At 27.0% G+C, this 72,089-nt stretch overlaps 2 protein-coding genes and 1 long non-coding RNA gene across 3 annotated transcripts in view; 2 read left to right on the top strand and 1 right to left on the bottom strand.

Annotated features, from left to right (window-relative positions):
- Positions 1-11,629, top strand: part of LOC136076743 (NACHT, LRR and PYD domains-containing protein 3-like) — a 70,105-nt gene extending 58,476 nt beyond the window's left edge. Inside the window, exons 5-6 of the mRNA XM_065790145.1 lie at positions 3,503-4,846; positions 10,937-11,629. Coding sequence (XP_065646217.1) covers positions 3,503-4,846; positions 10,937-11,028 — 1,436 coding nt within the window. The 3' untranslated portion in view covers positions 11,029-11,629. The remainder of the gene's footprint in view (positions 1-3,502; positions 4,847-10,936) is intronic.
- A 35,931-nt stretch (positions 11,630-47,560) lies between these two features.
- Positions 47,561-49,048, bottom strand: LOC136076391 (uncharacterized). The gene is made up of 3 exons (XR_010636229.1): positions 48,461-49,048; positions 48,105-48,158; positions 47,561-48,019 (listed from the first exon to the last, which is right to left on the bottom strand). It is a non-coding gene; the product is annotated as an uncharacterized LOC136076391 (long non-coding RNA).
- A 1,442-nt stretch (positions 49,049-50,490) lies between these two features.
- On the top strand, positions 50,491-51,000 carry LOC136075843 (uncharacterized). Its single transcript, XM_065789279.1, has one exon. The coding sequence runs from the start codon at positions 50,491-50,493 to the stop codon at positions 50,998-51,000; it is 510 nt and encodes a 169-aa protein (XP_065645351.1).
- Positions 51,001-72,089: the final 21,089 nt, after the last annotated feature.

The following is a 72,089-nucleotide window of genomic DNA, read 5'->3' as shown; positions in this document are numbered from 1 at the left end:
AGACAAAAAATCAAATTGAGATAAAATATATTGTATATATGGCAAAATAATTTATCTTGGCTTTTAGTGAATGATTAAAAGCAGTGATTTTTAATAATAAAAATACCTATTTAACAATATTTATCATTTTTAACAATAGACACCAATGTGATGGTAAGCCAAATCTCTATCAACTCAAAAGATAACAAAAAACAACACAGCAACACACAACAAAAGCACACACTTCAAGTTAATATAGTATGCAAATAGCATAACCTAAGTTACATAGCTTTCATATATAACAGAACATAAGTAACAACATTACGCAGAGTGTTATTAAAATACATTATTATGTATTTTTAGAATAATTAATAATGAAGGCTTGAAAACAACTAGACCTAAAGCAATAACAGTTTGACACTAAACACTGCCGTGTAACCCTCTGTTATAAGTACATCACTTGGTTGGCAAGGTTGAAAAACTTGCTTTACATGTTTACCAAGTCATAGCTCTTTAAAAACATGGAAACAACATAATATAAACATTTGTACCAACTTTAAACACAATAAATGTGTTTAAATATGTATATAAGGTTAAATATATACCTTATGTACATATTTAAACACATTTATAAAACAATTATATAACACATACTAACACATACACAAACAATAAAAAAACACTTTACATAATTATAAAAAAACATTGATAAAACAACTAAAAAGTACATATTACCACATACACGTACTTATCAAAAAATCATATAAGCAAACAATAAACATGTGCAAAGAAAAATTTTTAAATGATGCGGGAAAATTTAAAAAGATTCAAAGTAAACAAAATAAATAAATACAAACAATACTCTTTACCTTTTTTTTTTTTTTTCATAAGAACTGTAGTCCTCATAACAAAATTTAACCTTTACATACAATAACATGTGACATGCCATGTCAGTGTTGGCACAAAATTTTAATTTTTTTTTAATTTTCTGAAAAAGAACAAAAATAGTTAATAGCATCACAGAAATTTCAAAGTAGTAATAACCAATTTTATGGAAATAGCATTAGTATAACTTATTTGTTGCATAAAAAATAATAAGGCCTCATCCATACCCCTATTTTCCTCATGCAATTATATTATAGATGTGAACCGATGTGTGAAAGTTTTAAATCTTTGGTTTCAATTTAAGATTGTTTGTCTGGAAAAAAAATTGTTCAATGTATGATAAAAGAGTGAATTATTGACTTTTAAACATGGTGGATTTAATGTTAAGGTATGGGGCGAGAACAATCAAATATTGTTTGAGAAAAATCAAATATTGAATAGAATGACTTAGCCTCCCTAATCACAATATCTCTCTCCAATTAGATTTTTATGGGAGGAATTAAAAGTAATGTCAAAAACTAATGCCTAATGATGCATAAGATGCGGAAAAAACTTATTATTTAGTGGCATAAAATTGACTTTAAAAAATTGGATTAGTCGTTATTGTTCAAGAATATGTATGTTATTGTTACTAAAGGTGATTAAAAAGCAAGTAATATATAAACTAATCTAATGGGACTTTATATTGATTTTTTTGTAAACCTAATAAATATTAAGTAACATATAATTCTGGTAGACTTTGCTTTAGTTTTTTCTCCTGACAGTAAAGCTTTGATATCTTATTTCAAAAAATACGACCATTCAAATAATTATGGACAGTAGTGTTTATGTGTGTGTGTGTGTGCGTGTGTGTGTGTGTGTTTGTATGATTTAGCAAGTATATATATATATTTTTCTCACGATTTAAAAAAAAGATTTTATATTAAAAGACTTTAAGAAGTTTAATGTCTTAACCATTTTTACAATTGTAAAAATGGTTGAGACATTGGGCACTATATAAGTTTGGAGAACTATGCAGAATTCTTATAGGAATGGAACAACTCAACTATTTACTGAAAATACTACAACTACTAAGTACAAAAAAATAAAATATTGCAAGGCATCAAAGGACCAAACGGGTTTAGTTCATTTTAACTTTTTTGCAAAGATTATGGTTTTAGGGTATACCATGCTACAATTCAAGCCAAAAGAAGAAATAAATCAAAAATAGGAATTTTGATTTCTATATTAAGATGTTATACTAATAATAACAACAAAAATAACAGAAAGTTATTATAACTATAATAAAAACATGAACAAAACTAATTAAAAGTAATGTAATTATTATAACAACAAATTATAATTGTATGTTGGTAATTAAAATAATAATACTATTAAAGAATTTGTCTAATCAAATTATTCAAACGAGTGATACCAATTTTTAAATATATTATTAATAATAAGCATATAGACAGAACATATAAAAAATGTAAAAAATAAATTTTGATTTAAAACTTTGCTTGAAAACTTTTTTGCTTCTCAAAACATGTAAAATGTGACTAAGCTTCTTTTAGTAAAACAATCTTTAATAACAATAATAACAATAAGAAATTTAAGAGTATGTTTTACTAATAAGAGATAATGTCAAGAAGGTAGAATAAATTATTTTTTCAAAATATCTTTGTCAATGACCTAAGAAAATTGCTGAATGTTACCAAACTGTATGTCGATGATACAGAAATGCTTTTAAAAATATTCTTCTTAATTCAAATTAATTAAATGAGGTCTTAACTTTTTCTTAACTTCTCCAATATAACTTATCACAATGTGTAATTGTGCATTATGGCCATAACAACAAAGAGTATTTCATATCATAAAAACAGTATGCAGTTGAAAGAGTCAGATATAGAATGATTTGCAATTTCAGTTTGGTCTTCATTTAGTATTTACTTAACAGTCATTAGCTGATTAGTCAATAAAGTGTATTGAATTTTTTTTTGGATTGATTTTTTTGTAATGTTGCTCTTTTTGTAGTGTTTTGACATTAAAAAAAATGTAATCATAAATAGAGTTCCGTTTAAGCAAGAAGCAATAAAAAGGCTAAATAGCCTTTTTATTGCTTCTTGCTTAAACAGAACTCATCGCAAAATGTAATAAGAAGTCTTTGCTAAAAATAATAAAACGAAAATCTAAATAATCTAATAAAATTTTTATTTTATTTCATCCAAAAAACCACAAGTATTTTTTACTCAAAATGTACTCAAATGTCACAAAATGTACTCAAACCCACTCAGACATAGCAATGTGAAATAAAGTTTATTGATTTTTTATTTTGGATTGATTTTTTTATCATGTTGCTTTTTTGGTGTGTTTTGACATTAAAAGAAATGTAATCATTAGCTATCCAGTCTTTTTATTGACACTTGCTTAAACAGTACTCATCACAAAATGTATTAAGAAGTCTTTACTCAAAATAATAAAACGAAAATCTAAATATACACTTGGTTAAGAATTCAAATTAATTTTAAAATCAAATTTTAGAATTAAAATGTAGAATTCGTAATGTATACTTTCTGAATTCAAAACTATGATATCTGTGCATACTAAAATATTTAAGATGTGATGATGATGATGACTTTGATCAATTGTTTATATTTAGATACATCAGAGATGTGCACAGCACTGAAAAATTATTATCGTGAAAATTATGGGAAAATAAATGAAGTACAACCACCGTTAAAAGTACCTGTAAATGTTGCTCTGATGGATAATTTTATTGATCTATGTATTGTTGATGCAGTTTATACTCAAATGGATATTGTTTTTAATTTTGAACGAAAAAATTTTCTTGAAAAGCAAATGAATTATAAACCTATTCCATATAATGAAATTTTTATGAAAGAAAAGTCTGTAATATTAATATCTGGAGTAGCTGGTATTGGAAAAACATGGTTGCTTCGAAAATGTTTGCTTGATTGGTCAAATGATTTAATTTGGAAAAGTGTTGAACTTGTGTTTTATTTGGAATGCAGAAGGCTTAATCAATATCCAAATATTCCTAATATCAATGAATTACTAAATGTTTTCTACAAAGATATTTTAAATGATTTCAAAATTAGTAGTCATCCTGCACTGTTTATAATTGATGGATTAGACGAGTTTAAATATTTAAATGAGTTAATAAATCGCAGTTCAAGTTGTAATTATCCAATCGTTAATGCTTTAAAAGAAATTCAAAAATACAAATATTTAGTTGCTGGTAGAGTTTATGCAATTGATCAATACCAAAGTATACCTGCAGAGCATAGTAATAAGTTAACCATTCAAATAATGGGATTTAACCAAAAAGGAGTACTTAATTATATAGAAAATAATGTTAGAGAAGAAAAAAAAGATGTTGTAAAAGAAACTTTAAACAGCTCTCCAATTGCAAAAGCCATGGCATCTGTTCCGTTTTATTTATGTTCCATGTGTAAAATTATTAGTGATTCAAAAAAAATAAATAAAAATTCATTCTTAACAATGACAAATTTATATGCAAGCATTTTTTTATACTTTTTTCAAAATCACATCATAAAAACGAATAAATTGATCAATAAGATAATTGAAGACGATTCCAATAAGAAATATATTTTAAATATTTGTAAAATTGCATATGAATTGTTTGTTGAAAAGAAAGTAATTTTTTCAGAAGAAGAAATTCAAAATTTTATTATTGATTTTGATAAAATTGAAAGTAATCTTTTTGGATTTATAGAAAAGATTGAAACAAATGAGGGATGTTATTATCAATTTGCACACTTAACAATAATGGAGTTTTGTGCATCTGTATATGCATATAATTGTTTAAGTAGTGAAGAGATTATAGCCAATAAAAAGCTGGAGAGTTGTTTATCAATGATTTGTGGATTAACTAATAAAAGCCAAAATAGTTTATTAAAATTTCTTGTTAACTTAAATCCTTCAAAAAATGGTTCTAAAGAACTTTTGTACTCTAATTTAGGTAAGTTCTAATGCGCATTTGAATCATTGAATAGAAACATGAAGTTGCTTAATAAGATATGAAAAATATATAAATTTGTACCTTATTTTTTCTAAAAAAAAATGATATTTCTGTTAATGCAAATTATTTTGGGGTAAGTAGAGTAATTCTGTCATTTCTAAATTTTTTCTTGTTTTATAATGTTATCATGCATATAATTTATATTTATTTATTTTTATAATACTATAAAAACTTGATGAAAATCAATTAAATTGTTTTTAAAACAAAAGAAAAAAAAAATCGTTTTAAAATAAATATTGAGTTACTTATTAAATTTTTAGGCTTTTTAACTTTAGTATTTTTTTCAGTGTTTTTTACTAAACCAAAAATAAGCAAAAATTGTCATCAGTAATTATAGTTAACAATAATCAAAGATTATCAACAAAAAAATATATATCAATCTGAAAACAGATTGCAAATTAATAATGTTAAATCATTTTTAATATTAGCAATTTTAAATAACCAGAGTTAATGCAGTTCATAGCAAGCGTTGTTTTTTTTTACCTAAGTTCTCAAATCTTGTTTTATAGGTAAGAATAATGTTTTTTAATTTGTTATTTGAGTTATTTTTTAGTTCAATTTGTTTCTTAATAGGTATTACTTTGGTAAACTAAAAATAATATACAAGTTTATTATTTTTTTTAACAGTCCACTTAGTAACTCTCGTATTTCACTTTTCTTCAAGTGACTTTAAATATGATAATGACTTCAAAGAAAGATAATACAAACGAAAACCGCAATTATTATTTTGTTCCAATTTTTTTTATATATAATATTTTATACAGAAACTTATTTGTTTATGTTCTCTAGCACAGTTTAAATTAAAAATCACATTTTCAAGCCTTAAACTTGATTTATAGTCATTTCATAAAATGCGATCAAAAAAATCTTGATAATAAACTATTGTTTGCAATTCGCTAGATTCTCATTTTATAAAAATTGTTGCGATAGTTACATTTAATTATTAGCAATGCTAATAAAAATGTTCACAATTTAATTATGATTTTGTTCGAATTTTCTGATTGATTTTTTGAAGTTCGATGATCGAGGTTTTGATATTTAAAATCTCACAATTTGTTTTTGTTTTTTCTTAAAATGCTTTAAGGAATCATTTTGTCACCATCGTTTATTGGAATCAACATTGATAGCTAAACTTTTTAAATATAGTATGTTGTAAGTTATACTTCAGTTTTAATTGTCGTATTTAGTTAATAATTTAAAAAATCTTGTTTTGAAACTAAATTCAAATAGTTACAAGACCATAGCTTAAAAAAATTTTTTTTAATCAAGCGTATCTTTTTTTTTTTGATTCAATAAATTATTTCATAAAAATTTAAGAATAAACAGATTTTTTGATTTAGTTTAATAAGAGTAAACAGAATTTTATGTTATGTATTTGCCAGTTAGTAAAAATTTGTACAATCGTAATTAATAAAAGAAAAAAAATTTTTTTACATGACTGGGGCTAGAAGAAGACAAAATTAGTCTTATCATTAAGTCCCGAAAAATGCATCATTATAATATAAAATTTTCAAATAAAATGCAAAAAATAAATAAAATATAAAATGTTTTACAATATTTAACTTTTAAACTTTCAAAATATTTTGTAATTTAAAGAGTTGTATTTAAGAATTGGTTAGTAAAATAAGACAATATAAACTAAAAAATATAATTTTAGCTGGTTCAATTTACAAATAATTATATTTGAGTTAATCTCAATTTTTTATGTTGATGTTGTTTTAATAAGAGTTAACAAGCAGTTATACATGGAACTATAAGATTAATAAACACAACAAAAGATAAAAAAATTACAATAATTACAAATTACAATCTAAAGTTTGAAAAACTGCAATAACATTTAATTACAAGTTAATTAATTGTTAGTATTGTTTGTAAATAATATAGTAAAAAATATATTAATATATAGTAAAATATAGTGAAAAATTAAAAATTTTAGAAGAAATTTAATTCATTTTTAATTGCCATCAGCAATTGCTTAAGTTTTGTTTTGAATTGGTTTAGAGAATAATTTGTTTTCAGCTTGTTATTTAATATAGTATTCCACAGTTTAGGACCTCGGTTTGCGATTGAGAATTTAGTAACTGAATAATATATTTTGGATTGAATATAATTGTTTTTTGAAAATCTGGTAGGGTATATGTGACTTATTTTTTTAAAAATTGAATTAAATAAAATTGGAGATATTTTTTTATCAAGTTTGAACATGTAGATAAGAACATGTTAAAGGTTTAATTTATATACATTTAGAATATTGAGTTTATTAAATAATGTTTGAGTGTGAGTGAAACGATCTACGTTTGAGATTATCCTTATAGCATGTTTTTGTTTACTCAGCAATTTTTTTACTTTCGATGAGTTAGTGCTGCACCAAGCAATGTTTGCATAATTTAAGTAGCAGTGAATTAAAGAAAAGTATAGGCTTTTCAAACAAGATAGATTTAAAAACTGCTTGGCTTTGTACAAAATACCCAAATTTTTTGATATTTTATTTTCAATTAGTCCTATGTGATCTTTCCAGGTTACATTTTCATCTAATAACACGCCTAAAAACTTTATTGATTGTTCTCTTTTTATTAGTTTATTATCAATAAACAGATCCGGTAGTTTTAGGGGAATATATGCTTTTTTTATGAAGACGATGGAACAAAGTGTATTTAGTTTTATTGATGTTTAAAGACAGTTTGTTTGACTTAAACCATTGGGGTAATTTTTCAAGTTCCTTATTTACAGTTTGAAACAATAAACTTATATCTTTACTGGAATAAAACAAGTTGGTATCATCAGCAAACAAAATGGAGCTAAAGATGTTAAAAAATTTATTCAAATCGTTTGTATCAACAAGAAATAAAAGTGGTCCTAAAGTTGATCCTTGAGGGACACCACAGGTAATTGTTTGATAATCCGTTTTTCCTCCGTCATATAATATGTACTGCTTCCTGTTAGTCAAATAACTCTCAAACCAGGACAATCTACTATTTATAATACCATAACTTTTGAGTTTTGATAGAAGGATTTGATGATTGACTGTATCAAAGGCTTTACTTAAATCAATGAACACCCCAAGGGTATACTTGTCTTCATTAAATGCTTTACATATATCATGAACAAGATGAGTGATTGTATGCTCTGTGGAATACCAGATTTAAACCCAAACTGTTTATTATAAAGAATATTATTAACATTTAAAAAAGAATATAGTCTATTATACATAACCTGCTCTAATATTTTAGAAAAACAAGAAAGTATTGAGATTGGTCTATAATTGGCAACATCAGAAGGATCATCTAATTTTAATATTGGAATGACATTTGCAATTTTTAGGTTTTCTGGAAAAACACCTTGCTGTAAAGATAAATTAAAAATGTGCAATAGCGGAATTGTGATATGTGTAATTGATTTGATAATGACATTATTACTTATATCATCAAATCCTAAACTTTTGTTAGGCTTTAATAAAGAGACTGCGTCTAATAATTCTTTTTCTGTAAGTTTATAATTAGACATAAATCTAGTGTTGGTTGAGGTTAAGTATGAATCGAAACTACTTGAGTAGTTTCTATACTTGATGATAAAGTAGGCCCTATATTTACAAAAAACTGATTTAGTGCTTCAGCTACTAAGGATTTATTTATAATACGATTATTATTTATTTAAAGATTTTCAGGAAGTAAATTTCTGTATAATTTTTTTTTCCGATTACCTCATTAATAATATTCCACGTTTTTTTGGAATCATTTTTGTGTTTAAATAATTGATCAGAGTAGTAATGTTTTTTGAGCGCTTTAAAATTGATTCAAACAGCCGTTTATAATTTTTATAATTGTTTTCATTTTTAAGAGTTCTTTTTTTAAGAAACTTATAATATAAACGTTGTTTTTTTTTTTTAGAAGGTTTAAGAATACCCCTCGTTATCCAGGGGTTTAGAAGTGTTTTAGTTTTGATTACTTTATATAATCCGTAGAATAAATCCGTAGAGAAAACAAAACTTTTGATATCAATTAAACATTTAGAAATAATTTTGATTTTAGCTCATTTTTTTAAATATAAACATCAAAATCAGGCATGCTGTACTGATTTTGTAACGTTTTGAGATCTTAATCGATTGTAATTTTAATTGATTTTCTTTACAATATTTTTAAGTACTATATATTTTCAAGATTTCGCACTTTTTTTTTATGTTAATTAACATGTTTTAATCGTCCAATATTACTTACCGGAATAATGATATAATTCCTGTAAATAATTTTTTTCTTTTTTTTTCTTAATCGTATGTTAAATTTTCGCCGAGAACGTCTGATACTTTAGCTGAAAAAGAGTACAGAGAAATATCAAATATATGAAGTAAAAAATTATATTTATAAAATGGTTGTGAAATAAAGATTTTAGCGACTTTTAATATTTGTTTTTTAAATATTTCTAAAGCAAAAATTTTTCCATTTTATTTGCAAAAAAAATTATTTTGGTAGAAACTGATAGATTCGTTGTTAGTGTTTTTTTTTTTAACTTTAGATTTATTTAAAAATTTGTTTTTAATTGATATGTGTTCACTTGTTTTCATTCTTCTATTTAGTATACCAGTTTATCTGGTTTGTCTTGAAAAGTTTTTGGTATTTTTTTGAACCTAAAATATGAATATTTGTGTTCGGTTCAAAAATGCTACTTATATATACTTCTATTTGAATTTTTATTTGGGAATCTAGAATTAACGTATTTAGTAAAATGTATTTGATGCCAACCCTGGTAGCTATGCTTTTACAACCCTGGTAGCGATATTTTAACAACCCTGATAGCGATGCATTAGCAACCCTGGTAGCTATGCTTCAACGACTCTGGTAGCAATTACGGATGCGAAGTCCCAAAAGGACTCCGGCTTTAAATCTCTACCTTTTCCAAGTCTGTAGTGTCCAGAAGCTCTAAACATGTTTGTTGACTTATTATCTGCTATGATAAAAAAATTCATCAGATTTAATGACTTGAAACTTATTATTTTTAAGCCTGGAGTCCCGGAGTCCTTGCCGCCATTATACCTAAGGACTCCGGGCTCAAAAAACGATTGTTCCTCTAACCTAAAAGTCTTAATTTTTTTCCTATAGGTACTCCATAAACTTATTTATATTTTTAGAGTTCCTGGATACCAAAAACTATGATAAAGTAATCTTTTTGTGACTTTGAAATCCGGAGTCCTTTTTGGGACTCCGCATCCCTGGTAGCAATGAAATCATTTTTAACTACGATTTTGAATATTATTTTGCAATAAGTTTTAATAATCTTTTGTTTTAAAAATTTTTAAAAAAGTTATAAAAATCTTTTGTTTTTTGTGACCTGTTCTTATTTCTTTTTATAAGTATTTCTTGTTTCTCTGTGAAATTTTATTGTTTATTCTAATTAAAATGCATCACATAATATATTTCATCTTATAAAATTTTATATTATAAAATATACAAGTTATAAACAGATTACATTTTGTATAATCTGTTTATAACTTGTATTTTTTTTTTTTTTTTTTTTTTTTACACTCTTTGAATTTTTTATGGTTTTTTTAACATATTTCAAAAAAAGATAGTCGAAGGGGATCTTCGATTTTATATTCCAAAATTTAATTTTTTTCGCGAATTCGATTTACAAACTTTTTTTAAAATCTGTGTTTGAATGAAGAACGATTTCGTTGTGTATTATTAAAACAACTAAACGATGTTTTATTTGTAAATTTAAATAAATTTCTACGTTTGTTTGAAATGAATAACGTTGTATTTTTTTTTTTTGTTCATATAAATTAATTTGTTATATATTATTTTAAGCATGTTACATTTATAATAAAATAAAATTATTTTGTTTTAAAAATGTGATAAATAAAAATTATTTTTCAATAAAATGTTAAATATGTGTATAATAAAATATCATAATAATATATAACTTTAATTATAATTTAAAATTTATTTATGTATTAATATGTGGATTATAATAATATATATAATATTATAATTTCGATTATTATTTTAACTTTTGTTTGTTATTTTATTTTTTCTTTAGATTGTCTACTTAATCGAAAACTTATTATTATTACGTTGATTTATTCATTGAATGTTTTTATGAAAGTCAATCATCATTTACTGATGAAATAAAATTAATCGTCGATAAACAAGAGTGGACGATTTCGATTGTCGATGGGAAAACTTCTTACAAAACTTCTTGTGAAAATTGTTTCGTAAATCATTACATTAAATCTGGAAGAAAGTTATCGTGGTTAAATGTTGATAGAAATATTTTAAGTGATGAAGAAAAAAATCTTATAATTCAATGTTCAACAAATGTTCGTGAAGTACACTTTTATTGTCCAATTAAATTCGAAGGATGGAAACCGAAAGATAATATTGAATTGATTGGATCGTTGTCGATAGACATCTCACATTATTTAATAACGAAAAAAGATTTTGAAGAAAATTTTCTTCCGTGGATTAATCTTTGTGAAGAATTACATCTTCACCTTCACGACGACATCGATTTCATTAAAGAGGTTTGTGAATGGATTCGTTGTTTGACTCTCAAGTGGTTGTGGATCAAGTACCGTAGAAAAAATTTTTTTAACATCAATGAATTAAAAAACTTTATTACTCAGAAAAATGTTTAATATCTTAAATAAAATATAAACAATAATTATAAAGTAATAAATGAAATATTTAATGTATTATTTTATAATTAAAATATACGAATTAGTTTTAATAACATTTTAGTTTCATATTTTTATTATGTTTAAAAATTTAAGTTAATTAAATATAAATAATTTTATTTTAAAATATTAGCAATAGTAAAATCATCAATTATTTGATATATTATTATTGTTATTATTATTATTATGCAACATAATTATTTCTTTCAATATATATTTATATTATTGCAGCATACAAATAGTTTTTACACTTTTTCGCAAACCTCCTAAATGAATGTTTAAAATTTTAGTTTAACTTTAATTATATTTTTTAACATTAATTATAATTTTTATTAAATGGATATAATAAAATATATAGTTATGAATAAATAAAAATTAGAATTATTTTCGTTTTCTTTTTTTATAAATAGAATTTAAATAACATAGACGTTGAGTAAAATTTTTTTGAGGTTTTAAAAAATTTGAAATTACTAATAGCGTTATGTGGAAATCTTTTGTTAAATGTTTTATATATTTGACATTTTTGTTGAATATGTTTAATATTTAATTTTTAAATAAATTATTAAATATATTTTATAATATTAAAAAAATTGAATTATTTTAATATTCAATTTACTAAATATATTTATGTTCATGAACAACTAGTTTAAAAACTTAAGGATTTCGCCATTTGTTTCTTCAAACGATTTTTGTGTCAAAATAAAAAAGTTCAAGTTTAGTAAAATTTTTCTTCAAAGTTATTTTGTTCGGAAATAAAAGTTTCATTTAAGTTACAAATAACGTTGTTTACTTAATTGTAAATTAATAATTAGATATTAATTTTAAAATGCTAACATCATAAAAAAGTTTCTTTTTGTAATAAAATTAAACATATTAATTGTAGAAAACTGTTTCTTAACTAAATAAATTTTTAAAATTTTTCTAAGAAATAAATAAAGATGTACCACGTTTTGTTTTGATCGTAAATAGTAAAACTTGGTATATATTAAGTTTATAAAGATTAAGGGCATTAAGTTTCCTCAAAAAAGATTCGCAATTAACCATTTTGTAAACGCCAAATATAATCCTGGGGAAATTTTTTTGTTTACTGAAGATTTCTTAAGTCAACTGAAATAAGTAGTTTCTCAAGCAATATTGCAGTAGCTAAGACAACCATTAATTAATAAAAAATATACAGTATCGGACAAAACGAGTGCAACCAAATAACGCTAATTTAGTTTCTTTATATAGTGCTGCATTTTTTCAATTTAGAGAAATAACTATGTAACTGTTTAGAGACAAAGTTCTTCAAGTTTTATTCGTCACAAAGTTCATTATTTGTACACGAAAATTAATAAATTAATCAAAAGTAGTAATCAAAAAAAAAGTTGATTTCCTTCTGGACAAAACAAGTGCAACTCGACAAAATGTTGACCAAGCTGTATTTCGCTATCAATATTTCGTGGCGAATCCTTTGTTGTCAATCACAGCCTTGCATCTTCGAGGCATAGAATCGATCAGATGATCAATGAAACTTTGTGGAATCGCTGCCCAGGCCTTTTGGGTTTGTTCAAACAGTTGATCCTTATTACGAACACCTTCACGATTAATTCTGCGGTTGACGATCTCCCACAGGTTCTCGATAGGGTTGAGATCCGGAGATTGAGGCGGCCAATCCATTACCGATAGATGGTTGTCTTGAAACCACTGCTTGACTACGTGTTTCGGATCGTTGTCTTGCTGAAAAACCCATTTTATTGGCATATTCCATTCAGCATGAGGTAACATAACATCTTTCAGGATATTTTTATACATAAAACGGTCCATTATTCCATCGTTTCGATGTATTGGACCTAGACCGTTAGCAGAAAAACACCCCCAGACCATTACATTGCCTCCACCATGCTTCACGGTGTTATGGCAGTAACGTAAATCGAGGCGTTTTCCAGCCGGTCGACGTACACGGCAAATGCCATCGCTCCCAATGATGTTGAACTTCGATTCATCACTGAACAGGACAGTTCGCCATTTCTGTACATTCCAGTCAGTATGAGATGTAGCAAACAGGAGTCTTTTCTTCTGGTTTTTTAGTGAAATCAGCGGTTTCTTTGCAGGGCGTCGAGAAAACAATCCGGCTTCAACAGCACGTCGTCTGATTGTTCGGTCCGATACTGGCAGCTCTAACTGCTTTTGTATCTCGACTGATAATATCCAGGGATCCTTCTTGACGGATCTGACGATCATAGAATCCTTTCTAAAAGAAGTGGAACGCGGTCTTCCACCTTTGTTATCTGCTGCCAACTTCCCCGTAGAACGATATTTGGAACATACTCTTGATACGGTCCATTTTTAACGCAATATTTATCACAAATACTTTTTTGTGATATTCCACTTACGTAATCGCCAATAATTTTCTTTCTTAGTTCCAATTCAAGACTGTCGGGAGCCATTTTTGCACTTGAGCTCATAAAAATAATAAAAATAAATAATCACGCTTCTCAAGGCTTACCGTATTACATTTACCTTGTGATGATACAATAATGCTCTGTGGAACACAACGTCTTGGTTGGATGTGGACTGTATTGATGTAATGAAATACTTGTTTTATTTCACTTCTTGTATTGATGTTCTTCGATAAAACACTTTGATAAAACTCACTTCGATAAACTGTCTTGATAATACTGACTGATTGACTTCCATATACTGACTGAATTACATGTCAATTGACATGTCTCTTATATAGTAAAATGAACCTTTGTGAACCTGTTCTGAAAGATTATAGATGCTTCTTTTCGATGCTTGTGGAAGCTTCTGGATGCGTCTAGATGCTTCTGAATATTTCTGGATGTTACTGGATGCTTCCAGATGCTTCTTCTGGAATCTTCTGGAAGCTTCTGCATGCTTCTGGAAACATCTGAAAACTTCTGAATACTTCCTTTAATTATTAAAGAACTTCCGTGACGTTGACACGGACCAGACTTAAGAAAATGAAACAAACCAAAAAAGTTGCACTTGTTTTGTCCGCTGCAAATTGGCACTTGTCAACGAAATTCTGCCTGTGTGCTGTCACCTGTCAGCTGATTGCTCATGTCACGGCATGCTATAACTCCAGACTCCTGAACTGTTTGCTATGGTAGTATAGTTCGTTTCGTTTTTAAGACATGTAAAAATAGGAACACTTTTTAGCATTGTTCGATGTTGGTTGCAAATGTTTTGTCTAATACTGTATATTTTATATTATATAAGATTTAGTATTAAAAAATGGTCACTATTTAAAGCATAATAAAAATAAAAAGGTATACTTTTAAAGACTTTGTATAAAGAAATAGTCACTCTATGTTTAGCATAGAAAAGATTTTTGAGAATTTATTTCTAATAGAATTTGTATGAAATTTTCATGGTATAGTTTCATTTAGGAGGTCTTATATAAAATACTAAGGCAGTTTACGGGAGGAGGTGGGGTTACTGAAAAACGTACTTAGGCGTACTAGGGGCGGTAAAACACGCGGTTTAACCGCCGGTTGTTTTTTTTATCTCTCCTCAAACTTGTTTTTTTTATTAACAAAAGCAATGAAATTCGCGAGTTAAAGAAAAATCATTATTATGTTATGTAGCAGAATGTTTTATTAAGAAAATTTTTTCAGAGGCCTGGTCTCAAAATTAATTCGATGTTGGGAAAAAAGTAAAGATGGTAACTTTGTTATTAAAAAAATTTACTAAACAATACCGTAGCTGCTATTAGTTCCTAACTCATGATTAAAAACGTAAATGATACTGTAAATGATTTGGTACTTTCGAGGAATTGCGAAACAAAAAGCAAATGTATTTATGTTATTTAAATCTAAAAAATAACTGTAGCCTAATAGGCTATTGAATATTGTTATTGAATAGCAAACCTGTATTTTTAATGCAGTATCTCTTAAAATACCTAAAATTAAAGCTGAATGGTCACCAAACAAGATATTTTACGATAAGAAAATTAGTGAAGATGTTATTTACAGATATTGTGACCCTAAAAAGGAGGGACTTCCTGAACAAGCATAAAGAATGCTACGAAGTTAAAATAATTACCTGGTTAAATGTTGCATGCATTAAGTCTAAGAGTATAAAATTTTAAAGTCCCTATTTGAGACTAGTTGCTTACTTTTTGATTGATTTAATCCTGAAATAGAACATTGCAGTTGTCCTGTTAGTTCAAGTAAGTTGTGTACTTTCGCTTACTTTCACTTTTGTGTTTTTTAAAACACAATAATGATAAAATACTAACTGCAATGAAAACTATAGAAGAAAAGATTTACTCTATCTTGTATAGAACAGTTACTAAGTGTAACCATTTTTCAAAATTAACAGAGTCCTTAAATAGTAAAAAAAAAAAAGAGATGACATAATTGCTATATCAGCAGATCCAGAACTAAACTGTTTTTAAAAAGATGTATCATTAGTTGTTTTAAAATTGAAATAACACTTTAAAAAAGTGGCTGTTTAGCTGTAACGTGTTTATTTCGTACTAATGAAATTGAAATTTGAACGCAAATCATCTGTCTGTCAACATTTATATTATAAATAGTTACAAAGAACTGCCTTTGCTTTATCAGATTGTATTTGTTTTAATATCTAATTATTTGATATAATTATACTTCACATAGATAACTCTAAAATTGAAAACGTTGACTTCTATATCAATAAATTCACAGAAGATTCAAATAATAGTGATATTTTAAGAAAAATTACACTTTTAAAAATAATACCAACCCAGCCGACATTGACAGACGGGTACCGTATGGCTTTTGTCTGGGCTTACGGAAACAGGATTTTAACTGGTAAGTGTTTTAGTTTCCGGACGTGTCCCATATGTTTAAAAAATAAAAAAAATTTGCTTGATTGGGTTTTATCTGGTTTTTATCAGGGCCGAAGGATCTAGGGACTTTACGGATCTCCCATAAGGTTCCCAAAAGTTGATAATAAAAAAAAAAAACTGATAATAAAAAAAAATCATAAATAAACTTAATCGATGGTTGCCATTTATAATTCGTTTGCGCGTGAAATAATTTTAAAATTTTAACTTTTATGCGTTATATTTTTTGTGTACATTATACAATGCTGCTCAAAAATTTAGCACACATAAGATTTAAGTTTCATTTTTCTTCTTTTAATTGAATTTTTAGGCGGTAAACTTCTTGTGCCATTTCAGTTTGTTTTTTTTACAGTTAATTAAAACATACCTTATATAGAAAAAAAAAAAAAAAAAAAAAAAATTACGTTAATTTAACCATCTATTTTTAACTTAAACAGAGACCGCTAATTAAAGCGGTGTAAAAAAGCTGCTCATAAGTTTATCACACTTGCACTTCTATTATCTTTTAACTGCCGCTCTTTACTTTTTGACGTCAAATTTTTACTAAAAAGTAAATTTAACTATCCATTTTTACATTTTAACTGAACAAAAGCTTCTAAGATATACATACTATGTATTATCTCATTTGAAATAAACTTGGTATTTTTCGCCTAAATTTTGTCCATAATTTGACCAATAAGATGGGAAAAAAATCAATTAGCTCTGAAATAAAACAGCGTATTGTAGGACTACACCTTGGTGGTTTCAACAGTTCTGAAATTGCTCGAGCTCTTAAGTCTCACTTCCAAAGTTGCACTTCCAAAAGCTGTTTTAACAATATCTGCAAATTGAGGTAGTACTATTTTTTCATTAGTATAAATTCCAGGAAATTGAGAGTTTTTAGTGTCGACATGATCGTTCAAAATTTTCCATAGAGATTGAATACGAACATTGACGTTATAAGGTATGTTGAAATCGTTAAGATTAGTTTCTACGTTATATAGGTTGCCTTCATAGGGTATTGTGTTGGTATTGGTTATTATTTTTAGTAAAAAAAACGCAATTTGCCATGGTACAATGTGTTTCATTTTTGATTTTGTGCTTTCTGCAATAGGTAAAAAGTTATTAACATACACACCTAGATCTACACTAAGAAGATTACTGAAAGCGGTTAAATTAGTTCCAGTTAAAGCCGGATCTTTATAATTGGGTGAGAGCATAATATGAATGAAAGGTCGAACAAAGGTTTCTTCTATACCGCTTATAATAATTTGTCTTTCGGGTGAATTAGCGGCTATTTGTGCGGCGGTTAAAAGTGGATGTTTTGCATAAATACAATAATTTTTACTAGCGTGAGTATTTAATGATAAATTGTATATGTTTTCATATAGAGAATTACTACTATTATAATTAAATTGTAATAAATTTGTAAAATCTTCTATAACGTATGCACTTGCGCTTGTTCTGTTTGAAAAAAAACCAAAATAAGATAATCCTCTTTCTTGTTTATTTGTGGTTAAATTAGATCGAATAGGATATAAAAAAGAAGGATTTTTTGTGTATTCGTTTTTTTTATAATACCATAATAAATTATAGTTGGTTCTAATACTAAAGGTTGGAGTATAAAGTACAGTATTAACGTTAAATAAATTTTGTTGAACATTGTTGTTGCTATCCAAACTAAACTTTATCATGGGCATATCGGTTACAGCCGTTTTGTATCTAAGTTTAGTTGTAGGATTGAATAAATATTTTGGATTAAAATATTTTGTTGATGAAATTTTACCATCTTTGTTATAATTACTTGAAAAAAAGTCTGAGAAATATAACACTCTATTTATTTTTGAATTATAAAGTTCCAAGTTTCTAATCAAAAAATCATCTTGATAGGGGGTGGGTGTCGCAACACCAAAGAGTTTACCAGAGTTGACGTGTTGCCTGGTAAAGGTATATGGTTGGCGCACAAGACAACACTTTTTGTAAGAAGATAAAAATATTTTATGGGTCTTGTAGGATTACTAATCATATCGCTTTGAATATCGGATAACATTTTTTTTATAGCAGGTTTGGATTCCATTCTTAAACCGTAATTGTTTTCAGAGAAGGATAGGTTTTCGTCAACTCCAGTTAAATTAGTAGGAACATCCATACTGGCTAAATGCAAAATGGTATTATTTTTAAATGAGGGTTTGTCAATATTGTTAGGAGTTAATGGTAGACTAAAATCGTTCAAGACATTATAATGTACGCTAGCTTCATTTTTATTTTTAATTTCGCTAAAATAATACGTACTACAATCATATTTATATACATCTAAAACATCGTCAAACGTTAAATTGTTCATTTTTTCTTTTTTTCATTTTTTCTTGCAGTCTTTTCTTCAAAGGTTTTAAAAAAGTATTAACATATTCGTTAAAGTTTTTATAATAAATGTCTTTATCGTCTTCGTTAATAGGTAATAAATCTTCTCGTTTTACTTTAAATGTTGTATTTAAATCGCCTACTATTCCCACTTTATAAATATAAACGGGTAAATAAACTTCTACTGAAGGGTTAGAGCACTTAGAGACTTTGATAATAATTACTTTTTTGCTAGTGTCCCAATAGGGTTGATCACGAGTAGTCGATTTGCTAAAAGTGTCTTTGGGGTCTATTTTATATTTTTTTAAATAACATTCTGTTCCAACGGAGAGAGGTTTGTATATTTTTAATTTTTCGTTTTTGTATTCTTTTTCTACTCGATGTAACATGTTGGAAGAAAAATGAAGTCCTCGTCTTTTGTCGGCGCGGTATTGATCGACTAAAGTTGTTTTAAACGTCCTATTGTCGATTCGGCCAAGTAAGCTTTATTACCATAATTTTTAGAACTAAAATGATAAATGTTTTTTTGTTAAAAAATTCTCCACCTTGATTGGTTTGCAAGTAGATAAAAGTTTTATCGTCTCTTTTAATATCTTCAAAAATATGTTTAAAACTGCTCAGTACTTTATCGGCGTTTTTTTTACTGGTGACTCTCAAATATACTCTTTTCGATACTCCATCTACCACAACTAAACAAAATTCAGGTCGATGAGGAGCAAAATTTAAATTAAAACTGTTCATATCGGCCAAATCAGCTTGAAAATATTGTCGAGGTCTATCGTACGAATATTGATGAGTTTCGTAAACAAAAGGTTTCCTAGGCGCTTGTTTTTTAACGTTGACGTCTGTTGTTTTTTTAAAAAGTAAAGTGACGTGTGACCATGCTGTTATGAGACCGTTCCATTTGGCATAAATGGAACTTTCTAAAAGTGCTTTTAATTGTTTATAAAATTTCAAATCGGTTGGATTTTTTTTTAAAGTGTCCAATTGAAGCAAAACTTTTTAAATTTTGGGTACGTCTGTCAAAGCAAACAAACGACTCGATAATTTGGTGAGTTGATCTTCCACAAGGTTGTTAATAGCGTCTCTCAAAACACTATCCATTTTTTAAAAAGTCGGAATATTTTGTTATCGGAGTTTTTCTTTTTCTTTTTTCTGGATTTGTGAATGACGATCTAGTAGTTACTTTTTTTGCTCTTAATCCTATACGACCACTTCTAGTTAACATTGGAGTTTCAGTTCTAGCACTAGCAGTTGTTGGTTCAACTGTAGTTGTTTCAGGTAAAGCAGTAGCTCCTAATAATTCGGGAGCAGTTTCAGGTGTTTTAGTAGGTGCGGTTTCAGTTGTTTCAGTAGGTTCATCTTCTTTTTTAGTTTCTATCGGAGCTAAATAAGGATCGGACGCTCGTGTTCGTGGTTCTTTTTTGGGTGTAGGAATTTCTAATAAGGAAGACCTTGTTAAAGGATGAGTGAATAAATTTCTTTTTTTAAAATTGGTAAGTAGTTTTAAAGCGTTGGCAAAATTTTCAATATTATCAGAATCCATTTCAAAACATTTTTTATAAGATATTAAAAGTGAATTTAAACGACCAAGTTAAGAATTATACTTGTACCCATTATCATCAACATTTCGAGTAAACTTTTTTCTTTGATTGTATTTTCTGTGCTGTAAAATTGATTTGAATTGGATTTAATATGTTGCAATAATCCCAATGCACCTCCTTTACCATAAGTTTGCTCTACATCTTCTTTTAATAGGACTACATCTGTTACATCTCTAAAAGGTAAAGAAGGTACAGTGTTGAAAAAAGTTTTAAATGTTAAATAAAGCATAGTTTCTCCGATGGGTCTGTTGGCTAATGCGTTTTCGTCATAGTTATTTAACATTCAAACAAAAATATCTTTATTGGGTAATAAATAACTATTTACTTGAATGTATTCTCTCAAAATTTCAAATTTGACACCTCGAAACATTTCGCCATATTGTATACATCTTTGTTCAATAATGTCTTTTGTTTGTAATAATATTTCAAAAGCTCTCTTTCCACCAAAACTTTTATCGCTTATAGATTCGCTTTTCATAAAACTAGAAGTCATAACAGTGTAAGGATCTCGAGCTAGAGCGCCAGTATATACACCTTCGGATGTTAATTTAGTTTCGTTTCGGAAGTGTATGTTGTATTTTTTAATAAAACTCCATAATTTGGCAAAAGTAAGTTGTCTTATTTGGTAATAATTAGCTGCTATTCTCATGTTAGCTACAGCGTGAGAAGAAGTCAGTAAAGTTAAAAATTCGTTAGCATAAAAGGAATATTGTTTTGGATCGTTTATTTTTTCAAAGGCAAAGTTGGTGACATTGTTAATAATACTAGCTATGGATTCTTCTACATCTACAACATTGGCTTGATATAAAATATAAGTTTTTAAATTGTTTAAAGTGGCTTTTTCGCTTCTCGGTTTGTAAACGCGTAAAGAAATTTGATGAGATCCAAACCGATAATTGACTTGATTTTTACACATGTCCACGAGATGTTTAGGTAAGTTGGGGATTTTTTTTACAGATTCGTTTCTATAAAGCTGTTCTAAAATTTCACTCGATTTGGCTGTTTCGTGAAAAATTAAAAATTTATTAAGAGGTGTCAAAGTATAAATTTTTTTATGACTCGATGGAATAGTATTTAAAGTAGTAGAACGCGGTAAAGTGTTTAATGTAGATTGAATAGAGGAAGGAGGCGTAGTAGTAAGAGAAGTGTCTTGAATAGGAAATCTTTTTAAATTTCTCATCATTCTTAAAGATTCGCTTATGTTTCTTTGATCGATTTGATCATTGAATTCGTTTTGTTTATTCAAATTTAAAATGGTTTTAAAAGCGTAAGCATTTCCTCCCACGTTGAGATATGTTTTCCATTTTTCTTGATCGCTGATTAAACTTGTAACTATATCGCTGTTAAGCATAGTATCTAGGGTAACAAAGCATTTAAATTTTGTTGAAAGCTCACTTCACCAGCAATTTGATTTTTGAGATTGATGGGATCTGTATAATTAAGAGAAGAAGGTAAATCATATCTCAGAATAAGTTCAGACAAATCGGATGTGTTTGTTTCTTCTGTTTCTAGGTTTGCTTGTGTGTTTTCTTGTTCACCCATTTGTAATAATTTTTTTATTAAAAACATCCATGTTGTAGGCATTTTTGGCTAATACTTCACATAAAGTTAATAAAGGAGACTCGTGATAAGGTCTATATCTATTCATGTTTCATAAAAATACAAATTATTTTGAAAATACAATTCTTTTTGACAATAATCAACGTCAAACTGTTGTCCTAATAAATCGATTACAGTTTTTGTAGGTTGTATAGAGTCGAATGAGATTAATTTATTAGCATAATAATTTATAATTTCGTGATAAAGTTTAAAACGAGTATAGTTGAAATATTCTTTTATAACGTCGTAATTGTTATAAACAAAGTCTGATATAGCTTGATTTTTATCTTTCATTTTTTCTTTTTTCATGATGACTTTTCCGTTTTCGTTAAATTTTGGATAAGGATACAAATATTCTTTGACAAAGAGTTTAATTTCTATACAAACGTATTCTTGAAAAGCGTTTTTTATTTGATGTCTTTCGTGATCCGATAAAAATTCGCATTTTAACATTTTTACAGCATTGAAACGTGTTAAAATTTCTTTCATCCATATTTTAATTTCGTTTTCGTCAATGTCTTTTCTTCTATTCATTTTGGGGATAAAAATTTGTCCTCGAACAGCCAACTTTTGTCTCATGGCTTGACGTTTACTCGCTTTGTTGGAAAGAATTCATAATTCTTAATCGTTTTGTAAAATTCGTAAAAATTCTTCGCTTTCCCAATCATTCAGAATCAGAACTGGGTCCACCGTCTGAAGATTCTTCTGAAGATTCGTCTGAAGATTCGCACAATCCATATCGTTTTTGTCTTTTGATTTCTTTAAGTAGTCGTGTTGCTCTTTCACTTTTACTCCATTTTTTTTTATCAGATTTTCTTTTTCCTTATTTATATCGCTTTTATCTTCTTCGTCGGGTTTATTCTCCTTCTCTTGATTATAGTTATTATAATGTGACTTGAGATAATAATGATTTTTTAAATTTGGCGCTTTCACATAGGGAAAGGATTGAAAGCTAACAATTTTTTTGTTAACGCTCATATCTTTATAATCAAAGTCCAATTTGCCTTGAGCGTCTACTGGAATAAACACTTTTTGTTCTTTACTCGTAATCTGTATTCTTAAGCGTGCTACCGAAGAGTTTCTTTTAAATAAAGCCAAATGTCCGTGTTGATTAGAAGTTTCTTTATTTAACAAATCGGTTATAACGTGATGATGCATTTTGCCGGTAGAAGGAAAATCATTTTTAAATATTTTTTCAATCTCGCTGTTGTTATCAAAAAAAATAATACATTTGTAATGAGACACTAAATCGTTCCAACATTGACTGGCTTTAGAAGGTACGGAATGAAAAATGGTAATGGTACCTACTCCGTGATGAGATCCGCTAGAACACGCGCTAGTATATTGTTGACTTTTAAGCAAAAAGCACTAATATCATCGAATAAAAGTATTGTTTTAATAATCGATGATCGCTATTTTGAATACCGTATTTATCTTTGGAAAAACCAATAGCACTCTGTATTACTGAATCTAAATTTTCTGGACGGTTAACTGTTATGATATCATAAGCTTCTAAATTATTTTTAGATGATTCGATAATATTTTTCCATGTTTTGTGTTGAAATTCGCTAGTTTCTCTCATTTGTATTACAAATAACATTTTTGCATCAGGATATTTTCCACAATGCAATAATTCTCTAGCCATAGTTGATTTTCCACTGTTTGTAGGTCCTGTAATAATTTTATTTTCAGGATATACATCTTGAGTAGGTTTAAAAATATTAAATTTAACTTGTGAATTGGTTTCTTTGTCTTTGAGTTCAGTTTCTTTTGATTTTTCTTTTAAATAAAAATTATGAAAACCTTTTTCGTTTAATATTTCGGTTAAAGATCTACCATCTTTTTTTTCTAATGGTTTCTCTGTAGGTTGTTCTACAATTTCAATTTTTTGTTCAAGAGGTTTTTCTTCTTTTTCTTCCATTTTTTATTATTAATAAAAAAAAAACAAGTTTTTTTTTAAATTTATATCACTTTTTTTTTACAAAATAATTTTACAAAAAACGGTCCAAAATAATTTTTTTAATGTCCATTCTTGGTATAATGTTCATTGCATAAAATAATTGTTCTTTGGTTCCATTACGAGTCCCTATTTCTAACAATTCAAAAGCTTTTTCTTCAATATATCTGTAATCTACATCAATAAGATCCAGTTCGTATTCGCTTACTTTAAAATATCTTCCACATGTTTTCCAATCTCGATTTAATCGTCTTGCAATTTCTGTTAATAATATATTATCAATCATTTTATTTTCTAAAAGACAAGTGCAATTATAATGAATTCTATTGTAATCTTCACTATGAACACAATCTTCTTCATAACATCCTACGTGACACGCAAAACGTAAATAATCAATCAAACATTCAATACAACAACTTAAAAATTCTTCAGGAATTAAATCTCGTCCGTTGAGAGTAATGAGAATCAAACGTGAAGTAAAAAAATCTTTATTTTTATTTTTAAATTAATGAATTTCGTTTTCTGTATTTTCTACTAAATAAAAACTTTTAAAACCAATTTCTTTTAATTTGTTTTCAAGTTGTTGTGATGTTAATTTTTGATCTAAAAAACAAACTCAATTTTTTTTATTCATAAAAAATTTTTTTTTTTACAAATTTATATTCTTTTTAAGATCGTATAATAAAGGGATCAAAACTTTTCGATTAAACACCGCCATTGTTTGATAACGTTCTAATTGTTTTATATTATTTTTTTCAATTTCAAGTAAATTTTGAATGTGTTCATCGCTACAAAAATTTTCCATATCAGGTAAAACTTTTAAATTGGCTTCTCGTATCGGTTCCAAAAGATAAAATCTCGAATTTCAGTCATGACTCCGTCATCAAAAACATAATTTTTTTGTGTAAATCTTTTTAAAAAATCAATAACGCGTGTTTGTATTTTAACTTGCTTGTAATTGACACTCATTCTATTTTGTTCGATGGGTTGATTTTCTTTTATTACTGGAAAAGGAAGTTGTCTAGTTAATCTTTTTGCAGCAAAGGTATCAAAACCGTTAACATAATTTGAAAATAAGAGTTTAGAATTGGGTACTCCTTTAGCTCTATTTTTGTAATAGTTTTCTTTTTCTTTGTCTCCATTGACGCTCTGAACACTATAACATTTAGGTCCCATAGCAAAAGCTTGAGCAATGTAATAAGGAGGAGGTATTTTATTTTAAAAATGATCCGTTTCTTTGGCGTAAAGAGTGGAATAAAAAGGGTGAGTTTTTTTATAATTGGAATAATCCATCCAACGATCTCCAAATTTTGAAAAATAAATCCATTCTTCTACTTTTTCGCGAAACGTTGAAGAAATCATATTGTTTTTCTTTTTCTTTTGAGTAATGAAAAAACAACCAGAACCAGTATTTGTTACTACCAAATGTTTTTCTGCTCCATGATTTCTTAATACTTGTCCCAATTTCCAACTAAAACGTCCTACGTTGAGTTTAGCATAAGATAAAATTTGTGAAGCCACAATACGTAAAGATTTATTAATGAGTTTACATTTTTCGCTGGTAGTTAAAATGAGAGCATTTTTATGATCTTTTGATTTTAAGAGTTCAAAGACGTCTTTCATTTCATAATGATTGTTTTCATCTTGAAATAAAATACTTTTGGTTTTGACATCACTAATCAAGTTGAAAAGATTTTCTTTAAAATAATCGTCGTAATTAAAATTGGCAGTGTCGTAATAATCTGAACATACTTTTTTTCAAAAACGTCTAATTTGTATCTTTCAGGTTCAACACCGATAAACATGGGTCCGTCATATAATAAATTTTGAAAATGAAAAGGAAGTAACAACTTATTATTTTCATCCGTTTGACCTTCTCGAATTAAAACATGACGAATGTTTTGAAAATTTTCAATACTATTTTGAAATACTTTTTCTTCGTGATTGATAAAAGAAGTATTGAGTTTTTGTGCAATTTGTTGACTTAATGTCCCGTAATGTCCGTTAATTTGTAATTTGCAAGAAGCATCACTACTTTGTCGCCCTTTTTAATGGCTTCTTTTCTTTTTTCCATATTTCTTTTTACCATTTTTTGAGCTAAAGGATAACGCCATAAAGGGAGTACTTTGTAAATTTTTTCAACAACACATCCACAACACGTAGTCAACCATATTAAAGTGTCTAAAAATTCACAGGTTTCATGCGAACTTAATTTCATAACCAATTTAATGGTTTTGTCTTTTTCTATAGTATATTTTCCGTTGTTTTTGAGATGGCGTTTAGATACAATTTCAGTTGGAGAATAATCTTGTAACGATATAATTTCTTTTTCTACTATGGGTGAAAAACCTCCTACTTGATCTTGATACTCTGGTTTCATGGTAATTTGAAAATGAACTCAAATGCTAGTTGAGAATCCGTTTAAATTAAGGCGATGATATTTTTAAATTACATCGTCTAAAGTAATACATTCCAAATCAAAGGAATATTTTATACGAAAAGGTAAAGGTTTTAATTGAGCTCCTCCGTGTTGTCCATTTTCATCCATAAAAATTAAACATCCTCTTAATGCACTGTTTAATTTGAGTTCTTTTATTTTAGGTTCAAAGTAATCTGTATCAATGGCATATTTTTGTGTACCGTTGGTTGACATGCCGCCTTGAATACTCTTTTCAATCATTTTTTGATGTTCGTTAGTCGGAGGAAATTGAATAGGTATTAAACTGTTGGCAGAATTTAATTTACTTGTATAACTAAAAATGCTAACATGATGTTCTTTCATCAAAGTCAATCATAACAGAACCTAATACTACCGTGTCGAGCACAGTATAAATATGCAATAAGGATTTTAAAGTTTTTAAATTTAAAAAGTTCCACAATTTTTGAACACCTTCATAAGTATCTTTGATTTTTTAATTTCCTCTTGCACATTTTTAGACTTCATTAAATCGTTTTGAGCAAATAATTCAATAGGCGGAAATGATTTATATTCAATGTTTAATAGTTCGTCTGTTATTTGCGAGTAAGGAAATAATGTTTTTTTAATAAAACAGTTTTTAAACTCTCGATTGTTGGTTAAATGATTCAATTCAGAATGAAAAGGACGTGAATAATGCAACATGGTGTTGACAATTTGATTTTGAGCTTTTTGAGATAACATACTACTGGCTTGTTCTAAGGAACAATTTAAAATTTTCAAGCTATCTATAATTTTAATATGTTTACCAACGCAGATAATATTGATTTTGCTCACATTTTTAGATATAAAAAAAACATCTTCCATGCTGCTATATTTTATAAAAGCGTTAAAATGTGTTGTTTCAGATTCAGCTAAATGACCGTATAAAGGAATATCCAAAATTTTTTTTAAACCTTCTACAATCATAATACGATTATCAAAAAAAGTGTTGTGAGCAAAAATAGGACAAGATAAATGTTGACTATATCTGCCTAAATTTTTGTTGCAATAATTATGAGCCAATCCATAAACTTGTTCTGAAAAATGATCGTGATCAATAACTAAATAATCTTCAAAAGCGTTGAGAAAAAAATTGCATTTATTCAAAACTTTTTCTCTGTTTTTTTCATCTTGAATAAAATTGGATAAACTAATTTTTTTTTCAAATTGTTTATTAAAAGAAACCAACATACAATGATACCATAATTCGTAGACGAATTGCTTCAACTTTCTCATGAGAAACAAAAAATAGAGATTATCTGTATTTTGACCGCCTACTTCGTTGATACATTTGCGAAAGATTTTGATTAAAAAGTAGAGATCATTTAACAATTCAACATTGTCTTGATCAAAGTAGTTTTCGAGTTGTTGATCAGTTATGATAAGGGAAGCCAATAGTTTCATATAATCTACAAGTTCTCCACTCGTTATTCTCACATAATCACTAAACAACCCGTTGGTGGCAGGTAGGTATTCAAATTTTTCCCACCATCTACAACAAATGTAAAATAAACTCGATACTTGATATAAATCTTGTTTTATTTTTTCAGCATCGTTTAATAAATAATTTTGAACGTTACAAGGTAACATGAACAATTCTAAACGTCCTACTCTTTGAAACATGATATTAACAACTTGAATTCGTTTGTCGTTGTAAATACGAAATTCGTTATGGTTTAATTTTTCTATTTCTTGAGGAGTCATGTGAGAAAATTAATTTTTATAAATATCAGATTGACGTATTTTATCTACAGGACATCTACAAATAGAACATAAAGGATTTTCTTCTTGCCATATTAAATTTCTTTCTTCATTGGATATATTTAAATTTTGAAAACGCAATAAACATATTTCATAAGCAAATCGAACCAAAGTATCAGCTAAAGCTATTAAATTGTAAACTCGTAACTCCATTTTCAAATTTTCATTATTTTCACAGGTCGAATTTAACTTTTCCCACAATATGCGTCTGTGTGTTTTGTGAAGTAAAGAAACTCCTGATTGAAAATAGGCATGTAGACAGGTTAAAGGATTTCTTTCTAAACTTTCAATAGTATTTTCATAATAAAAAATCCATTGAGTGATCACGTGTCCTTGTTCATCCAAACCAAAACATTCTCTGGCTAATGTTTCATGAATGCATTGAATGACGATGGAATGATAATGATAACTCAACTCGGATAAAGGTTTGACTTTGGAAGTGGCATTTTCTTCAGACTTTGTAATACTCGTTTCACAATAAAATGTCATTAAAAAAGGAAACAAGTTTCTACTTGTACACATGAATGAATTTTGCGGACGATAGTGTCTAATGCAATCGTCGTATGTAAATTTATCTGATTTATAATAACCTTCACATTTGTGTGTCTCTGTAGTAAATTTTTGTCCGCATTCTGAACATTGAAAAAGAACACGTGACTTGTTAGCTGAAAAATGTACAGTAGAAAATTTTTCATTCAACATGCTTATAGCATGAAAAGAATTGTTTTTTTGAAAAATACAAATTTTTAGAGTGTTTTTGGTTTTTTTCCGTTGATTGGCTTTATTTTTTTCCTCGTCATTAATAAAAACTCTTTGTGAATCTTGATCGTCTTTGGTAATGTTTGCGCTTTCGTAGACCACTTTTAATAATTCTGTAAGAGTACTTTTATATTGTGATTTTAATTTAGAATACAACAAACGAATTTTGGTATTACTTTTGTTAACGGCAAAAATTTTAATGTTAATACGATCAAAAGTATTTTCGTTAGCAAAACAGTGACACAAATCAATCAATGTTTGAAACGACATATTTTTAGATTTTCTTTTAAATTTTGTAAAACGTTTTTCCAAGCCAGAATGTTTTGTTCATCTTGATCTTTAAAAAGGAGTTGTAAAATATTTTCTTCTGAAAATAAATCGGTCGCATTTTTTTCCAACACTTTTTCATTCCATTCTTTAATGGTGCACACATCCCATTGACAAATCAACAAAGAGGTTAAAAAAGCAGAATAAAAACATAATTCTGCTTCAAACAAAATACTGTAATCTAAAAACATTTTTCTTTTTTGTTCATAAGAGAGTTTAGTATAATATTGTCCTTTTAGCGAATTTTGCCATTGTGTAATAGCATGAGGTCTATACCATTCACCAAACCATTCGTTTACATCAATTTCTTTGCTCCTTTTTTGTTGTTTTTTATATGAAATTGTTTTTTTATTTTTTTCGTAATATGATTTGTTTTCTTTGCTCCTCTTTTGTTATTTTTTTTAACAAAAGTAATTTTTTATTTTTTTTGTAATACGTTTTGTTTTGTTTTTTCTTCTTTTGAATGTGTTCATCTGTTTTGTTTTCTTTGCTCTTTTGTTTCTTTTTTTCGTAATATGTTTGGTTGCGTTTTTTCTTTATTTGAATTTCTTCATCTGTCAAGAGTATTTTTTTTTAAAACCTGACAATTCAAAATTTCGTAATTTCATCATTGATCTTTCTGTTAAATTGGATAGAGATTTGATTTTAATATTACATAAATGTATTAACTTCCATCCACTATCGCTTTCTAAAATATTAAAAACAGCAGAAATATTGGCATCTTGAATAAAACGTAAATTAGTCGGTCCTTCTAAAGGTTTTATAAAATAAACAGGTGAATTGTAACAACGTTTCATTATTTTACAATAACCATCTTCAATAGATTTGCTACATAAAGTAACAATATTATAACCAATTAAAAAATTTTGAAACAAGTCTGCAAAATGAATACTGTTTTTCATTTGTGTTTCAAATCCTTCCAATGTTTTTTGTTCTACGTAATAAACAATTTCATTTGGACTTTGAGTTTCTGAATAAAGTTGTGATTCTTCAATAATATCTTCATCTTTATAATCATCTTTGATGTAAAAAAATGTTCAGTGTATATACTGTTGTTACTAAATTTAGTTTCCTCAGTTTGATATTCAAATTTCATTTTTATCTAAAAAAAATTACATGTATTTTTTATAAAATTCCAAAACATCAGAATCAACAGGGATACTTTTAAACATTTTTCGTAATTCTAATCTATTATTAATAATTATAAAAATATCATTAATATTACAAACTCGTGATAAAGAAACATAATAAAGACTATTATTAAAAGCCTTTGAATTAAATTGAACAACGGCTTTATTCATTGTACTTCCTTTTGCTTTATGAACAGTAAAAGAAAAAGCTAATTTTAAAGGTAAACCAAATCTTGAGCCTATAACAGCATGAGAGCAATCTAAAATCTCTTCTTTAACACATTCGATTTTGACGTCATATTAACCCAAACTGCATTATTTTCTATTAAAATGACAGTACCAATATTACCATTGCACAAACCTTCCTCCACATTGATATTTTTTACAAGCATAACAATAGCACCCATTTTAGATATACAGCTGCTGAATCTGAAACGAACATTGAATGTTTGGATTTTTAACAACATCATTAGCATAAAACCAATACCCTTCTTGTTTTATAGTCTCCATTTTATTATTATTATTATAAACATCAACTTCCATATTTCTAAAAAATAATCTTTTATATTTAGTGTTTAAATTTTCATCTTTTTCCAAACAACGCGCGATAAAATAATCAACAGTTTGGTCTGAAACTTGACCAAAACGTATTTCATTTAAAGCTCCAAAAAATTGTGCATCTTCTTTTTGTCTAAAGCATTCAGTTAAAACCAAAACTTCTGTCATGCATTGTTGCCATATTTTAGATTTAAAAACAAATTCTTCTTTAATAGGTGGTAATTGAAAAAAATCACCACAAGCAATAACTTGTATACCACCAAATAATTCATCATAACATTGTTTAATTTTACAAGATATTATATGCAACAAATCAAATGTTTGAGCGTTAATCATTAAAATTTCGTCAATAATTAAAACATCAGTTTCCAACCACGTTTTTTTAATGTCTGGATGCATATGTCGTTAATAATATTCTAAACTTTTAACACCAGTTTCTATACCAGCAAAAGCATGTATAGTATCACCATTTAATAAATGAGCTGCTTTTCCTGTACTTGCAGTAATATGTATTGTTTTATAAATTTGTATACTTTGAGCAATTTCTTTGATAATATAACTTTTTCCACAACCAGCACCACCAGTAATCAAAAAATTCTTCCCTTCATCAAGCCATTGAAGCGCTTTTTGTTGTTGTAAAGATAACATTTTTATTTTGGCTGAAAAAAAAAATGACAAAAAAAAATATTACAAAAACATTTTTTTATTCAGAATAAAAGTACATGTACGTATACTTGATCAAAAATACCAAAAAAATAAGTTTAAAATCCAAATTCATTCGTAATTTAAACAAAAAGTCACTATCATTCTCATTCAACAAAAATTTCAAAGATAATACTTCCTCGTCATTTAAAGTTTCGTTTTCTAAATGATATTTTTGATTATTTTCCACAACCAAAGAATTCATATTTAATATTTTCACTAACATTTTTTTATTTTGATTTATATTATTCATCTAAAAAAAAATTTTTTATTTTGAATATAAATACATTACAGCATATTTTACAAAAAACATCATATATATAATGTTCCTATCAATGACTTTTTCCAATTTAGTTGAAAAATTGTTTTTGTTCCCATTAACAAGTAATAAAAATGTCAGAGCTAATATTTCATCGTCGTTCAATACATTATTTTGTTCGTTATGTTTGTTTAATTTTACAAAAAAATTTACAAAAAAATTAATTTGCAGTTTCCATTTGAAACTTGTTGACAAGATCGTTGACATATATATATTTATTCAAATTTTTAAATATTTCTCCACAAATAGCACATGCTCCATCTTCAAAATCTTCAAGTTCTTGAAGAGTGTCACATGGAACAGAAGTACAAATGGCACACTCGTTTGTTGAAAGCATTTTTTTTTTCAATTCACCACTTGGATCAGATTTCGCAACATAATCTAAAAAATCATCAAAATTGAGACCTTTCTTGACTACTTCTCTATTTAGATCAAATTCTTCCAAAGTTCTAACATATTCGTCGTCGTAACTTAAAACAAATTCTTTGATTGCTGCATAATCAACAAAATCTTTACTTGATGTTATTTTTGACATTTTTTTACTAATCTAAAAAAATACATATTTGAAAAATTGTACCAAAAAAATTGTATGCCAAAAATTCTTCTTAATTCAACATAAATATAACAAGCATTTAAATTACAAAATACACAATTAGGGGAACAATCACATTGAGCTATTTTACATAGAGCTTCATAAACAAAATCAGATTTTTACAAATAACTTGGAGTAACGCTTTTGTAATCCCTATTTTTTTTTGCTACTTTTTCACACATTTCAGAAGCCTCTTCACTTATACGCCAATCTAAAAATAACAATTCAGCCAAACTTTCTAATAAATGTTCTTTTTCATTGTTAAAAGTTTTTTTTCTGAATATTTGTCAACTCGTAGTTTTTCTGGTTTGATTTGTTGCACTTGTTTTACAAAATCATCAAATTCTTCTTGAGACATTTCTTTACGATGATCATCTTCCAAACAGCCCCATTTTGCTAAATCTCTACGAACTTTATTGTACATATCAACTCCCAGTACATCAAGACCCATGTCTACGGTTTTATCATCAATGATCTGAAAGAATTCTTTAGGATCCAAATAAGTTAGTTTTTCAATTTTATCATTAACAATACCGAAACTTCCATCTTCATTTTTAACAATTTCACCTTCATAAAACACATCCATTTTTTTTATTATGTAACCTAAAAAATTACAAAAAAATAATTACAAAAAAAAATTTATAAAACAGTATAATATTCAAATATTTCGAGAACAGTTTATTTAATATTTTCTTTATGAATATAGCGATGAATAAAATCATATGTTCCTTTGCAAGATTCGCAAAGATTAAATCCAGTACAAGTTTCTTTCGGACAAGATTCTGCTTGTAACAATAAGTTTTGTATTGTTTGAGTTTCATCGTGAACAGCTGCTGATTTTAATAACAATAAAGTGATAAGATTTTCAACATGAAATTTAAATTCAGACATTTTTGTTATGTAATCTAAAAAAATACAATAAATTAAAAAAAAATGAATTATAAAATTTTTTTCTTTGGTTCGTTCAACATATAAACAATTTTAGCTTTTTGACAATTAGGACATAGTTCTATATAACGAGATGTGGTTACAGGAGGTGTCATAAATCTATTGCTCGATCTTACTGTTATTTTTACCATTTTTTTTATTATGTGTAATCTAAAGAAAAAATATAATAAAAAAATTTAATCAAAAAAAGTACTCAAATATTCCATCGTTTTTAAAAATGAACTCTGTAATTCCTCGCGTACAAATAATATTTTTTCATTTTCACCTTTCAAATAAAAATATTTCATTATTTCTCTATTAAATTGAGGAACATGTTTTTCAATAAAATCAAACATGACTTTATCTCTCATTATTAGTTTCTCTTTCTTATATTCAATCTTTTTTTTCAAATATTCGATATCTTCTTTATTTTTAGTAAATAATTTGTATAGAGCTTGAATATAAATTTGTAAAGTTTTTTCTTTAAAACCATATTTCTCAGCATCTTTTCGAATTAATTTATTCATTTCCTCATTGGCTTCTTTTACTCCATCTCCATTCATATCCAAACTTTTATTAAAATGAACTGCATAATTACCATATTTAATAGAATATTTTACTTTTCGATATTCATAAGCGATATCATGATTGCATTTATCGAGCTTTACGTAAATATTCGGAAAATACTTTCCATGTTTGTGAAGAAACTCCATTTTTTTAATTTGTTAACCTAAAAAAATACAAAAAAATTTAAAAAATACAAAGTTAAAAAAAAAATTTTACTCATTAAGAATATTTATAAAAGTAGTGATAAAATAATTTTTAGTTGTTTTTTTTAACAATAATCTTTCTTCATGCTTTGAAATATAATGAAAATCTTTCATATCCACATTTGAATTTATATAGGAGAACATGACTTCATCTCTTCTCGAAAATTCCTCTTTTTCTTTTGTTACAACAAACTGATCTTCTTCAATTGCAAGATTGCATATAACAATCATGAAATTTAACAATTCTATTAAAAAATTACGTAGATTTAGATGTTTTTTTTTATCAGCTCGTTATTTTTATTTATAATTTCGGTTATTTTCTTAAACTCTCCCAATATTCCATCTTGATGATCATCTTGGGTTAAAAATTCTTCAATGATAACAAAATGAAAATAAAAAACAGGTGATAATTCTTCCAAAATCTTCCACAACTCCTGTTTAGAATGATGTAGTTTGTAATATTTGGTAATCCATTGAATGCAATCTTCGGTCCAATTTTCATCATTCATTTTAATTAGTTGTCTAAAAAAATTACAATGAAAAAAATTAAACAGATAAATGATTAAAATCTTATTCTAAATCGTGATATTCAATATGTTAATAACTAAAAGTTAACAATTCTGAAAAGTTTTTGCAATTGTTTTTAAACTAAATACATAATTATAAATAAAACTATTCTTTTCCATTTCATTCATGCCGTCTATCACAATTTTATTTATCGAATCCATATATCTTTTTTCTTTATCCCAACAAGCAAGCTGAGTTTCAGAAAAAATATCCCAATAGCATTCTAGTTTATTTATAGATATAACTTGAATTGCTTGCATAAAAGAACTCTTCATAGCATTAACATCTTTAAGCACATTACTAAATGAGTTCATATCATAGTTGTTAACATAACCCAATATACTTGATAAACGAACATATTGTACTTCATCATGTTGTAAAATAGTATCCCAAGCAAATTTTGTAGGCCAATCCATTTTTATTAATTTTCTGAAAAAAAAATTTACAACAAATATAACAAAAACATTTAAAAAAATTACTTAATTTTACATTTAATATACAAATTATTAACCTTATTTGTGACGTAAAGCGAGTTCGATAAAACACAACAAATATTTTTCCACAATATAATAGATAAATAAAAAATAAAACACCAAATATTCCACATAATATAGCTAACATTATTAGTTGACTGAAAATAAAAAAATTACTTAATTTTACATTTGATATACAAATTATTTTCAATTAAATAGTCGTTAATGTCTGCTGTTTTTATAAAGTTACAATAACCATAACCAACATTTTCTTGATCTTTGACTGGTCGTTGAAAAGACACATTGTTTTCAGTCATAAAACTTTTTTTCATTTGTTTACCATTAGGTCCACATATTTTAAAAGTAATGACACGATTTATAAAAGGCCATTTTAATACAGCATCATAAGGTGTAGATCGCATTATTATATATAATCCAATTTCTTCTTCCTCATGAGTATCAAATTTCATATTGATATTCATTTTCATTAAAAATTGATAATTTTTATAATAAAAGGGAACACTATAATAAGCTTTGCTTTCTTTTTTTAACTGCTCCTTAAAATTTTCAAAAATCCATATTTTGCTGCCATGACCGTTATTATTGTGCATTTCTTCTAACATAGATACTCGAAAATCTAAATTCAATATTGTCTCATTATATAATCCATTGAATAATATACTTGGATTGTCGGTATAAATGGTAAATGATGGTCTATCTGCGATATTTTTTTACTTATCTAAAAAAAAATAAAAATTTTTTTTTATAAAAATATAAAAAAATATTACAAAAATTTTATTTTCCAGTTGAACCAAAACCACCCTTTCTTTCAATATCTTTAATCATTGACATTTTACTTCGCGACAAAAACACCCATCAATTTCTATTACAGTTTTTATAGCTTTAAACATTTTTACAAATCCCATTTGAGCAACAGCATCTCCACGTTTAATAATATAATCTTCTTTCGAATGATTCATCAATAGGCTTTAATTTCGTCTTCATAATCTGCGTCTATTATTCCTGGAGCATTCAACACCACAACACCATATTTATAAGCTATACCTGATTTTGAATATACATGTCCTGCTAAATTAGAATCTGTTTTATCGATATAGACTCCAGTACTTCCTGAAATACGTTGGTGTGGTTGAAGTATATAATCCTTTGTACTTCTTAGATCAAAACAAGCACTCTCTTTTGTTTCATAAAAAGACCATTCTTGACTATCTCTTATTTTAATCATCGTCTCACTGTCTTGAGCAGAAGATGTTGATGATTTGAACAAGTTTTTTTTCCCCTTTTTTATATAAAATGGAAATCATAACAACATTATCTCTATCATTAAAATAGAATTCAAGTATCAAAGTACAAAGTTTAAAGTTGAACAAAGTACAAAGTACATCATACCACATTTTTGAACTTTAAACTCATCATAAGGAATTAACATTTTTTTGAAAAAAACTTGTTTAGTACTTGTTTTTTTTACTCTCTCTTTTTAACTCAAACAGTATAAAAAGAGTTCATTTTCATTTAAAAATTTATTCAAATCACAACTAAAACAAAATGGCTGAGTTTAAAACTATTTACTGCAACGATAACACCTATGTCAAATTTGCAGATTTAGCTGCAGCTACTTTATGGCTTATTGAATTTAAAGAAGAAAAAAGTGTAAAAGATAAACAATATTCCACTGTTCCACTCAAACCACTGGCACAATTTAATTATATTAAAAAAGAATTGATTTACAAACCAAAAAATGAGGGCTGTGAAATCTTGTTACCATGGAGATATAGAGATATGTGGATCTCAGCAAAACAAATTATTTGTTCAGATCCGAACTGAAATTAACTGACAACAAATTTAAAATGAACAAAGGTGGAGTTACTAATAATGTAGTGTTTAAATTTAATCATAACAAAATGACCAAAAAAGTATTGGAAAGTTTGATGGATAGTATGCAAATAGCTCAAAACAGAGCTTATATGACAGTGGCATACCCTAAAACACACATATTAAAATCAGTCGACTTTAACGGTTTTGGGATACGTGTGGCAAAAGAAGAAGACGAGATTCATGTTACAGAGTATGAAAGATTATTATCTGTAGAACCTTCTTTCCACAACACTATAAATAAAAATGGTGCGCCTAGAAATTATAATCAGAATTCGCAAAAAGCCTGCGCAGAGTTTGCAGAAGCGAGTGAAGCAAAAAAAGCTAAAGTCGAATCAGAAGTACCAGAAGTACCAGAAGATGAAAAATAATTTTTTTTGTAATTTTTTAATTGAATTAAAAAAACCTGTTTTATTAATAAAAAACTTGTTATTTCTTATCTCTATTTTTCCTATATAAAGAGTAAAAAAAAATAAATTCTAGTTCATTTTTGAAAGAGAAAATGACTAGCAAACAACTCGACGAAAGTCTCATCAAAGCTGTTTAACTTTTTTATCCAGATAATGAATTACATCCTATGTTGTTTGAATTTCATCATTTAAATAAAGCGTATGAAGAATGGAAAGAAATTATATTTACTTATTTAAAAAATTTTAACTTGGAGTTGAATTTGGAAGAGGAAAAATACAAGGATTTGTATTACATCTTTATAGCTAAAGACTATGAAAACTGTCTTCATTTATTTGAAAAACCTTCTCGTCGTTATATGAATTTTGCAGATCAATCACCATCATGGAGAACGAGCATGCTTGAAGTATGTCACATGATAAACGATGATTTTTTAAACGTAACCAAAGCTACAGTGTCAAATCAACACGAAGAATTAAGAAAAAAACTAGAAGAGTTTATTAAAGTGTATAAACTTTATTACAAATCAAAAAACATGGAAAAGCAATGTACTTCGTGGAAAAGCAAACTTAAACAGACTTTGAAGTATTATTTTTTGCTTCCTTATCTATCTAACAAATGGAAGTGTGATAACTTGAAGAAAAATTGTAAAATATTAAAAAACGTTTATCCAGCTTGCATGGACCAACCGCCAGACTTTTCGTTCAACGATAAAGTTTTTCATAATGCCTATCACACCATTTATACACCTACTTCTATTTATGAATATTTTATAGGAAAAAAAGTACACCAAGAAGGCGATAAAGTTTACATTTATAAAGCCTTTGAACGTTGCAATTTTCACGAAAATAGTTTAATAGAAATGTTCCCTACAGCTCAATGGTTTTTTTTCTTTAAAAGAAACTTTAATATTTCAATGGTTTTATACAGAAAAGACAACGAAGTTTATAATTACAATACTAACGAAATAGTATCGAAACAACCTATACGCAAAAACACTAAATATACCAAATATAATGTGACTGCAAAAGAAGTATTATAAACAAGACATTTTTTTTTTTTTTTTAATTTTTTTTCCATATCAAAAAGTTGATATACAAGTTTGTTAATACGAAATACATTATCAAAACATTCGCAAGTGTTTTTTTTTAATACGTGTACACAACGTATATTGTCTTTTATAAAACGAATAAAACTTTCGTATTCTCGAACACTAAATTCTGTATATTCTTGTACGTTTCCAACTTTAATAAAACCGTTCACAAAATCTTCTAAATAATATGCAAACATAAATGTTTCATATTTTGGCAATGTTCGTGGGTATGTTTTTCGTAAAGCTATGTTGATAATGTTCTAAACATAAACTTTCAAAGTTAAAATAGTCAGGCAGTTTACACAATTTGGGAAACAATAATCTATTTAAATCGAATGTATTTATTTTTTGCTCTTTTATTGTAGTCAACACATCTTTTTCCATGTTCCCACCTTTATAAAATACGACATTATATTCGAATTTTGAAAATATAGTTTTTAAGTAATCCACAACTGAGCAGCAAAATATGATTTCGCCAGTATATTTAAAATTGGGATAGTACTCTAGCCCATGAATATTCTTTAGACAGTATAGAAATACTTTTTTATCCTTTTCTTCCAAGTTTTCAAACTTTTCGCACGGTATAACTTGTGCGTGAAAAAACTTTTTATCGCTAAGTGAACGTAAACATAACTCTCTAATACAGTTTTTTCCCCACTTATGAATCTCTTGATTAGTTATAAATTCGAAATCTAACAACCACAACTAAAAAAAAATGCTTTTTATCAAAAAAAGAAGCGTATTCTTTTAATACAATGAATAAAAAAGTATAAAAAATCAATTTTTAAAAATTTTTTTTACATATTTTTTATTAAAAAATGAATCGCGTTGATGGCATCATTAAAAAAATTCACAACAATTGCGCAGTATGCGCGCTTGATGAAGTGTCTAAAAGATATAAAAATTACGAACACAAGTCTGGAAATTCTTCACCTTCATCTGATCGCGTAGAAGAAGAACATTTTACAGATAAAAAATTATTTGATTTTTTACAAAATGTACTCGATTCTAAAAGGATAACATTAAATTCTTACAGTATTGAAAAATGTTTTAAAAACAGTCAATTTAATAATTTACTCCAAAATCCTCAACTTCGTCCTATTCATCTCAACCACTTTGATGATTTGAAAGATCAACACGGTGATAACTATATAGCCGAACTTTATAAAGCCAAATTTACTCTTTTGCTACTTGGCAGGGATATCAAACCTACTATGGATCAAACAGATGGCGATCAAACAGACGGTTTTGTGGATACGTTTACTACAAAAGTAATACCTACCGTCTCTTCTTTGATAGAAAAACTACATGGAGCTTTAAAAAAGAAATCAGTTAAAAGAAACATTGAAGGAATTATAAAGGAAGGAACCAGTGATAAAAAAAACTTTATTTGTTAGTATATTACACGCTATTGTAACTATATTTATTACGAGTTTTTTTAGTTTAGAAAAAGAAAAAGAATAAAAAATGGCTACTGACGAATCTTTGTCTCGTTTTTTTAAAAATTCAGAATTTAAAAATTTTTTTATAGGAGTTTTTGCATTTGACGAACTAAGTCAAACAAAAATCCATATTCATATTATTAATCAAATGAAAAAAAATAGTTCTTTTATCATTTACAACAATGAAACCACAAAAGAAGCAGGTCAACATTGGAGAGTGTTGATGAAAATAGACAAAGGTCATTTTTTTTGTTTTGATAGTTTAGGAGAAGAAAGTGTATTACAACAAATTCCAAAACATTTAAGATTTAATAAATATTTGTTTGAAGCAGTAGAAGAAGTCAATAGCAATATACAAATCAACACTATTAATATAAACAACAATGTGGCAACAAAATAAACTACAATGTGGCAACAAAATAAGCGGCATTTGCCGCTTATTTTGTTGCTCTTGTCTTTCGCAGTGAAAATGTATTATATACTGATCAAATTTATTTACCTTTGTTGTGCAGACTGTTAAACCATTATTTTTATGAAGTGACAACTCTTCATGCCTCTGCACTAATTCAACTAAATCTTTATTCATTTTTTCAATTTATTAAAAGAGAACTCTTTCCACACCTTGATAACACTGCCAAACAACTGTTTGAAAAAGACATGCAATTGCATTTATATATGAGAAAACAGGAAAATCTGGAACGTGATCTGTTGTCTATGAAAACAAAACAAATTCCTTTAAATTATGATATTTATGAAAAACAAATATTGGCTCAAAATGCTATTAAAAGATTTAAAAAAAATGCAGGATTCTTAAGAACAAATTATGAAGCTACGTGGGACAAATTATCTATATTAGATATTCAAGCTATTCCATCTGTGATGAACGAGGAAAATATTTATTATATGATCCAAACTGAAATGGATAGGATTTATGCAAACAATTATACTCGATTAAAGACTGCCAATCAATTTTTAGATGTACCTATTGATGATGTCATGACTAAAAAAGAAATAAAAAGGCAGATTGCTCTGAATTTAATATAAACAAAGATGAAGAGAACAGCGCACACACTACTCGTAGAAGTTGTAGATGAAAAATGTGTTACTTGTAATGGTTATGGCGAACTTTTTTTCCTAGTTTTAAAAGATAAAAAAAATAACGCCTTATTAAAAGACTGTAGTATACACGTACTAAACAACGAATTGTGGATTTATAACACGATTACAAAAAGAAGCGCGAAAATACATCTTCACAAGACGTGTTGCTTGACTTGCAAAGGAAAAAAAAAATCACCATCAAACGTTATAAAAAGAAAAAAGAAGAAAAACAAAACAATATTTTATTTATACATATTTATTCATTAAAAGAAATAATATAATATTTTTTTTTACAACTGTTTTTTTTAATATACTTCAAACACTTTATCCGGAGGCATATAAGGGTTGGCGGGTTTTGTAACAACAGGAACAGGAGCAGTTTTTGTTTTTTTGCCTTTCCACGCTTTTTTTATACAATATAACAGCGAACCCACTTGCAATGCGTTGGTTACATTTTTAGGGGTTATAAAATCAGCTAATCCTCTTCCTCGTCGGACTCTTCCTCGCTTAGATCTATAATGACCTCGCTTAGATCTATAATGTCTCTTCTGCTCTTTTTGATAAGCCATTCTTTTTGAGAATCGATAACATACAATAAAAAATTTTTCAAAGGAATTTCAAAAGAATGTTCTTTTCCATCTTCATATATAAACACAATATTGAGTTTATCATTGAAACGAGATACTTTAATAATTTGTCCCTGTTTTAAACAATGTGACAATGAAAAATCTTCCTTTGCTTTACTACTTGCTTTAAATAGCAAAATATAAAAATCAGTTGTGGAAACGGATAACAAATCTCTGCGTAAGTTTTAAAACTCATTTTTTATGTTTACTTCTTCGAGTAACCAAATGTTAAATGACTCTTTAATAACATCAACAAAGTCTTCATACACCATTTCAAATTCGTGGTTGATTTTATCATAAACAAAATCAATATGAGCGTTTTTGTTAGAGCGAGTTACTTTAATTACAGCTAGTCCATCCAAACGAAATACTAATTTGAAATTACCCTGCACTTGTTTTAAAGCATCATCAGCTTTATACTTGGAAGCTTCTACATTCATAATAGATTTATAAAATTCGTTTATACAAGTCTTAAACTCCTTTTTTTTTTTTGTTTATTTTAAATGAATTTTTTTATTTCAAATGAATTTTTTTTATTTAAAAAAAAAAACTAAATTTATAGTCTTTTTTTTTTAAAAAAACAACAGAAAAAACACTATTTAATATTTTTTTTATCAATATATTTTTGGTATTTTATTACCAACATAAAATATTTCTTTATTTACATGCGATTATGTGTATAAATTATTTAAAATATCACAATCCATTATTAAACCACCAAAAAACGTAGACGATTTCGTGTGTCCAGTATCTTAGTTGCCACTTACAATTTCGACAATAACATTTTTGTATTCGTAAGTCAAAATGTATTCACCAAACGCACTCGTATCGGTTCTTAAATTTTTGAGCTCATTGTTCTTGTGTTTCTTCAAGTCTTCTTACAACCACAAATATTCTTTATAAATTTCTTGAACATGTTGTCAAAATTTTACAACAAAGCATTTTTGACAATATTTTTTTAATGTGTGTCTTTCTTTTTGCATGTTTGCACACACGTGTTGAATTCATTTTTGTAAATAAACGTTTTACAGAGTTAAGTCTTTTTTATACTTGTTTTTTAATCCGATTAAAATATAGTTTTAAATAAACCACCAACTGAGAGAATACCTCCTAATAGGTTACCAAGGAAACCTTTACCACGTTTTCTAAGTATACGTTTTCGTCCTTTACCAATTAAAGAATGATAAGATCTAGGATGAAGTCTCAATTTTTGATGAACAAAAATATATCTTTTGGCAGTCCTATGACCTCTATGTCTTCTATGTCTCATTTTTTAAAAAAAAATTTTTTTATCACAAATTATATTATTTATATAGTTACTTTTTAGCTTTTTTTCAAAAACACAACAGTGTTTTTTCTACAAATTTAACAGTTTCTCCTTTTTTCATTAACCACCTAATTGTACAATAGGTTTCCATATTTTTCCAAACGTTAATTTACCATAAAGATCTGCTACAGGTCCTCTTCCGCGTTTTTTTCTTCCTTTTCCTCTTTTCGTTTTTTGACAATAATATCTTTTTTTTATAATATTTCATATCTTTGTTTATTACGATCCACTTTTGTTAAAACAAAACAATATATCGGTTTTCCTACTCGATCCATTTCACGATTTTGTTTATTATTTATATACTTGCTTTTTGTTTTTCGATAACACATTAGTGCTTTTCTACAATATTGACGCTTTAATTTTTTCAAATTTTTCTTAGCTCTTCTACGTCTTAGTACTCTTAGTTCCGTGTTATCAGGATCTATTAACTCATTTTCATCAAATGAGGTCCTATCAAAAAATTCAAAAAAGGCATCTCTATGAAAAGGTCATTTTCCATCTAGTGTATATTTAGGTAATTTAGATGTATATTTGGGTCTTAAGTTACTTTTATAAAAAAGAGGTCTTGAAAATAATTTCTGTCTTACAATCATGCGGGAAAAATCAATGTCATCTGCACTCATTTTTTTGACTTGACTTTTGACTTGACTTTTTTGACTTTAACTTTTTTTATATCTTTTTTTTTTTACATGATAAAAAACATGGTGTCACCCTGACACAACCTTACTTATTCTATCTTTACTTTATCTTAGTAGGCCTACTTACTTATGTTTTTTTCTTATAGTGTTTATTTCTTTATACGGCCGTATTTTTTCTTACTTACTTACTTAACCTTACTTAGTCCTTTCTTAACTTACTTAGTCCTGCCTTAGTCCTTAGCCTGCTTACTCACACACTCGTGCGCTCACTCGTTCTCACACACTCCACATTACATCAGTGAGCGTTAGCCCCCTGTTCAGTGAGCGTTAGCCCCCTGTGTTTACATAGAACTTTCTAAACTTTCTACTACCTTCAACGAGAATCGAACCCTCAACGGTCTAATGGCATGGCGTTTGAAACATAGTGCGGCGAGCGAATGCACTATGCTACGTCGACGTGTTGGTTCATGGAGTTTTGAATTCATTTAAATTAATATTTTAACACTTTACGCAGAGTTTTTTTCTTCGTATAGTTTTTAAAAAGTTGTTTACTCCGTATTTTTAATCTCTTTAATCTTGTTCATAAAAGCGTTATTAAAACTTTCTAAATTTAACTAGCATGGCACAGCATTTTCTTTTCATTGCATAAAGTTGCATCACTTTATCTTTTATTTCGCATTAATCTGTAGAGATTAAATTTTATACATAAAAAGCGTGTTTTTGTTAACAAAATCAAATGGCAAAAACTCGTTATACGAAAAGAAGTATTAAAATGTCCGAAATCGTTGCAGAAAGCAATGATATTATATCGCAAGAGGTGAAATTCACTGAACAAGAGTTGGAGTTTTTAGAATTTGGAGTTTTTTGAGAGGAACAAGAAGTCATCCTCATTGAGGATGACAAAGAATATGCGATTTTTAAAGAAAATAATGAAAATAAAGGTATAGACTTTTCAATTAATACCGAAAAGAAAAAACCAGAAGAAAAAAAAACAAAACAAGGAAACTATTCCATGTAACGAAAAAGTAAGTTATTTTTTTAAACTATTATTTATAAATAAAAAAAGATTATATATTTTTTATAAGAATTTTTAATTTTTTTTTTTTAAAAAAAAAAAAAAAAAACAAGAAAAAAATCTCAAGCGATACAACTCAAAAAGAAAACTTGAATTTATCAAAAAAAAATTATTATATTTTAGTAAAAATTATAAATAGTTTATTTGTTTCTATTTTTTCGTCTTATGTTTGCTTCTTTTAATTGATATTTAATATCGACATATGATTCAGCAGTATGAATCCAGCGTTTTATTCTTTTACCAACTCTTCCAAGTTTACGGTTTGTTTTATTATCTTTATATCTGTTATTTGTTCTTCGTAAACGTGATAATATTCTTTTACAATTGCTCGGTAAATACTGACTTTCTGTCTGTGTCGATGTTGAACTTTGTTTTGTACTCGTTTGTGTTTGAACTGCTTTTTTTGCTCTAGGAACTGTTGTTTTTGTACGTGCCATATTAACAGTGTTTAACGATCTAGGAGTATACCTTATTTTAGGCATTTTATAAGAAAAATGATATTTTTTTATTTATATATATTTTATTTATTACAAAAAAATAATATAAAATTTATTTCTAAATGAACCTATTGATTTTTTTTAGTTATAACAATGAATTATATTAATATAAATAAAATAAAATATGAAGTTTTCAATGACAGCTTGAGCGATCAGCTCTAATCATTCAAAATGGAAAAAAAAGAATGATAAATCATGTGTTTGCATACAATGCAAAAAGAGGTAATTGTTTTATGGTTTACATGTAAAATAAAAATATTATTTTTTTTATAATACTACTTTTTTTTCTTATAGATGAAGAATTACGAAGTTTGCACAATTTCCAAAATTTTGTAAGAAACTTTGTGATGGAAAATAGACCTTCTCACAACCACACTCGTCATAAGTTTATCTTTACTACTTTTTTTATTAATAAAAAAATACATTTTTTTTAATATTTCCCTCTCCTTTTTTTTAGAAAGTCCATATCCATTACCGAATAGACAAGTCGGTCCCTCTCACTGGGACTACTCCCCTCGTAAGTTTAACTTTATACTTTTTTTTATAAAAAAGTATAAATACTTTTTTTTTAATATTCTCTCTGTCTTTTTTTTTTAGAGAGTCCAGATCCAGAAAATTTATAATTTTTTATATTATTTGTAACTAATTTGTATATATTTTTTTAAAAAATAAAATTTATAATTGTCTTTTTTTTATTTTATTTATATGCTTTTTTTATTTACATTTTTTTATTTAAATTTTATGTTATCTTTTTTTTTAATACAATAGAAAAAAAATGTGTAATCAAATTATTAATAATATTTCAAAAGAATTAAATCACCAATGGAAACCATTGGCAATCGAACTCAAATTTAAAAGAAACGTTATTAAAAAAATCAATGACGATTATATAAAAAACTTTGACAAAATGAAAAAAATTTTAATTCTTTTTGTAACTCAATACAAAGACAAAAAAAGAGCAATAAAACACTTGTATGCGATTTTATCATACTGGGAAAATAATATTGAAAATAAAGAACTTTTATATAAAATTTCACGTTGTAAATTATGTATATTAAATTATTTATATTAATTATTTTTTGTAATTATTTTAGCAAAAATAAAAAAAAAAATTTTATGCAAATTAAACTAAAAACAGCAGCACATTTGCAAACACGATGTCAAACTTTAGCAGAATACCTTGGCTACGAAAAACGAGAAATCGAATGCATACAATGTGATTACCACAACACCAACGAAAGAATGATGAGAGTTTTAACTTTAATATATCAAAAAAAAGGAACTGAATTAGAAGCAGCTCGTGCTTTATATGATGCATTGTGGACTTGGACTATTGATGTCTCAACCTATGAAATTAATAATATACTTTTAAATCATTTAAATCAAACTATCGAAATTCTAAAAAACTTTATATTACAATAATTTTTTTTTGTAAATTTTTTTATTGTACTTTTTTTAGCAAACTAATATATTAAAAAAATGAAACAATACATCAAAAAGTGCGGATGGTAAGAATAACAACTTGTGTTTCTTTTATTTTTTAAATATTTTTTTTACATTTTATTTTTTTATCTTAGTTATGGTGAATATATCAACGAGCAGAGTATTTGCTACCACGACTTGTTATTAACAGACAAAGAAGAAAAGGAATTGGAAGAAATAATGGAATTTAAAGAAATGTCAGAAGAAGAATACGAAAAATATTTAGAACAGTTATTACAAGAAGATATGGAAGAAATGGAAGAAACAGATTACATCGATGAACTGAAAAAGCAAATGATAGAAGAAGAAGTAGAAAAAGAAGTAGAACAAATAGAAAAAGAAATTCATGAAATTATTAATGAAATCGATTTGGAACAATATGTTATTGAAGTTATAAATAAAATGGACGATTTGCCTGAATTAATTTTGTAAATATATCTTTTTATAAGTAAATATATTTTTTTTTTAGACAACTAAAAAAATGATTAATAATGATGATGATTACGGCAACATGTATCCTGGTTTTGGGGATCTGTTAGAAGAAAGTGATTTGAAAGTAGAAAATATGACTTTTTGTGATTTCCCATTAGGCACAGCGACGTGACAAAAACGTGAATTTCACGTTATTTTGGCACGTGACATTTAGGTGACTTTTTGGTCCCCATGAAATGACCAATTAACGTGATTTATGGACGTGTTTTTCACGTTACTTTTGGCACGTGATATTTAGGTGACTTTTTGGTCCCCATGAACTGTCTAAAAGACGTGCTTTTTACGTTAATTTTGGCACGTAATATTTAAGCAATAACTATGCTTTATAAAAACGAAGTGTTTGGATTCGTGTAAAGAAAAAAAACTCATCGTCGAGGAAATATTTAATACGTATTAAATTACATGGTTTTATTAGTCAGTATATTAGTTCTTGACATAAACATTTTGAATTTGTAATTAAAGCTGCACTTTTGTTAAAATATCCTCCTTATATCCAATAAGTGATAAGTACAAAGTCATAGATCTGCAACTTACGAAGAGCACGCTTCGATCCACAAAGAGCGCACTTCAAACTTAATTTAACGAACCAGTCGATATATTCTCCCATAAAAGCACGCTTCAAACATAATCTAACGAATCAGTCGATATTTTCTCCTATAAGAGTACGCATCAAACTTTATCTAATGAATCAGATTTAGCTGAAAAGAAACGAATAAAATCTTAAATAATAATATGATTATTTAATAATTATCTTAAATCACAAACTTTTAAAACAAATCTTACTTGGTAAGTTGCCAACTATTTTGGCAACAAGATTTTCTAGTTGTTTTCTTTTATCTAAATCATTAAATAATTTTAAGAAAACAATACTACGTAAAATGTAGAAAAATAAAAAAAGTCATTTGCCTTCTAATTTTATACTCTTATTGCTAAAAAATAAATAAGGATTTAACAAAAAAAGACATAACAAAAAAGTCGACAGATAAATAAAAAAAAGAAGTACAAAATAATAAATACAAGTCTAAAAAAATATTTTTTATCTATATATATCTATATCTAATATCTGTCTATAGATAAATATATATCTATATATAAAGTTAATAACTGATGCACGTGATTAAAAAAAGACCTGTACTCACCTTATGTGATAACATCTGATTAAATAATTTGTTTTCTTTGTTTTCCATCTTCCTATATTTGCACTTGTTTCTGCATTAACTTGTTCATACATTAACTCACTAGATGCAAAGGTGACAGCCCACGAAGTTGCTTTAAATGAGTAATCTACAAAGTTTTGAACATTAAATGTAATTTTAGAATGCACACAGAAAAATTATAACAATTTTTAAAAATGTAATAGTTACCACATAACCACGCAACATTATAGTGGGGATTTTATACCATGATTTTCCTACCCATGGTGAGATTTTCATCTTGAGGCTCCTTTTGCTGTGGAAACATTCACCACGGCTAAGGAGCCTCATCTATCCCTAATTATATATAATATATTATGTATAAAACTAAAAGTATGTATAAAGTATTGTCAAATTAGGTCACCAATAAATACCGAGTGCTGAAAATTCAACTCAGAATCAAGTTGCATTCTCCAACAAGATATGAACTAAATTAAATTCTTGCTACAGGGTGCGATCACAAAAAAAGACGAAGAGGAGGAAAAGTGAATTTTCTCAAACTTTAAAAGTTAAAAGGTTATTGTGTCTTACTACAGAATGATAACACATTTGTTTATAGATATTATCTTGGATAAATTCTTGAACCTTGTTGATAAAAACCAAATAATAGAAGAAAATCTATTTCTGGTTTTTATCTAATCGACTCTTGAGCAATAATGTATGCAGAAGTTCTACAGACATTATTATTGCTCAAGAATCAAGAATAAGTTCTGCTAGAACTTATAATTTGTCCATGTAGCTTACTTAATTTGATATTAAATTCGTTATAACATAACTTATTTTGTACTAAATTAAGTAAGCAAAATAGACAAATTCGCCAGTCTAAAATATTATATCATATAATAGAAAAAAAGCATACCTTGTATTTGAGTTTAATCTTATTTGTGTGGCAAATAGGGACGCTTGGTACTAATTTATTTAACTTAATTTGATGTAATTTGGATATTAGATATTACAACTTAAAATATATTAGACTATTTAGTTTAGTTTTAAATGCATTGCGTTATAAGATATTATATAGACCAATTTTTTTTTTTTAATTATGATTAAACTACAATAAAAATTAATTATATCATCATAAAAGTAAAATAATTATAACTAATATAATGAATACAAAAACTATACTATAAAAAAATAAATAATATAATAAAAAAAATAATTTTATATTTCTTATCGCAGGTTTTTATTAAGAATAAAAACAGTCCCGTTAGACGCGATATTTTGGGACGTAACTTTCACGTAACTTTCACGTAAAATAGTAACCTGGACGAAGTCACCTAAAATACACGTGATTAAAACGTGAATAAAACGTTGCGTGCCTACTGGGTTATACCATAACATAGACAATGAAATGAACATTTTTTTTATTTTAGTTCTTTTATTTATTCTATTTAGTCATTTTATTTATATGTTAATTCTTTTATATTGAAAAAAAAAGACTGGTGTATTTTTTTTATTATTGTGCTTTTTTTTATATAAATAAATGTTTTTTTTCAGCAACTAAGAAAAAAAAGACAGACGACGTATATCCATGCTGTTTTTGTGAGAAAGAATTTACTGCAGAAAGACTAACGAAACATCAAATAGATTGTTCTACAGAGCAATTCTCACACGAATGTTTTACTTGTAAGAAAAAGGTACAAGATTTGTTAAACCACGAATGTAATTATGAATTTCTAGACATACAAAAAATATACTTTTTTTGTAATACCAAAGTGGATGATAAAGATTACTATGATCACTCTGTAATCTGTTTTCAATGTTATAAAGAACAACAAAATCGATATTTCGAGCAAATTATTCAAGATCAAAAGAAAAATTTAAATTATTTGAATCTTTCTCTTAACAACATCATGAATGGAATGAAAAATCATCAAGAAGTCCTAACTAAACAAATAGACAACTCAAAAGAAAAAGACCAAGAAATTAAAAATCAGAAAGAAGAGAATACCAAACTTCATTAAACCCTAGAAGAAATGAACAAAGAAATGACAGAATTAAAAAATCTCTTCTATGACAACATGATGGTTTTAGCAAATCAACAAGATACACAACATCTAAATGAAGAAATCATAAAACTCAATCAAATCGTAGAAGAAAACAGCACAAAATTCTTAACATTAAAAAAATCAATTCAACAACCACAAGTAAAACAACACCTCTTTAAAGACAAACATATCATCAAACTCGATCAAATGAATCTAAGACTACTATCAGATGAAGCTTATTATTCTCAACCTGTTTACTCACCAGAAGGGTATTATTATCGAATAAAAATATATACTCGAAGCACAAATGTAAACAATGTAGCCATTTTCTTCCAACTCATTCGAAACGACCTCGATGATGTTTTAAAATGGCCCTTTGCCAAAAAAATAACTTTTACTCTTAGAAATAATGATAAATTTTTTGCTCATACTATTGCACCTGAAAATTATATTCAATGTTTAAACGCAAGTTCTTTTGATAAACCTACCGAAGAATAAAATGTAGCTGTTGGTTTTCCTAATTTCATTTCACACGAAGAACTAAAACAATTTATTATTAATAATAATTTATTTATTACGATTACTATTTAGTAAATATATTTATGTAAAAAATGTTTTTTTCTCCTTTTTTATATGTATTAATATTTATTATCTCTATTTTTTTATACATTAATTTTTAAATTAACTAATAAAAAAAAATGAATTCAGTAGAAATATTCAGACAAATCAGTCTTGAACTAACCATTGCCAACGTGAAAACTATCAAATTCATGCTCAGAATACCGTTTGGAATCAAAGAAACTTTAAAAAATGGATTGGATATTGTAGAGTACTTCAAAGATAACATTATACAAGACGAACAAGGACATATTTATGAATCATTAGAAAGCAAATTGGAATATTTACTTGTATTATGTAAAGCTATTCATCGGTTAGACATTGTAAATAAATATAAAAATCAAATACCATGACTACCTACTTATAAAGAAAGCGTAGTTAAAAATTTACCACATGTTTACTCTCCACCAAACGCAGTATATCCAAGTGCAGTCGTTGAAGCCAAACAAGAAGAACTTTTCCAATTCTATCATTTTCTTAATGCTGAACCACCTGAAGCACCTGAATGTGCCCAAGAACCTGATTTCTTCTAAAAAACTTTTTTTTTGGGAAACAATTCATAGTTTTTTTACTTGTATAGTAAAACTATGACTTGTTTCCCAAACATAATTTTTTTATTGTATTTTTTATATATTTTGTAATTTTTTTTAGACAACTAATTAAAAATAATGGGCAGCAACTGGGGCAACATTAGTTACATTTTTTTTAAAGATTTGCTCAACATCATTTTGCATAAATAATTTAGAATTTGAAACAGAATTACTCGACAACTAAGTAATAAAATCGAGAAATATTTAAATAGATTTTAAAATTTACTTCCTTTTACGTCTGAAATCTAGTGAAAATGTCTAAGTTTATTAAGCCCGACCTTGGCAAGACGGCAAAATATGTTGTTTCTATATTATTTATATATATAAGCTGATTCTGCATTATTTATATTTTAAAAAAGATTTTCATGTTTATCGTTTTTTGATTTCCATTAATTAAACGAAAAATTTGTAGTTGTATGTATTAAATATTACTAACATTACTTTATTACAAAAACCAACGTAAGTTTTAATATTGAGTTTTACGAATCATTTGCATTTTAAAAATATTTGAATTTGACAAATGATTTGTCAAATGCAAATATTTTTTTTTAATTTTTCAAATTTTTTTCATCGCTCACTTAACTCGTCTATACTTAATGTATCACTATTTTATACTTGACACTGTTTACACCTCATCAGTTAAAACTGTGAACTATATGTATAGCTTACGAGCAGAACAAAAGAGTTTGAAAATATTGTGATTAGCAAATACAAAAACAAATTTAAGATATTAGGCCAAAGAAAACATAATTAATGTGGTTTTAGCTTTATTGCCTTTTTCTATTTTATTTTATCTATTTTATACATACACACACACACACACATATACATATATATACAGTGCTCGAAGTGGGAAAAAAAAGGAAGCGGGATGGTTTTTAATATTTTCCAATCACCATCCCACCTATCCTAAAATTATAGATTTCGTATTTTGTGTAGATTAAATAAAGGAATTATAAATCCCTAGAGAATCCCTATAATAAAAAAACCTATATTAAAAAAACAACTTGAGGTCCGTTATATTCTTAAGAGACTGTCACCGTAAAATATTGAGTTGAGTATCACATCAAACGTCATTAAGCAATCAAAAAACAATGGTATATTTAAACATTTAGTTTTTAAACAAGTCTTATTTTTTTGTATTTACTAATTTTTAAATAATTGAAAAAAAATTCGGTCAGAAAATCTTCCAAAATGTTTCACTTTCATTTATAGACTTTAATGCTGGCGCTTCACAATTCCTAAAATTAGCATCGCGATGTCCTTTCCCAAACCACTTAATGACATAATCCTTTGGATCGAAATGCCTAATTGGTGGACCTATTAATGAAATGAACATTAAACCCGACACAGTTTTTATTAATAAAGAGTTTCGCAAGGAAGATAAGATTATATTCATAGTAGAAAAAGAACGCTCACATTCAGCTGTTGAAACAATCAAGGTATTTATAGCAGTTCTCAGAGGCTGAAGATCATTAGGGGTTTTATTACAGTCACCAGTGGAAATGTATTCACGAAACCCTTGGACTGCCGTAATTTCACAATTATTTAAAGTTTTTGCTAATTGTCTAATATCGTTATCTCCAAAGTATGGATCTTGGTCTGCAAACCATTGTGGCTTATCAAAAATTTATAAATTTTTTATTAAATTATCGTATTTTTCTTTGTTTGGATCATTTTCTTTATCTTGTAAAGATTTATGCGCAGCTCTAGTTGTAAACATTCTAGAATCAAGATTTTCACTTAGTTTACTAAAAAATTCATTTTGATTAATTTTAGAAACTTTTCCGATCTGTAGTTTGACGCCTTTAAACTCAAACTTTTCTGCTGCAAGCTGCTTTTGCGAATAATATTCACCTGAATTATTTCTCATTGATTGAAATATATGGTATTTTAAGGTGATAAGCCGATGTGCATCAGGTAAAGAAGTTTGCCTATCTTGTAATTTTTTAGAAAGATGTTCTAGTTCAATTAAAGCATCTAGCATTGGTCCCATGTTGAGTATGAAATTGATATCACATAATTTATTTTTAGGACCTGCATATTGGGCTCTATCTCCTTCATTACGCCTTAAATCCAATGAAGATTCATGAAAGTGTTGATACAATGCTGCATAATTATTCCAAACAGCCATCACAGATCGAGCGCTAGACGACACCCATTAAGTGCCTAGAATTCGTCCAATGGAATTTAGTTTTACACTTAAAGCCATAGCAACAGCTTCCAGTTCTTTTTGTTTTTAGGAGATGCACTGTAAATGGAATATAATTTATCAAAAAAACTTTTCATGTGACAAATTGTTAAGATATCGCGCACAACATCATTTACTGCTGCATCTAATTGGTGATTGCTACAATGCCATAAAATCAAATTAGGAAACTCATTCAAAAGTAACCGGGCCACGCCTGCCTTTTTGCCAAGCATATTAGAAGCACCATCACATGCAAAAGACACCCAATTACGTAATAAAAAATTGTTGTCAAAGCCAAAATCGTGTAAAGCACATATAAAAGAGTTTGCAATAGATGAGGCTTCTGTATTTGTTAATTCGATAAGATCAAAATAAATACTATTGACAATATTTATTTCTGGAATGTTCACTCTCAAGCAGATTGACAGAGCAGACTTTTTGCTCATCATGGTAGATTCGTCTATCATAAACCCTAATTTATTATCGTTATGAAGAATATATTTTACAAGCTTAGTGCGCATTTCATTTGAAATGTGATAAACAATATCAGCGCATGCGTGATCAGATTGTAAAATACGTCCCATTTCTAAACCATTTTCTACCTGTAATAATATTAGTTCTTTCAAATCAGAAAATGGACGATTCATTTTTGCAATGTGATAAACAGTGCGAAATATGCGGTAGGTAGTTTAGTGCCGATTGATCTTTGTTTCGCCATACTCCTTAACGTTGCCAAGCGTCATCTCGCTAGCCAATTTTATTCCTTGAGATTTTTAGGCACCTAAATTATTTGCTGACTTACAAACAGAACAACCAAGACCTGTTAATGAAACTGTCAACCAGTCAAATGTTTTTAATTTCTCCTTCCACTGTAAATCAGACCAGTAATCTGAAAAAATACCATCACATTGAGGAAAGGATTGGCAAGTTTCAATACTCGAAAAATCTGTCACTTCTTTATTTATTTCAGTGTCATTTTCCAAATAACTTTTAGAACTATCACTGCTTAACTTTCTTTTCCTTCCGCTTGCTAGCTATTTATCCATATTTATAATAAGTAAATTATTTTTAAATCATTACATTTAATGTTGAATAAACCTACTGTGTACTATATTTTGTTTCACCAAAAAAAACTCCAATGATACTTTAACGAAAAAAAAACCAATGTCGCTTTTTGTTGATTGAAAAGAAAAGACGCAATGTTTTATAATTATCGATTTAGTTTTTGAACTTTCTACCGCAAATTTTTAAATAACAGCTGAAACTTTAGTTCATTTTAATTCGCATATTGCCCCAAACTTTATAATTGTTTTTACAAGTTTATTTATAGGAGGAAAATAAAAAAAAATTTCCGTTAATTAATTATGTACCGGGATGGCATCCCACCCCAAAATATGCATTAAAAAAGGAGTGGGATAGTTTTCAAAATTTAAAAAGGTAACGGGATGGCATCCCGCCCCATCCCGCCTCACTTCGAGCACTGTGTATATATATATATATATATATAGATATATATATATATATATATATATATATATATATATATATATATATATATATATATATATATATATATATATATATATATAGATATATATATATATATATATAGATATATAGATAGATAGATATAGATTCCTACTGTTCAAGCGGTTGTTTGGTGTCATAATTAACAATTGTAAGAACTGTAGCAATTTTAAAAATATGTTTATTATGAAGTTGTTTTCTTTTTTTCTCCTTAATTGTAGAGATAATATTAAAAGCTTATGTTTAAATGTTTATGGTTTCTTTGTTAATATTTTTAATTAAGTTATTACTCATGAAATAAAATATTTAAAAAACTTATTTTTGAATTTTAAGAAAAAAAAATATTTTATTTAGGCGCAAAAATTTAAAATTTCCAATTTTTAACATACAAATCTCTGGGACAATCTAATACATCTTTTTTACTTCATTCTGATTTAAAGAAGCTTTTTTGGTATAAAGGGTGTATAATAAAGGGTGTGCTATTTAGGGAGGAGCAATGTAAGAAGGGGAAGAGGCGGTTACCTATTTTACACAAATAAAAAAAAATACAAACATTTTTTTCAGTTAGACTCTTCGTTTTTGGTAAAATAGTGTTTAATCGTGAAATGGTAGACTAATCTGGTATATGTTGTAGCCCATTCTGAAAATTTATTATGGCAAGTTAAGATAAAAATATATTTAAATGTTTATTGAGTCAAAAATTTTAACATTAAATTTAAAATATACACTAAAGTTCAAATGTTAACAAAAAACTTAATGTTACACTAAAATTTAAATGTGCATCAACATAAAAGAGTAACTCTATTAAATAAAAATTAGAAAAAATAGACAATCCAATCAGAATTAAATGTAGAACTTTTCTTTAGGTGAACAACATATTTCTGTTGTCTACAACTTGTATAATGTTCTGGAACTTATTTTCTTTCTTAGCAGTTCCCGCAAAGTCACTAGAAAGCTTTACTCCACGTTCAGCAGAATCGTTTACAACACATAAACTAGAAACAACATTTTTTGAAGCTAGAAAATTTTCATTTTTATGCCATGCTGTGACCGGTTCCCTGAGAAAACTATTATTTATATTTATTATGGCGAAAAATACTGAGGACTTCACCAATAAAATTAGCCAAATCATTCACAGCGAATTTAGGAACCATTGGAAATATAGGTTTAATAAACCCTGAAACTTTTCTTTTTGAGGTTATTTCATTTAATTTCACATAATTTTTTAGTGATAGTAATTTATTTGCAACCTTTTTGCCTCATCTTGTCCTCTACGTTATTATTAAATAGAGACAGTGGAGCTAACTCCTCAGTGAGATACGATTTGTGTTTGCTGAAATCTATCAGAGCAGCATTGAGTAAGAGTTAAAAAAATAAATTTATACTCTAATAATGAATTAATAAGATTTAAATCTTGAGTAGGAGCTACTGAAAATATAGGTACACTTAGCCACCATGGAATATAACAAAATACAACAAACTGAACAATCCTTTGTAGCTTAGGAAGTTGTTGCAGAACAAAAATTGTTCTTTTAAGTACCTGGCTGATTACCAAATTTACCATATTATCACAGAGTACCACATTTTGGCCATTGCTTAGATACAGCAATGTTAGTTGAACAAGTTCTCCACAATCACCTCTGTTAAAATTTTACCTCATTGCTTCTTGGCAAAGATTGGTAATGCCATCTTTTTTGTTTATCAAAGACTGTGAAATTTGAGGGATGTCAAGATCTTCAATAGTTTGGTAATTCAGATGCTCAAAGTATTTCTTAAATCTAAAAACCAAACAATGCAGTCATTATTTTTGTTGCTTATAATACTGATGTTAGTTTAATTTTAAATATAAAATAATAATAATAAAACATTCTAATAAACATGCTAAATTACCTTAAAAATAGTTAGATATTAGGACCTTTTAAAATCTTTGAACTGTTCTAAATATACCTTGGTATAGTCTTTCCTAACGCGAGGCTACTCAAAATTTGCATATAATTTGAATGTTCGAAACTCGCGAACAAATTCAAATATTTCTGCAGTTGGAAGTTAAATATATTCACGAGACATTCTTATTTCATAAACTGATACTGATTTTGGCAATTAAAATTATATAAATGAAATGGATGGAATTTAAAAAAGCGACAAACGAAAGTTTATCGGAAACTTCTATTAAGATAACGTAGACAAAAGGAAAACATTTACAGTGCATCATTTTATACAAATAAATGTTGCAAGGCAAACAATTTATAATATTATTAAAAGATTTGACAACAATATTGACAGTCGAAAGTCGGGAAGCGGCAGAAAACCATACAAAATGGATATAAGAAAAATTACTTCACTCATTAACAAGACTGAAAATGAAGTTGAAATTTTCCAGATAAAACTTGCATTAAAATATGAAATTCATATAAGTTATGTTTATAAAATTTTTAACATGCATGGACTTACAATATTTCAAAAGAAAGAAAGCACTATAAAGCTCTGAAATTCGAATAATTAAACAAAAACAACAACTGTTAAAACTTTCGAAAATTTTTTCCGACCATCAAATAAGTTTGAAATTATAATGAGTGACGAGTCCTATTTTACATTGAGCAGCCAAAACACACCAGGAGATGATGGCCTTTATATTCAAGGTAAAGATAAAACTGAAAATAATATTAAATATAAGTTTAAATCAAAGTTTCAAGCGAAACTTTTAGTATGGATTGCAATTAGTAAATTTGGTAAACCAAAGCTTTTCTTTGCAATTAAGAATAATGCCAATTATGCAAAAATACATTCCAAAGATGGCTTTGAAAAGAAACTTGTTTCCTTCATCAATTCACATTACAAAAATATAAAATATATATTTTGGCCTGATGGTGAAGCTGTCATTTTGCAAAGCTAACAATCAAAACTTATAAGGAGTTTAATATAACCTATGTTTCTAAGGATGATAATCCACCAAATGTACCGCAATTAAAGCCTATTGAAACATTTTGGGCTCACCTAAAACAGAGAGTCCATTCCAATGATCTACTAATGCTATCCTTACTTAATTGATTAGTCGTGAAACAACAATATAATTTGAATGACAATTATAAGCAATTCTTTTTTGTGCAAATTTTTAGTAGCCTCGTGTTATGTGATGTCAACATGCAAGCCATAAAAGTGGCCTGTTCGATATATTTTGCATCGAAACACAGCCTGCAGTTATAGCCCCAGTATTTGATGCTGTTGTATTAAAAACCATGCCTGCCACACAATCTGAAGTTCCAGGCTTCTAGTAATCATATGTTGCTTAGGATTCACTGGTCCCATCTTCTCAGTGGGTTTATATGGAAGAACTGATACACCCAGTAATTTTACACCTAAAAAACCTAAAAATATTTTTTTTGAAATAGAACCAAATTCAATTGGCTTAGTAACAAATATATAGACTTGCTGATATGTAAATTGTTATTTAGTTCCTAATTTTACATAAATTAACTTGCCCAAGTTTCATTTTAAAGCTACCTGAAAGAAGAATAGTAAGCCTTTCTTTGTTTGTCATGTTTTTGTTGTCAAGTGAATCCATTAATTTGCTCTCCCAATGAACAACGCCAATTTTTTGGAGATTTCTAGGAGCTGTTCATCTTGGTAGCAATTGTCTGCACACACTTCACTGCACACACGTTTTACTGCACATACGCTTTACTGCACAAACACTCCACACACACACACACACACACATACACATACACACACACACACCACTGCACACACTCCATTTTGTACCTAAATTGTCTGCACGCACTCCATTTTGTTCAATTGTTTAAAATAAAAAAAGCAAGAGGAAAAATATTGATGACTGAATGATACTTTTGGATCCAAAGTAAATTTAATCAAAAATTAAAAGTAAAAGTATCCAAAGTAAAGAGAAATTAATATTTCAAACAAAACAAGAAATTTCTATTTTATTCAATATATATATATATATATATATATATATATATATATATATATATATATATATATATATATATATATATATATATATATATATATATATATATATATATATATAAAGACCTCAGTGGAAAAACCGGCGTTGTCACATTTAAAAAGTATTGAGAAACTATTTATTGATCATTAATAAAAGTCTTTATATAAAGCAAATGAAACTAAGCAATTTAAAAAAATTTATATTATGATTATTTTATTTAAAATTTATTTAAAACAAAACATTTTGTAATTTTTTATACAAAAATTTTTTTTCTTTGCTTTAAATAAAGACATTTATTAATGATCAACAAATACTTTCTCAATACTTTTTAAATGTGACAACGCCGGTTTTTCCACTGAGGTCTTCATATATATAATATATATATATATATATATATATATATATATATATATATATATATATATATATATATATATATATATATATATATATATATATATATATATATACCTGTAAACTGTTGAGTAGCTCAAGTCAACTCTAGAAGAATCAACAGACGTGGCACAAATTATAGAGTGGAATAAAGAACTGAGTGCAGTAGGTGTCATTTTGTTCCTAACAGCTGTTTCAATAACTTTAGGTGATTTGAAAATACTTTGTGGTGTAAACACAGTTGTGCCAGTTTTCAAGCTTCTTTTGTGAGAACGCTGCTTAGTTTCATAAATACGTCCAAGTTCATTAAGATCAAGACAACCTTCATTTATCTTTATTAAATTGTTCTTAGAACATCTCAAGATATTTGATTGGTCTTTTTTTTCTTTAGAGATTCTTTTTTGTTGAGTTTCTCTCATGTAATTTTTCTTTCACAAGGCTAGGTTTAAGATCAACTGAACCCATGGATGTTTTCTTATCAGCCATAATGCTGATCAGAAACTGTTTATCCTCTGCATCAACCAATTTATCTAGTATATCTTGTGGCCAGAACCTCATTGTTTTTGTAAGCTTGAATTTAAATAGTTTTTTGGGCATTCTTGACAGGTTTCTATGGGCATGGTAATTTTAATTTAGTTAAAACTGACTTTTTAACTCCTCAAATAATGTCATGATTTCTTTTCAAACTGATAATTATAAGCTTTTCCTCCAGATTATCGACAAATTTTGAAAAATTGCAAGAACCTTGAAGTTTCAATTTAAATCTGCTACCACTAAACATTGTCTATTTTTCTTAAAATTTCAGATTTTCACTATTTATTATGAATCTCACCCACAAAAAAAAGTCAGGCTTAGTTAGAGCACATAAGAGCGGCAGAATCACCCTAATATACATACATATATATATATATATATATATATATATATATATATATATATATATATATATATATATATATATATATATATATATATATATATATATATATATATATATATATATACATATATATATATATATATATATATATATATATATATATATATATATATATATATATATATATATGTTTATATAGTTAAAACTTATAGATAAAATAATAACTATAATATTACTTACAATAATAAGTATTTGTTTATGAACCATTTATAAAGTAATAATTAACATGTATAAGATATATTTTTCATAAAGAGCATATCTATTTAGAGAATTTGTATTTTTTATTATGTCTTTTTGATAAAGATGTGGCATCAAATGGAGTTATTCGCAGAACAATTGATATATCAAATGCGTCATGTATGGAATTAGCTCTGCAAGGTGAGCAGTATTGTAAAAATTGAGACTGTAGAAATGGTGTTGAGTATTTTGAAGCAGCAATTAAAGTTAGCACTGAAGATCTAAAAACATTAAGTGCTGTTTACAGTCAATTAGGAAATACATATTTTTATTTAAAAGATTATGAGAAAGCTCTTGAATATCACAAGCATGACCTTACATTGGCAAGGACTCTAGGTGACAGAGTTGGTAAAGCAAAAGCCAGCAGAAGTTTAGGAAATACTTATAATAAATAAAAGTACTGGGAAAGTTTGATGAAGGTGTTTTATGTTGTACAAGACATTTAGATACTGCAAGAGTACTCAAAGATAAAGTATGTGCTATTTTCTATAAATTATTCAAGTTTATGTCATTGTTATGGGTTATTTCTTAAATTAAAATTTTATGCAATAAAAAATGACTTTATACAATTTTTAAATTTTAACAGTACAAAGAATTTTTTTTTTTACAATTATCTACTTTTATTTTTAATTATTACGAAAGTCTGATATAACTTTTAGTATTTGATCTTTTTTAGTTCTACATAAAATAACATTTTCATATTTTTGTTTTGAAAATGTTATAAAGGATACATTTTTTTTCTGCCTTTGTTATTTTTAATTTTTATTTTCAATAACTTTAAATATCAAGGTCAAATTATCCCAAGTTTTTTGTGGTTTGTTTATTATTGTTATGTATCCTCATCAGGGTAATCATAACAATAATAAACCAGATAATCAGATCTAATCAAAAATTAAGCAACAAGGTAATTACTAAAGTATTCTGTATTTCTTTAAAAATAAAATGTTAGGTAGCAAATAGTAGCATTTAGTTCTAAATAGTAACATATTAAACGCATCACAATTTTTTATAAAAAGAATCGATTATGCGCAGTAAGAAAAGCGATAAAAATTTATATTTTTTTATTTGTAGCATCGAATATCATAAAAGGCAAAAAATATTGTTTCATGTTAAAAATAAATATTCAAGACTGTTGTGGTGACAATATTATATATCATCTTTTATTGTTTGCAATTATAACCTTCAGTTATAATTGCAAACAATACCTTACCGGTGTCGCTTATTGGGCTAAAGCTGACGTCAAACCTCTGACCTCTGTGATTTTAGCCAGAACACTATCCACAATGCCTTAGCTACTTACTTAATATAAATTTATTTTATTATGTTTTTGATATTTTTATCGATTGTAATTTTAACTTATTTTTTGTAGCCTCACACAACTACTATATACAGTTTTTACAGGCAGAGAAATAAGTATCCAAATAAAAAATTTGATTGTGAAGTTACACCAAAGAATATTTACTATGCATTATTCTCATCTCATTTTAGATATTGTTGTCAAGTTTGGGATCAAGTTGGAAACTATCGTATTAACAAGTTGCTATCGTATCAGCCTCAATCCATTAGAATAATAAACTTTCAACCAATTAAATCAGATACATTAAAGTCCTTAAAAAAACTTTTCATTTCAACATTTCCAGCGCTAGTAAAGTATGCAAATCTTCATTTTGTTTTTGACTCATTATTAAAAACTTACCATCTCCTATCACAAACTTGTTCACAGAAAGTAGACTATATCATTCCTACTCTACTAGAATTATACACAATGTAAAACTAAATGTACCATCTTTCAAAACTCAGCAGTATGGTAAAAATTATATTGTTTATTAGTGTGTCTGTGAATGGAAAGAATGGAAAAGGCCACTGCTTTTATGCAATTTGAATAAGTCAAAAAAAATATATCCCAAAATACCTTTGCTCCATGTTAAACAATATCAATTAAAAAAAATTTTGAAAAACTTTTTATTCTAACTTTTAGACATATTATCGTTACGATTAAAATACTCTTTTAATTTTCTTTTCGTCATTACTACAATTATCATCAGTAATTTTTGTTTATTTTTTTCTTTTTTTTATTATTAAAACATGCAAACTATGATTTCTACATGTTTGTTTTAATGAATGTTCTATGTGCTTTAAACTATGTGTTTACGGCCCATATGTTTCAGTGCATGTCTTTGCTTATTGTTACTTATATTATGTTTAAAAATTGGTCACTCCTTTGATCAGATTTTTGTATGAGTGACACCATCCTAAATAAATCATTAACTTATTATAATAAATAATTCTATACTCATAACTACCATTATAATATTAGTTATCATTACTATTTTTTCATTGTAATTATTGTAAAAATACTTATTACTATTACTGTATTTTGTATTATTTTTTTTTTATCTTTTTTTTATTATAACATTTTATTATTATTAATAATATTATTGTTGTTATTATTATTATCAAAACTATTGTAAAAATGATTTACGAAAAATAAATAGCTTGTTGTTGTTGTTGCTGAAAAACAAACACAAATTAAAAAAAAAAAAAAAACTTACACCGCCCTCATTTTGGGGGTCAGAAAATTTACATGGTCAAAGCTTTTGTAATTTACAATTTTTTTTTTACAATTTTTTATTTACAAATTTTTTTACAAAATTTAAAATCTGTTGATAAATTTAAATTTAGTTTAAGATAGTAAAGTAGAAAATTTTACTACACCAGTGCCTTCACGTTTGGGCATAGGAAGGGGCAAGCATTTTGGGGCTTTTTGTTCCCAAACCTCCATCATCCCAAATTTTTGCAAGACCTCTTCATTTGTCATAGGTATGAATATAATTAGAAATAGAAATATTTATTCCTCATTTATAAACATTTTACAACGATCCTGTTTTACAATTTTTATCATTAAAATTTAAATAAAAAAAACTTAATAACGACAGGAGCAAGTAGAAGACAGAAGTCTTGTCATCAAGCCCCTATAGTAAGCGTAAAATATTTTTTACAAAGTTCTCATTATATAAATTCACAAATACTCATTATATAAAACAAGTTAAGACATAATTACAACAAAAATACGACAAATGGCAAAAATTAAATAAATTTATGCAGTAAGAAATATTACAAGATTTTTTTTTTTATCTAAAAATACAAAACAATGTATGCGTCTGTTAATTCAAGTAAATAATGTTTAAATATATTTTTAAAACAATTTATTGAAGTTATACTTTTCATATTTTCATTAAGAACTATGTTCCACAGACGAGGCCCTCTATATGAAATTGAGTAATCAGATGTATGACTTAGTTTTAAGATTTCGGTAAATTAAAATTATAGACAGAGCACCTCGTTAAGTATTTATGAATAATTTTCTAAAATCGGTTATTAAAGGATTTTGGAAGCATGCCATTTTAATATTTAAACTTGAATAACAAGTTTTGAAACGAGTTTAACTCATAGACATTAGGAGCTTTTATTTCACGGAGTAACGGCTCCGAGTGGGCGTATTTATGCACAATATATATAATTCTAATGGCTTGTTTTTGCTTAATATATATATTTTTTAATGCTGAAGGGCAAGTACTTGCCCAAGCTATATTGCAATAGCTAATGTAGCTATGGATAAAAGAGTAATATAAACCTATTAAACATTTTTTACTTAGTAGGTGTTTTGTTTTATGCATACTGCTTATAGTTTTAGAAATTTTGTTTTCAACTATCGTAATATGATTTTTTCAATTAAGATGTTCATCAAATATTATTCCTAAAATTTTAAGTGATGAAATTCTGTTTAATCTATTGTTATTTATTATTAGCTGAGGAAGTTACTGAGGCAAGTCATCGGATTTAGATTGATGATGAAATAAAATGTACTTAGTTTTACTGATATTCAAAGAGAGTTTGTTTGATTTAAACCAGTCATTTAGGTTTTCCAGTTCACAATTTATTGTAGAGAAAACTGTTTTTATATTGGAATGGGTATAAAAAAGATTAGTGCCATCAGCAAAAAGAACGAAATTAAGCATGTTTGAAGATAGATAGATATCATATACTTAATATCATATAATTAAGTTTGGAGTTTGCACAATGTGTGAAAGTGTCCTATTTGAAACATCAACAAATCCTGCGGACGCCCATGACTTGGAGAAATGTTTAATATTTGAAATAATAATATGTATTATATTTTTAGGGTATAGTTTTTTGGACTTATTTTGGGAAACTTATTAAACGTTAAAAAAATGCATAGCTTGAATGCATCGTTAATTTAATTATTGTAATTTTTTTTTTTTAAGTTTTTGAATTCATGGTTAAATTTGCTTTCATAATATTCATAAATTTTTTATTTAAACGTTTTTTTTCCTCAAGTTATTTGTCAAAGTTTAAAAAAAAAAAAGTTTTGTTCTGATAATTATATCTGATAATAACTTGATACCACGGCTAATTCCTAAAATTTGCGAAATATGTATATAAATACAAATAATTCAATTTAACTTAAATAACTTTTAATTATTCAATTTTTTTTTTGTTTTTAATTTTAAATTATTTTTTATTACATTGCAGAGTTTTTCTCTTCCTTCATTTCTTTCATATAAGCCAAACATTTCTTTTATATCAATCATTAAATTTTTTTTCGACAAAAGAATTTTTTAAATCAGTTTTATAATTTTTAATTTGTTAAAGGTTGTCTTTAATGCTTGAACTTTGAAATAAAGTATTCAAAGTAAGCAATCTATTTTTATTGCTTTCAAAATTTTTTTAAAATTAAAACAAAAAGATATTTGCTTGAGTTTTCCAATCCCTCAAAGATTTATTGAATTTTCAGATAATAGAAAACAACAGGCAAGATGATAACTTTTTCAGATAATAGAAAACACCAGACACGATAACAACTTTTTTTCCTGACATAAATCCTTACAGTTTAAAAAAAAAAAAGATTTAAAGGAAAATATGTAGAATGATAAAAAAAACAATTGCTGCCCCACCCCAAACTCTTATTTGATGAAGTGACATCCTTAGTTATTGTAATGACACTCTTATGCATGTTCTGCCTAGATAGAAAGTCTATGTATGTAATAAAACCCTCACAGCTACCTACTTCAGTATATTGTTATAGTGTTTAGCTAAATAATATATATAGAAATTCTTGGGTTTAGATTGATTAACGTTTTCATTGTTCATGCTCATTTATTACTAATTTTAGTACTCTTTTCTTTTGTTTTAAAAGATTTTGTGAAATTTCTTGTAAATATGTTGTAACTGCATCAAAAATGTAAAGTATATGTTAAACCTATTTTAATAGCAAACATATAATAACTGTATTGAAAAAAAAAATGTTTTAATAATTGGTGCCAGAACGTCTGCTAGATCAGGAAATCAGGGAAAAGTCAATGAGTTTAGATGTATGCAAAAAAAATCAGGGTATAATCAAGTAATTTATGTTAAGTTTTGGAAAAATCAGTGAGAAATTGGGGATAATAGCTTTAGTCTTACGTAACTCGAGTAAATTGTTTATTGTACACGTAATGTAAAATTTTATTTAGAAGATAATTTTATGAACTTCTCTTGATACTTTAAATGGGGGTTGTATTATTGTTCATATTTTTTAATTAAAGGGCATTTTTTTAAAAGTCAAATTCTGCTGAAATTGAGTTTAGGTAACTTTAAATTAAATAATCAGGTAAAAAGTAATTCCAAAAATAGATTAAAAAAACCACAAATTATCGAGCCTTGTTATTGGTCCACACGGTAGTTGTATTTGCCTTGCATATTTTAAAAATAATAGTAGCGAGGAAAGGAGCGAACTAATTGAGAACTTTAATGAATATTCATCTAAAAATAGTCAGGACGCGTACTTTTCCAAATTAATAAAAATTAAAAACATTACCATAAGAAGACAAGGATAGAAAGCAGATAAAACTTAGACAGTTTTTCATATTCTTATTGTGTAAGGGTGCAAAGAGCACATTCAGCTATCGCAGTACCAATCTACATTAAAGCTATAATGGTTTTTATCGGATTTACAAAAGGTAGAATCGAATCAATAAGGAAATCAGTTGTTACAACTGATTAGTAAATAGTTAAAAACGTTATTAATATTATTTTAAGTTATGAATTAAATTTTATATATATATATATATATATATATATATATATATATATATATATATATATATATATATATATATAAATATATATATATATATATATATTTATATATATATATATATATATAAATATATATATATATATATATATATATATATATATATATAGTATATATATATATATATATATATTTATATATATATATATATATATATATATATATATATATATATATATATATATATATATATATATATATATATATATATATATATATATATATATCTAAAAACATATATCTTCTTTCAGAGAAAGGTCGACTCATTATGCTATTGGAAAAACTAAAGAAATTTACTTATCTGAAGACTTAAATATCTCTAAAATGTTTGAACTATTAAAACATGCTTACCCAATTGTTAAAGTTGGATACAAAACATTCAGAGTAGTTTTTAACAATAAATTTAACATTGGGTTTGGCTTCAACAAAAATACACTTGTTTAGCTTGTGATGAATTCATTGTAAATATAAAACACACTGAACAAGAGCTTTTAAATGCAGTTGGTGAAGATATTATCAAACTTAATAATAAAAAAAAAGATCTTGAAACAGAGCATGAATTTCACACAAGAAAAACTGCTGTATTTTGTAATAGAGAGTCAGATGCAAAAAAAACGAGCAAAAAACTCAGACACGTTTAAAGCTATTGCTTTTGATTTTCAGAGGAATTTACCGTTGCCTTATAAATCAACTAACGATGTGTATTACCAAAGACAGCTTAAGTTTTTTTCATTTAATATACACATCCTATCCAGTGATGAAGTTTTTACTTTATTTATATGATGAAACAACTGTAAAAAAAGGAAGCTGATAATGTTTGCTTTATGCTTTATCATTTTATTTAAAATCATCTTTATGACACAGTTTTTGAATTATATTTTTTTTGCAATGGATGTGCAGGACAAAATAAAAATTAGACTGTGTTTCGTTTTTTGCATTGAATGGTTCACTTTCAAAAACGTTTTAAATGTATTAAAGTGTCATTTCCTATACGATGTCATTCCTATATGGAATGTGATTGTGAAATGGGAAATGGTAATATAAAGGCTTATTTTGAAATTCTGAGGATTGACCTCAGGTTTTTAAGAATTGCAGAAAAAAAACCTTCCTCTTTTAATGCTACAAGTTTTTTCAATGTAATTTTTTTCAGATTTTCTGATTACTTGAAACAATATTATAAGTGCGCATGTCCGATAAAAAACTCGACCAGTCAGAGAACTTGTCACTCAAGATATACACCCTGCTCTGCTTCTCTTTGATAACAACTAGAATGGAAATATTGAAAATTCTGCTTTGGTAAAACGTAGACAAAATAATCAAACAGAAACTGCACTCAGTCTGTTTAATATGTATTCCCTAGTTCTACCAATGAGTACTGCCAAGTATAACGACTTAGTGCTGAAGCACCTATATAAACATGATAATCACAGTTTTTTTTATAATCTTGTTTCTTCAAACACAGGAACACAAGATTCTGCATCAGAAGATTCAGATACTGATTAGAAAAATACATTTTAACTAATGTTATGTTTCTCATTAATTACATTTTGTGTTAAAATTTGACTTTATTAGAAAAAAAAAATCTATCACTCTACAATAAATGTTAACAAAAGGTGATAATTTCCCATGAACGTTTCAGCGGGATAACAAAAAGAAACTAGCCAAAAACACAGTGGTGTCAACTGTCTTTTGAAGCCCCTTACATCATTAGGAGTCCATTTTTTAAATATTATTTTGTTGTTAAACAAAAAAGAAGAGCTAAAAATAGTATTTTCGTCATTTAAAAATTCCAAGGAAAAGTCAGCGATGTCCATTTATTGATAATGAACTTTAGTTTCCGAAAAAAACATTGAAAAAATATTTATTTTCTATTTTTTTAATAAAAATCTGATACAAATATAGTTAATCTATATATACATATGCAAATAATAGTTTATATCGTGCTTTTTAGGTAAAAGTTTATCAAACTACAGTACAGGAGCTTGAGGTTTAAAAAAAGTCACAACCCTAATATATATATATATATATATATATATATATATATATATATATATATATATATATATATACATAAAAAAAAAAAAAAAAATCAAAGTTAATTTGTTGGATAGTTAGAGCATATATTATTTTGATTCAATGGTCTTTTAAGTATTGCTGTTACTTTATTGCTCAGGAATAAAGTGATTAATTATTTCAAATTAAAAAAGAAAGTTTGTTTTACACGCGAGTTTTAATACAGTACGAATAGATAAAACCTCTATTACTATTTTATCTTAGCAACAGACAGGTAGTTAAATTTTGCTTGTTTATACGACACAAACATCGCAAATAGTGACCAACGGAGCCGTCCAGTTACGTTGACCTGGGAAATGTGAAAATAGAGGTAGGTTGTATATGATGTCATTGGGTGAAAATCATTAATGAATGTTAAGACTATTTTGTAGTAGGAATAAAATTTTAGGACTCAGGGATAGGGTGAACAATAACTCACGCTCTAGTCATCCTAAACAAATGTTTAAAACAATGGTCTTTGAGTAAACAAATCAATATAGATTCGCTAGTTTATTAACGGCAACCATGGCTCAAATTATCGCACCATACAAAAACAATAAAATATAATAAGTAAATAGCAAAATATTAAGTAAAATGATAAAAAATGATAGTACGGGCAATATATAAAAAAAAATAATCTAATAAATGTGCCACTATTTATGGTCTAAACTCTAGATAATAAATTGGTAAAAAGTTTGTTTTACGCGCGAGTTTTAAGCAGTACAAATAAATAGAATCTCTTTTACTATTTTATCTTAGCAACAGACAGGTAGTTAAAATATTGCTAACATATCTTTAAAGCAAGTAGTTTTAGGTAAAAAAAATAATTTCCATATACAATAGTGTGTTAACTGATGTGAACATGGGTTTGCAAATCGAAAAAACCCTTTTAAACAAATAAACAAATTTTATAAAAAAATTTAAAAATATGTGTGTCTACCATTTTTTATTACTTAGTATACTCTTTTTGGCATTCTGTAAATTTGTTTACAGTTTTCTTCGATTTTTTTGAAACCATACCTGAATCACTGCCAATATTATACTTTTGTTTTTACCCGGTGTTTGCAAATAGTCCACAAGTTTTCAGTTGGATTAATTCAACAGTCTTACGTTATTTTCTCGGAATTCCTTTTATTTTTAAGAATTCATCATTCCAATAATGGAATTCAATGTTCTGGCCCATGGCATGGAAAACAGGCTCCAAAACCTTACTTTTTGAGGATGTTTTGCAGTTCGTTCATTGTGAGTAGCTCCTATTTTTCCTCACCGCTCTTTCTTACATATTGTGACCGCTGTTGTAGGAAAACAAAGTGCATCTCGTCAAAATACCAAAATTTTATTTCATTTATTTACTGTTCGTATTTATTTTTTGCCGTAGTATATATATATATATATATATATATATATATATATATATATATATATATATATATATATATATATATATATATATATATATATATATATATATATATATATATATATATATATATATATATATATATATATATATATACATATATTTCTTCTTTTTTATATTTTCCCTTAATAACTGCTTCTCACTGAAGAGTTGTGAATCTTCACTTTCTTGACCTCCAAATCTTATTGCAGAAAAACGGTCAATCTTGGATTTATTTTAGACATTTGAATAAATTATCATTTCTTGTCGATGTTTTTCTTTTTCTGACACATTTTTTATTCCTTATATAGCAACAGATCCAGTTTAGCGTTTCTGATTGATAATTTTACATCCCCCAAACTAATTCAATACTCTTCTGTAATCTTCCTTTGAGTTGAGTATGTTCACTTTAGAGATAATCTTATTTTGTTTTTAAAGAGCGATACCTATTGTAAAAAAAAATAATACGATTCAGCTAGGAGTTGCTTTAGAAAAATCCAAAATATTATTAAAATGCACGAAAAGCAACCATACGCTAGCTATTAATCCACACAACTGAGTAAGATGGCCGCCAAATGAAAGTTGTCGTTAATGGCAACTTTCAATAGTGTGCGAGTTAAAAGTGAGCATATGCAAAAAATGTATTTTTTGCGTTTTAAGCTCTGCATAGTCACACACAACGCGTTTTATGTGACTATGCAGAGCTTAAAACTCATAAAATTCTTTTTAACCATATGTTCACTTTAATTTGCATTCGCATATATTTACTTTAACACTATCTTCTTATTTTCCAGAGCAAGTTTCTAACGATTTACGGTAATGTTCTATCTCAAGCAGTAAGCAACCCGTAAAACGGGTTTTTAGTAAATAAATTATTAATAACAATTTAATTTTTATTTGTTTTCTCTAATGAAATATAAACTGAATACTTTTTAGGTTGCAGTAGTGCTGTAGTGGTAGAGCGCTCGCTTTCTAAGCAAGCTTTATAAGCAAGAGGTTCCGAGTTCGATCCCCACCACATCCCTGGTAGTACCGCGCTCAACTTGATTCTCCACGCAGCAGCCTTGTTCGTCAAGGTTCGTGTTTTGGAGTTATAGAACTGAGAGAGGGTTATTACCACAATTGAGTAGCCTCTTCGTCTATAATGGCCTTCTCGGCCTTGGGGAGGTGAATTAGCAAAAAAAAAAAGTTTTGCTTATTTTATTTTTCTTGGCTTCTTAGTTTTACAAAACTGTTAGCTTCATTAAAGATACAGTTAATCATTTATTTCGCAACGTTCAAACATTCAAAGTGCAAATCACAACAAAATCGTTGTGTTAAAATATGACTTGAATTATATGCATAGATAAGTCTTATTTTAAAATTGCGAAAAATTGTTTAGGTAAAATATTTGGAATATATTTTCCCTCTCCTTTCCTTGCTTTTAGCTGAGTAATTTCTAATTTTTTTTTAAAACTTTTCTTAATTTTGCTAAGAGTGATGAGTGAAGCTTAAAAAATAAATATTCACTAAA

This window comes from Hydra vulgaris, chromosome 02 (assembly GCF_038396675.1).
Source record: "Hydra vulgaris chromosome 02, alternate assembly HydraT2T_AEP".
Classification (NCBI taxonomy): Eukaryota; Metazoa; Cnidaria; class Hydrozoa; order Anthoathecata; family Hydridae; genus Hydra; species Hydra vulgaris.
The sequence above is the reverse complement of the archived record's forward strand: the minus strand, read 5'-3'. Positions and strand labels throughout refer to the sequence as shown.

Excerpts from the sequence above, each read along its gene's own strand:
- LOC136075843 (XM_065789279.1), top strand. The coding sequence starts at position 50,491 with ATGAACAAAGAAATGACAGAATTAAAAAATCTCTTCTATGACAACATG.